Raw genomic sequence first — 72089 nt, 5'->3', positions numbered from 1 at the left:
GCTATAGCAGCCCGACCATAAATACCGACTCTGTGGAGCTCCTGATGAACAGTTTCGGTAGAAACAGGAGAGTCGAGGTGCGCATTTAATTCTGCATTGACTTTGCAGTGGTTTGTTTTTTTGGATACATTCCGGGTTAGTACCTGGACATCCCTTTCAGACTGCTTCCTCCTGCATCGACAGTTACTCCTGTTGGATGTGGTTCGTCCCATGTGGAACGACATACAGTAGCCTACCTTGGATACCATATATCTTGATACACCAATCTCGTTACAAGAAGTTGTCCTCTTTTAATCTCTGATATGTCTCCCATTATGTTGTGTGGATTGCAATATTTTATGTACAGCTATGCTATTGCTCTGCTAATTCAACCTTCACACTCTGCTTTTACTGATCAGCTAAGATTGGCCACCAGGCCACGCATAGGCGTGAAACCCCCAACACTATATTGGCCAGTGTTTCAGTTTCATTGTCCAACACCTGTACGTCGAGTCCGATGCAGACACTGTGTAATTAGAATTGGTTTAGTGTTTTTTATTTTTATTTTACAGAAGTCATGAAACATCAATAGATCAAAATAACCTTTGAAAACAAAACTAGGGCTTGGGCCTTGGGGGCCTTTGAATACCGCTGTGGACAATGGTGGGGCCTAGAACTCAAAAGGGTTAAGAACATCTGCTGTTAGCTGGTATTGTCTACTTATTGGACCTGGGGTCCATAAAAATGTATCCCAGGCCCTGTCAGTACGGCCCGAACACAGACTCACAAGAAAAAAAAGGAAGACATTTATATATATATATATATATTCTTTTTTAATTTTTTTATATATTTCTCTGTGGACATGGATTTATGGTTAATGCATTCCACAGATTAACCTGAGATGCCAATAAGCTATGAGGAGATGAATATGAGTTTGTAAAGCAATCTTTTCTTTGCAGAACTCTGCAGTTATTTTTGTTTTATTTTTTTTGTTTTGTTTTTAACATATTGCCCAAGATAGCATGAATCCATCTATATTCTCCCACCTCTGTGGGAGAGCAAGGAAAACCGTGAAAAAAAAAAGAATAAAGAGAAAGAAGTGTATGAGAGAAAGATGACGGTTTGATGTGACATACAGTTGATTGTTAAGGACTGAGCTCTCCCCTGCTGTGTTTGTCAAACTGTCTCAGGTTTAGCCTGCTGCTGTTGCTGAAATAATTAAACCCAGACACACATCAGACCGTGATCTTCCTCAGTATTCAGACAGGTGTGAATAAAAAAGAGAGGGTAGATGTGAAATGTGGTGAAAATGATTAAAATATGGAATGTACAGAGATGGATTCTCTGTGATAATTACATTTTTTAGGGGGGTAGCAACCATTATTTTTGGAGGGAATGAAATTTCTACAATCGTCACCCCAATTTTGGTGATTTTTTTTTTAAGGATCCCTAACTTTTAGATAAAACACTAACACTGTAAAAATGTCGAAATAAATAAAAGAAATTATTTGTATTTAAAAAATACTAAACGATGCAGTATTTTACAATAAAATTACATTATTTTTTTTACAGTTAACTTAACTGGTACTTAGTTAACCAACAGATTTGTAATGCTGCATTACATTCTTTTTTCATTAATTTTACTAACAATTTTACAGCAGACATACTGCATAGTATGTCCAGTCTGCTCAGTATTTAAGACATCTCCCAGGCTTCCTTGCATCCCGGCGGGGGTCCAAATGAATGTGTTTTGAAGTGTGTGGGCATCTGTGTATGGATGTGTTTGAGCATCAAAGGTCTACTCTAGGGGACTAGAACACTCAGGAGCAGATGCTGTGTGTGTTCTTAGCTCTGTTGAGAGAGACGAAACGAAACCCCCAAACAGATGATCCAGCAATAAAATAAATCTACCATCTCATCTCATTAGATTACATTATTTTACAAGACCACAAGAACAGACTGCTTGTGTATGAGTTTGAGTAAAATAGATAGAACAAGAATGAGGAGATTGGCTAGAGATTCAAGTGTCGCTATATGATTATGTGCAATGTAAACACAACAACATGGGCCATGTTACGAGATCTGAAGAAGGGTCATTATACACTGTAAAAAATTATATGATCAATAAGTTCTGACAACATATGTTTTTACATTGCTTTAACTCATACAATAACTTATTGGGGGGGTTTTGTTGGTGCTGCTGAATTCCTTGCCAGCCATGCCATGACGTGGTCTGGAGATTGTTGTACGACGCGTACAGGCCCTCCGGTGCTATTTGTTTGTAAAGTGAGCGCGTGTGTGAGTAAACGGGGTATTAGGGCTGGTTATTATTGTCTCCCCTATGTTTCCTTTACTGTTATTGATGATGGCTACGTATTTAGCTTGAGTGGTATCGATGGTATGTCCTGATTGATAGTTGGTGTATGTGTATTTATGTGTGGTATTTAAGTGATTTGGTAACTGATATTTATTTGACTTTGAGGTTTGCTGTGTAATTAAAGTATGCATGTTAGGTGATCACATTAATTAATTTAATGTATGTATTTCACAGCAACCTTTATTTAATATTGTTAAAATTGTTAATACAAATCGTTACATTTGTATTTGACTAATTTTGGGTACTTGAGTGTTTTATTGGTTATTGAGCCCACATAAAATATTTGGTCCTGTAGAGAACCTGTAAAGCACCCTTATTGTTATTGGGGTTGTTACCACATGGCACAGTTTTGACAGTCTGGACTTTGGGCAATAACCAGGAAAATATCAACTACACAACAATCAGTGCAGTTACCTTCTACATCCAGTGAGGAGCACCAGAGAGTAGATGGTTCATCTGATACAGAATCAAGCAACAAATGCAAATGTGGTTATGTTTTCATTGTTGAAGGGGACACCTTGGTGTCAAAAATTTAATGGAGATCAAATGGCGCAGGGGAATAACTTTCAGGATTAGTATAATCAATAATCAAGTAACATCAATGTTTTATATATACTCTTTTTCTGAGGTGCAAAAGGTCTCCGCTTTAATAAGAAATCTGGATGGTGAAGTAAAGAGGGAAGTGTTAACCTTGCCAACAGCACAGCATACAACAGCTGAACCGATATTGTCATTATTGAACGGAGACATAGTCCCCCTTGCAAACTTTCATGCTAATTTTTTTACTCATAAACAAAGGACAGATGAGAATGTGTTTGACAGTTTGCGTTGGCACTTCAAGAACTGAGTAATCGGTTGGAGAATAGGGACGATGGCACCATTATGAGTAATGTCTTACGTGACCAATTTATTTTGGGATTCAGTGACGCAGGGTTGCATAGGGAACTTTGGGGTATGGTTGGAGCAGCTCCTGATAGTTCTTTTGTAGAAGTTAAACAAGAAGCAAATTTACGAGCAGAGGAGTTTGGGGAGGAAAGGCAAGCAATAGCTGCAACGGTACAGTTCATGAGTTCACACTTACATATAATTAGATAGAGTAAAGGATATGCACATTTGGCATGCTGTCCGAGGGGAGGGCTCCAAGCTCGGAATTTGGCTCAAATCCAGAGTACCCTCCCCTCCCAGGTTTTGGATAGGACTAGTAAGTGAGGAGATGGGGTGGTGGAGGAATGCTGGAAAACTGTCATAGAACAGCGGTAAAATATACTCTATATATACCTCCGGATGTTAATTGAGTTGACTGGATGAGCTCCTCCTATGACAGTTAGGTTAATTATCTGAACGTGCTTCTCCCGAACTTTGTTAACAAAACATTTAAAACCAGCCCCAGATACAACAAAATTGGGTGAGGAGATCAAACAGGAGGTCTTTCTGCAGTTAAAAGGAGAAATAAAGGAAACTGTTGCTGGAATGATTTATGAAGTTTGTGAAGGAGTACAGAAATTACTGTCAAGTAGTGATAATGCAAGACAAAATATGATTTAAGGAGGGGTCGAAGAAGCTCAATTTGGGGAAGACCTATCTGCTTAGTTGCAAACATGTTAGGCATATTGAAAGACGTTGTGGGATTGTAAGGGAGCACAGGGGCCTTTAAACTTTTAGAACCCACTGTATAGGCCCAAACCATGAGTACATTGAGTAGTGGCCAATCAGAAAAGAAATTTAATTTAATAGAACAATGTCCAGTTGCGGAAGTGGTTATACAGGGGGATAAAACACCTTGTTTGATTGATACGGGTTCACAAGTGACCACATTGACCTAAAGGTATTTTAAGAAATATTTTGAGAGTAGAGGACCAACAATGTACCCACCCACCCATCCAAAAGTTTAATTTGGCAGCTGCTAATGGGTTAGTTATTCCGTATATTGGATATATTGAGGTGGATTTGAATATATGTGGGACAATCATACCAAAAAGGGGAATGTTGATTGTTAAAGACTCAAATGGATCATCGTACCCAGGACTTATTGGCATAAATGTGATTACAGTTTTTTTGGATTGCTTAAGCACGATTTTCAAAACAGGGCCCGTGTTTTCAAAACACTACACACAGTTAGCACAACCACACACCCAATTAGCAAAACACAACAGATCCTTTGCATAATTAAACACTCTTGTAAAAACTATACACTTCTGTTTAAAAACCACACTTTGTTACCATATGAAACACACACGTTTCACATTACTATACTCTGTTCGCACGAGTTACACTCTGCTGTGATAAACCTAAAACACTTTTAGCACTTCTACTTCCCTATGATTAGATACACAAAAGAAATTTATTTGAAATATATTTTCAGAGTATATTTTGGAATATATGCAAATATTTGAAATTGGCCCAATAAATATATTTCACACTTACAGTTTTTTACAATCGCTATGACAGATTTTTCAATACATTTAACAAGTTTCCTAAACTCTTAACACACCAACACACCTAAAACACACAATTGGCAAAACGGTTAATTTCATGCTCAAAATCACACATTATAAACTAAACTACAAAACTAATTTTCAAAATACAATAATACACTAACACTATACACCATGTCTACCAAAACATTAACACATGTTCTCTTACACCAGGAACATTTAGTCAATCATAGCACAATGTCATAAAAAACACTAACATCAGATGGAATTACAGAAACTGCATTATTTTATGTGTCAGGTCTGCCCTTATACAACAGACATATTATTCTATAGATATATTATACTATCTATTATATCTATAGATATTGTATTGATCATAGATTGTGTTTTGCAATGCAGTTTCTTTTGAAGTCTCTCTACATTTTTGTTTTGTTTGTAATGTAAATGCATTTTGTTGTTGGTTTTTTTGCAGCAGAAATTCAATACAACAAAATAAATGACCCTTCTTAGAGTAGCTTTATAGAATGTACGGTTTAAGAAAAAAGAAGACAGAGACAGAATTGCTGCAGTAACGGCTTTATTTGCAACAGGAGATTTCTGCAAGATAACAAAAATATGCAATATAGCTGCCATATACAGTATTACTGTATGTGAAAATACAAAATATACAAACAGAAAAGGCCATCTTCTAATCTGCCCGGTCTTCTGCATTTGTCCACATGTTCTCATCCACATCACACCTGATATCTGCCCTGGCAAGGCATCTTGGGAAGAATCTTTTGGCTTGCCTTATCCTGGCAGTGTTCAGCTGTGATGTCTTGGTATACAGCATCTTTTGCATACAGGAGGGACATTTGGTCCTGTGGACTATGGTCAAAAACCTTTCTTTTCCAGGCTGAGAATACTCCTCAATAGGGTTGAGGAAAGGGAAGTAAGGGGCAAGGAAAATGGACATCATCCTCTGATGGGCGTCAAACCAGGCTGTGACTGCACGGGAATGGTGGAATGCCACATTGTCCCATATTTGCATAACTTCAAATCAGTGGTTTCTCACTAGCAATGGAATAATGTGAAAATACAAAATATACGAACAGAAAAAGCACCAGAAGAATGAAAAAAAGAGTCATCTTCTTATTATTTGCATAATTCAATGAGCTGTTTCTCAGTAAGAATATAATAAAATACAGGGGATATATTTGTGTTTCAGTTCACAATATGAACAGCTGTTTACCTTGACTTTAGCCTGTAAGGTTAGGTTTAGAACATAGTGTTATCTGTTCTGACATACAGTGTTAAAGCATTGGTAAATTTGGCAGTAAAAATCCATTGTTTTGGTCTTGTTTGAGCTTGTGTGTAAAAGAAGTTCAAGCATTTTAAATTTGTGTTAACTGTATGCATTTTGTGTTAAAGCAACAAGAAATGTGTTAATAGTATAGCTTACACAGGCGGATGTAGTGCTAACTGTGTTAAGAGTTTAGGAAACTTGTTAAATGTATTGAAAAAACTGTCATAGCGATTGTAAAAAACTGTAACATCATATATTTTTGTTATATTTCAGAATATATTTCAATGTATTTGGAATATATGCCACATATATTTTTGACACTTTTGGGGACCCATACAGAAAAAAATACTTTGAAAAATATTCTGAAATATAACAAAAAATATATGATGTTACAGTAAGTGTGAAATATATTTATTGGGCCAATTTCAAATATTTGCATATATTCCAAAATATACTCTGAAAATATATTTTAAATATATTTCTTTTGTGTATGGGTACAATCAACAAAGTACAAATATAATGTAAATTCACCAAACACTACACAAGACCAATGTTGCAGACTGAAGAAACTCATTTATTTCTCAACACGCCCAAAATGTTGACCTGGAGATTCATAATACTGTAACAAAATGTCACTTTACGTATTGTACTGTAAGTTTACTGTAAAAAGTAAACTAGACATTGTCTCTTCGCCTAGCTGGATCTGGCCAGAGAATTTCATCAACATCGCAGGCAATGTTGTCATTAGCAAGACACCTTGGAAAGAAACGTCTTGAATGACTGCTGCTTTTTATAGTGCTTATACACCTGATTGGTGTGTCTACAATTAAGCAAACAAGTGTTTGCACACCTGAAGACTGTGTTGAACCAATTGGTTGGACGGTGCGGTAATTTGACAGTCAGTGCTTTGGTATTGCAAGGAAGTGACTTCATGATAGATTTTTGTGTGTAATGTATGTTAAGTGTGCTTAGTGTTTTGCAAATCACTGTGTGTAGAGTTTTGCAACAAGTGTGAGGTTGACAATGTGCTTATAGTTGTGCAAATATGGGCTGATGTTTTGCTTCTTGAGTGTAAGGTTTTGCTAATAGTGTACTACTTTTAATTTTAGTGTGTAAGCAATCCAAAAAAACTGTAAGGAGTGCAGAGATTTCCTGATGACACAGACTGGGGATAGTTGTGTAGGATCAGAAAGTGAAGTGCAGGTTAAGGTGTAGCATCAGATGTTTTCAGTGTGTGAAGATCTGTTAAAGTTTGTTGATGAGTCATGGACAGATCCGTTCAATTTACTGGCCGCAGGCAGACGACAGACAATACCAGCACAGTCAGAGGTGGTGATAGAGGCATGTGCACATTTACAACCTGATAAGGAGGATTATATGGGTTTGGTAGAAACTTGTCAAGATGTATTGCCATACATCTTGTTGGTAATACATTCCCTATAAAGATGTATTTATAGGGACGGATGCATGTGAAAATGCGTTTTTTGCATAAGCATCTTGAAACGCAGACAGTGAAGGGACCGGTTCAGGACACGCAGGTCCAAGATAGGTCGTAACCCACCGCTTTTCTTGGGTACGGTGGTACGGATGAGCCAGCGAGACGGGCTGGGAAGCGCCAGCCAGGTTCCCAGACACCGTACAAGCGGGACCAACAGACGTACTTACCCGAGGTGGGGCAGCGCAGCGGAATGCAGGGACCCGACTCGGACGGCATAGCGGCCCGAAGTGGGGTCTGAGTGTGCAACACTAACCTGACTCCACCAATCGGCAGGGGATGAGTGAGACGGCATAGCCGCGGCCTCGAGCCCATCAGGCTACCGCTGGCGGTCAGTCATCAGGCTGCTGAGACGGGTGGTGCCGTCTTCCTGCGAAAGCTCAACGTCACACTAGAGCTGGCTGTGGCGGAGGTATTTTTATTTAATTTTTTCACAGGGGACTGACACCCAAGGGGACTGACAACAAACCGACTGAGGGGCAGCCCACCAGTGACTCAGGGAGCACATTGTGGCAAGCTTTTGGTTACCTCAGCCTGGTTTTTGAACTGCGGAGAACCGCTGGGAACAGTCTCCAATAGTGTCGTCAAAAGGCCACCTTGTGAGATGGGAGCATCGAGAAAGCGAACTTTGGCGATGTCTCACACCTCTGTAAGGTTTAGCCGGGGGGTGCTTCTGGACCACTAGGGTGGATATGATCTGGCCGAGGGCCAGCGCTGTGACTTTAAACACGGTCAGTCATTAGGCGCAGCTCAACCCCGACTCAGAACTACCCTCAAGGAATGTAAAGGAATGTCTAAGCAAATATATCACGTTGTGTAATGAAACTTTAGAAACTCAAACTACTTTGCTGGAAATGCCTATGCCAGACTCTGGACACGACAAGCAACAACATTGGCTCGCACAGAAAATAGAGGAAATTAATAAATTTGAGAATTATGTGAAGAAATGGTTGGCCAATGCTGTTGCAAAAAAGGACGATGAGAATCTCGATGTGCTGTCTATACTTAATTCTGACATAAGGCCTGAAGATAGTATATCCAATGTTTCAAGTAAGGGTTAAAACATACAGATCACTCTTCTGTCCATTCAAAGGCTACCAGTATTATTTCTGCATGTTTAGAGGCAAAGGCTGAAAGGGCTGCACTTTTACAAGTCTGCAGCTGCTTTGAGAAAAATACATGATATTGACGCTGAAGAAGAAGCCCTTCCAATAGAAAAAGCAAAGCTGAAAAGGGAAAAGCTAGAGGTTGAGGCCAAGTTGGCTGTTGCTTCAGCCAGATTGTCTGTGTTTGAAAATGTGTGTGGTGGTGAAGATGTGGACGAGTATGAAGAGGATAATGGAAAGGATGCCATGAATGCCTATCTTCATGCTCATTTGGACTTCAGGAAAGTGTCAAGAGACACACACGACACCATCCACATCAATGGAATGGCTGTTGAGCGTGTCTCCAGTTTCAAGTTCCTGGGGACCCACATCTCGGCGTACATGACCTGGACAACCAACACCTCCAGCCTGGTCAAGAAGGCTCACCAGCGCCTTTTCTTCCTGAGGACACTGAGGAAGAATCAGCTTTCCTCCACTATCCTGGTGAACTTCTATCGCTGTGCAATAGAAAGCATCCTGACCAACTGTGCTACAGTGTGGTATGGGAGCTGTTCTGTTGCAGAGCGCAAGGCACTGCAGCGGGTGGTGAAAACTGCCCAGCGCATCACTGGGACTCCACTACCTGCCATCGAGCACATCCAGAGGAAACGCTGTCTGCATCGAGCTCGCAGCATCCTTAAGGATTCCTCTCACCCAGCCCACAGACTGTTTTCTCTCCTGCCCTCCGGCAGGCGTTTCAGGTGCCTCCGGACCAGGACCAGCAGACTAAACAGTTTTTTCCCCAGAGCTGTCTCTTTATTAAACTCTAACCCTCATTGATCCCACTCCCCTCATATACTGATTGACTCTCCTCTCCCTCCTCACACCTGCCTCCATTTTGTTATTTATTATTTGCAATACTATAATGTTCATTTGCACTGCTGACTGTTATTATAGTAACAACTGTTTACATATGCATCTTGCACTACTACCTTGACTGGAATATGCTCAATTTGCACTGCCGACTGTTTATTTACAGTACCGACTGTTTACATATACATTTGCAATACCGTACTTTAACTGTAATATGCAATTACTTTCCACTGCACTTTCACTCGGATAGCTTCTGTCCAAACTTTATTTGCACTACTTTAAATCCATTGTTATACTGCTCATTTTAGCCTAACTTATACATATATCTATTTGCAAAATTCTGTTTATAGTAATAGCCATCTGTATATTATGCTCACATTCTGTTTATAGTAACAGCCATCTGTATATATATTCATAGTACATATCTATCTGTAAAATTCTGTTTATAGTAACAGCCATCTGTATATTATATTCAGTACATATCTATCTGTAAAAATTCTGTTTATAGAAATAGCCATCTGTATATTATATTCAGTACATATCTAGCTGTAAATTCTGTTCACAGTAATAGTTATCTGTATATTATATTCATAGGACAAATCTATCTGTAAATTTTTTTTTATAATAGTATTCAACTCTATATTTATTCAGTACATATCCATGTTCTGCACTTATGGAACCACTGTATATCCTGCACTTGCTGCTATTGCACTTCTGGTTAGACCTAAACTGCATTTCGTTGCCTTGTACCTGTACTTGTGTAATGACAATAAAGTTGAATCTAATCTAATCTAATCTAATTCGAAATCACAAACATCAACACAGCTCCAGTCTTGCAACTTCCTAAAACTGTCTCTTTCCAGCAGGGCCATTCTCTGCCATTGGCTGTACGGCCTAAAGGAAGGCCGCACATTATTAATATTTATTCTTTATTAAGGTCTGATAATCCTTTTCCTTCAGTGTCCTATTCACCATCTTCTCACAAGTCTGAAGTGCCGTGGAATGTCCTTGGAACCAGACCTATTAATGTTGCACCAGCCGGACCTCAGCCGTCGATCTCACATGGGAGTTGGCCTACCCACATGCATGAGTCCGATGTGCAGGGAAATGGATCCAGATTTACCAACGCTTTCACAGCAGGATTTTCACCACTGAGAGGTCATATGAGCAGGGAATGTGACAAGCCTTTGACATGTGATATATGTAAACACAAACATCCAACTGTCTAAAATACAGGAAGTGTCAGTCAATAATGTAATCGTGTCATTGGAGATATGTGGCCATACAGGGGCCGGAAGTGATGAATGTGTTCTCTCTATTGTGCCTCTACAGGTGAAGGCCAAGTCCGGGAGCACAATTGTGAACACTTATGCCTTTCTAGACCCTGGGAGTTCAGCTTCTTTCTGTACCCAACATCTCATGAGAAAACTGAATCTTTCAGGAGTCCGAACTAGCATTCTTCTTCATACAGGTCTGTAGACACATTCTTGCTTAGTGGTCTCGAGGTTTCTGGCTTGAATGAAGAAAACTTCCTGGACTTACCTGAAGTCTATACTCAGAGGACCATGCCTGTGAGCAGAAATAACATTCTCACTCAACAGGACCTAGAGGGATGTAAATACCTCGAAGGCATTAGAGTTCCCAGTTTTGAGGCAGAGATGGAGTTGCTGATAGGCACCAATGCGCCGAAGCTCATGGAACCATGGGAAATAATACATAGCCAAGGCGAAGGACTATATGCTGTTAGGACTCTACTGGGGTGGGTCGTGAATGGTCCGCTGAGAGGTGGTGAGCCACGCAAAGGCAAGATGAGCCATCCTGCTGTCACTGCCAATAGGATCTCAGTCGCCAAGCTACAAGACTTCAGGATTTTAATGAAAAATCAGACGATGTGTGCCTTTCCAGAGAGGATCAAAAGTTCATGCAAATAGAGTCTTCAATTCAGCTTGATGAAGGACACTACTGCTTTGACTTGCATTTTAAGGCTGAAGATGTCTTCTTGCCAAATAATCGCAGCTTCGCAGTGCAGCGTCTCACAGAAAATGGCCGACCTACCAGTAGAGAGAATTGTGCCAGACTTACCTGCTTTTACAAATGTGGGCGTCGACTACTTTGGGCCAGTGGAGGTGAAGAAAGGTTGGCATAGAGTGAAGTCCTCTTTACTTGAAAGTAGGGCAGTTCATCTCAAAGTTGCTTTTGCTTTAGACACTGACTCATGCATAAATGACATTCACCGTTTCATGTGTCGCAGAGGTCAGGTGTCACACTTGACATCAGACAACGGCACCAACTTCATAGGAGCTGAGTGGGAGTTAAGGGAAGCCATTGCGGAGTTAGACCATCAGAAGATTCAGCATGCCTTACTGCAGAGTGGTCTGACATGGTTCTTTAACCCTCCAGCCGGGTCTCACCAAGGAGGGGTTTGGGAGCGTCTTATTCGTCTTGCAAACAGGGTCCTCTCTTCCATGCTCAGACTCCAAACACTGGATGATGAAGGTTTTCATACCATTCTTTGTGAAGTCGAAGCCATTCCAGGTATATTTACAGGTGTAGCAATCAGTTAGGAAAAGGTGTAGATGGCGGGGAACACACGGTTCTTACCGTAGCCGTGAGCACCCACTTTACCAACAGCACGATGTGAACGCTTTAATCGGACATTGTTGAGTATGCTGGGTACATTAAGGGATGATCCAACAGAGAACAGGGATCAGTATGTGGCAGAGTTGGTGCAGGCCTAAATTTAGGTTTAATAGGCATAATAATAATAATAATAATAATAATATAATAAAAAAGACACGATGAGTGAATGGAAGGCTGTGGGATGGGATGGATAGATATATATTTTTACTTACATATTCTTTTATCATTTATATTGATAATAACAAACTTAATTTGAATGCTGTCTATAGGCAACATCGCGCACAATATAGGCTATAATATTTTAATATAGTCATTTCTTAATTCTGCCCTTCTTTTTTCATTCTTAATAAAAAAAAAATATTATAGGCCTATCCATTTCTGATAATTCCAGGTTGCTATGGTCACGCAGGTTATTTAACTCGTGGCCCCAAGACAAATTTAATTCCCTCAACCTTTACATCGCATGGCCATGGCATAAGGTCGTTGTTACCTCGAAAAATGTATCTTGTGGCAACGAGTTAATATGACGTTCCCACTAATAAAAATCTCATGGCCACAATATTATCACGTTCCCAAGAGTTGATATGGCATGCCCATGATAAAAGTAGTGAACCGAACATGTCCCTTCCCAGTCACCGTAGGCTTGTATCTATGAATCTCCTGTCTGTGTGACCCACATGAGTCGTGCGCACGAAATCCACTTCAGACAGTACTTGAACAGGCAAAAACACAAATTTATGCCAAAAATGGTCATTTTGTTGAGTATCCTTGCAAGCACAGTCTTAAATTAGTTAAATTAAGTCTTAAATGATAGTAAAGAGTTGTGTATCAGATTTGAGTCAATCAAAGAACAAAAGAAAAAGAGAAAGCCACTCAATGCTTTTGACTGAATAACATATATAGCTATAATAAGGATTAATCTATATTTAATCTATAATTTATGCGGTGAAGAAGTGTGTTTAAGGTTACATGGGTCAAAAAAAAAAAAAAAAAAAAAAACTTTTTGTGCATTTTGACGAGCAAGTAAAAATCTGAACTGATTTGACTGGGCCAATAGAAATAAATTAGCCCTGATGTATTGAAGGGCACAGGTAAATGTGACATTTATTAGTGGGTTAATGTGAAGATTGTTTTGAATTCACTTAAATTAATTGTTATAGTTTTTAAAACCTAATAAATGTTCAAATTGATAGCTTTCAATTATACTGTAATGCTGAATGCCTGTAATTAATGGCTAAAATCGAGAAAAAAAAATCTATTTCACAGCCAATTTCAATTTATTTCTTAATGGAGTTGATGAGAAATGCTCTACCTGTCTGCCTGCGATTAACGCTATTAGGTGCAAGTATTTTATGAAAAGATGAAACTAAGCAAAACATAAACATAAATAGCCAACCAACTAACTTAACTTACTCAAAATCATTTAACTAAATAACTAACTTAAAAACATTTAAATCCTTTAAAACACACATGGTTCTATCACTTCCAGCATTGCAGAATGACATATAAACAGTTACTTTAGAAAAAGAGCATTTTAAAAGCTAAATTGGAAAATAAGGATGATAAACAAAGTAGTAAATAAAAGCATCATAAATAGTGTGAATTTTAATAACACAAAGTTCAGTGCAGTTTTGGATAACACTGCATAGCTTTCTGTAAAACTGTTTCTGTGCTGCCATCTAGTGTCAGACTGCCATAAAGACCCCCATTTGTCCAGGAAATCACAAATTTGATCTATTTATTGTACTATGTCTCTGTGTGCATATGTATACCCACCCTGATGACTTTATGGAGATTAAATGCTTCTCCGATTTTTGTCCTGAGAAAAACATCAGTAATCTCAAATGTGACAAATATTTTTCATTGAATTCTGAATAAGCAAAAGTGTAGCTCAGCAGTGAGTGAGGAGATGCACTGATGACTCAAAGGAGAGATAGTAAAAGTCTGTTGCATCATCACTGCTGGAGGCCTGCCAGTGTGTTTACTTCACATTCATGAGCAACGGCACATGAGAGACAAAAACACCTGGTGGACCAAGATATACATTTTAGAAAGATGCAATTATTTAGTTTAGAAAGAATAATTATTTTAGTGAATCTGAATAAATCTGTGAATTATCTGACATTCAGCTAAGTAACATTTGTTTTTGAAAGCATTTATAAATATTTAATTTATTTACAGTTTTTCTCGATTGTTTACACACATTTTCTGGTACTTGAGACACAATGACCACAACATGTAACTCATTCACCAACCCCCTGAACCAATTCTGCTAAACTACAGGCACAATTCCTGCTTTACACTCAAATTGTACTTCTAAAACACACTAATTTCAAAACACTACACACAATTCTCTGCTTTTGGCACAATTTTCATGCAGAAAATCTCTTGTTTTCACAAGGAACACACTGCCATTCAAATATGCACACTGACTCATCACATGGGCAAACACCCGTCACACAGTTTTACAATTAGCAATCAGAGCTTTAGCATAAAAGGGCAACAGGTCAGCTCTTCAATGGTGCAATGTTTGCCAACATTGGATTTTTTTTTTTTTTTTACTGTAACTGTATACAGTAAATTCTTCTGTTGTTTTGTATGTAGACCACTGTATGTACAACTTTGTGTTGGTTTGGGATGTACACTGTGTACATTGTTTTTGTGGGAAAAATAAAATATATTTGTTACCATGTATTTGTGTGTTCTGAGTATAAAAACAATATTCCCAAATATTTTACAACACACTTATGTATGTACTGTCTGTAGTAAGTGTAACACTGAACAAAAAAAGGCCTAAGTCATTATGATGAATGGAGAAGAAGTGTTTTCCATTCATCATAGTGTTTTACATTGAGCACATCAGTGTTCAACTGGTTCTTATAAATGTCTATTCATATGATGGTTTGTGTGTGTCATTTGAAAACAAAATACCATTTTGAGAAGAAATAACACTGTTTTGAATGTAAAGTGTCATTTTGCAGGAGAATTGAGGGGTTTTGCCCATTGTGTGTGTTTTTTTGGATTTGTGTGTAGAGTTCTGAGAATATGAGGCATGCTTTCAGAAAATGTGTGTAAACAATCGAGAAAAACTGTAAGATGAATATGAATAAATAAGGAGGCTTTCTGTGTGTAGTTTGCATGTTCTCCCTTTGTCTGCTTGGGTTTCTTCTGGGTTCTCCAGTTTCCTCCACTATCCAAAAACATGCAGTATTGGAGACGCTAGAGTGGACACTATTGTCTGTATATGGGTGTATTGGAGATGCTACACTATTGCCCGTGTGTGTGTGTGTGTGTGTGTGTGTGTGTGTGTGTGTGTGTGTGTGTGTGTCTGTGTCTGTGTGTGTGTGTGTGTGTGTGTGTGTGTGTGTGTGTGTGTGTGTGTGTGTGTCTGTGTGTGTGTGTGTGTGTGTGTGTGTGTGTGTGTTGGGATATGTGGTTTACACGGACAACACGCCGGACATTTCACCTGGGCTCCCCGGACCTAAGGGTAATACGGGGACTATGCCAAGGTCCTCATAAATCAAAGAGTGTAACTGCATTTGTTAGTGTCTGAACAACATAAATTCTCTTTTTCTTTGAAAGTCCTTATTTACCACTTGACCTGATTTTGAGTGTATCCCAGTGTATAGAACAGCGACCCCACAGCTGGGTTTTATATTGCAGTTTCATACACATTTCTGATACACACGGTGCATTTTGGCGGGCCGTCTTGTGATTGGCTGGTTTGCGCACGTGGGCGGTAACAAACAGAAGTCGACGGGAAGCTCCGCCCACAGCACATGGCCCAGCTGTCGCTAATTAAATACCTAATGGACCACACCTCGGAAGTGTCAGCTCGACGTCGTTGGGTTTACTGGATTAAATACATACAGGTAATAATTATATTTATACATATAGTTGCATTTTTGCATGAAGTGTTTCCTATTTGCAAGAAATTGTAACTTGTAACTTACAATTACTGTAAAATGCTATATATTTACCACAATATTAGCTGAGCTAGCTTGAGTGGCTATCAACATGTCCTGCTCATTACGCCTCGGGCTAAAGAGGTGGAGGACAGCAGGTAGAGATGAGGACAGAAGTAACATTGCGAGCAGGTCAAATTTGGTAGTTTTGTTTTTAAAATGAAAGCTAGCTAGGTTAAGTTGAGCTGTGGCTACCGCATGGCTTAATGAGCAGGGCGAAGCTAGTTAAAGCCTTAACTTTTACTACAGACATTGTGTTTGTTTTATAGAATTAAATATTTTCTTAGTAGCCCAACATTATTTTGTTTAAATATGAAGTTGCAGTGACACAGGAAGGCTGTGATATCATTAATATGAGTACTTTCAGGCCATTAAATAAATGTAATGTGTTTATGATGTTCTGTTAGTGTACTAAACCTGTAAGATAAATTAATTGGTACCATAGTAACCAACCACAATGATCAATATACAAAACATGCTGTGTGTAGAGTGTTATTTAAAAAAAAAAAAAGTTAAAAACAGTGTTTTTATATTCTTGACTTTATTTAACTAACTTTGTGAAATTGTTAGTTCTCATATAAGAAATGCTTTAACCATAGAACATTTCACATACCAAAACACTGTACATTTTCCATCAAGCTTCAGGTGGAACATGATTTTTATAGCTTTTGTTAGCACCACCTAACCAGCACACCATAGATGATACTGACCATTACAGAATGTAAGAACAAAAACAATGAAGTCATCAAATGCTGTGTTCATCAGAGTGTAGTTTTCATAATCCACGGTCTACAATATATATATATATATATATTTTTTTTTATACAGGGCCTTGATGATGAAATGTCTCCAAAGATGTGTTGTACCACAAATCCCCCATCCACAACTGATGATACTGAAGAGGTATGTCCTCACAAAAGATAGATTTTTATTAATGTCTTGCACTTGATTGTTAATATCAGAAAAGTTGTCAGTGAGTTTTAAAGCAAGGTTTTCCTCTGTCTTTCTGTCAACACTAGAATGGTTTCTTTTTTTATTCAGATGTCAAATGTCCTCTCTAGTATCACGCTCCCAGGACTTTCTCTTTATTGTCCTTTGTCTCTGTTTGATCTTCTACAGCTGACCACTGAGAGCAAGTGCACCCATACAGCCGTCAGCCACCCGAATCAGACTAGTCCAGAGCTCGGCCCACTCACCAAGGTTGGAGAGGTAAATTAAATTTGATGTACAACTTATTTGTGGCAAAATGTTAAATATGCCAACCTATTTCAATATATGTGTGTGTGTGTGTGTGTGTGTGTAGTCACCTGAGTAGAACATGCTTTATGTGGACAGTCGCCTGAGTAGAACATGCTTTATGTGGACAATGGAATGGAAGGACAGTCAGTATAATATCTGAGTGTATGTGTGTGTGTGTGTGTGTGTGTAGTCACCTGAGTAGAACATGCTTTATGTGGACAGGCGCCTGAGTAGAACATGCTTTATGTGGACAATGGAATGGAAGGACAGTCAGTATAATATCTGAGTGTATGTGTGTGTGTGTGTGTGTGTAGTCACCTGAGTAGAACATGCTTTATGTGGACAGGCGCCTGAGTAGAACATGCTTTATGTGGACAATGGAATGGAAGGACAGTCAGTATAATATCTGAGTGTATGTGTGTGTGTGTGTGTGTGTAGTCACCTGAGTAGAACATGCTTTATGTGGACAGGCGCCTGAGTAGAACATGCTTTATGTGGACAATGGAATGGAAGGACAGTCAGTATAATATCTGAGTGTATGTGTGTGTGTGTGTAGTCGCCTGAGTAGAACATGCTTTATGTGGACAATGGAATGGAAGGACATTGTCTAAACATGCTTTTTCAAGCTTCAGTCAGTATAATATCTGAGTGTATGTGTATCAAACACTGAACCCCACCCAAACATGACTTGGGAGGTCCATACAGTTTAGAGGGTCCCGTCCCCAGAGGCATCACTTTGGTTTTTAAGAACACTTGGACTGCCTGCATTGGATCTGTATGTTGGTTTAATGTGAATGCTAAGTTGTTTGGTTACATGTAATGGAAAGGCACCCATTCAACAGCACTGACGAAAATTCATGACAAGATGTCATTTAAAAGAATCATAGCAAATCTAAGAACTATAAAAGGACTAACACCTCACTCCATGTAAAAGCTTAGTCAATTATTCTAGAAGTGCAATCATTCTACGAAGTTGGCTGACAATAGATAAACAACAAAGTAATCAAATGCTGTATTCATCAGTGTAGTTTTCATAGTCTACAGACTGTAGTCATGTGGCCTGTTCAGTGACTAAAGAACCGTTTCAGAGACTACATGTTTTCCACAAAACACTCACTGAAATACAGCCATGATATCTTTTCACTGAATGCTACACAGGGAACATCTTGTCTTCAAGATATTTATTATAATTGATCTTTTTTTGTTGTTTATTCTTTTTTACAGGGCCTTGATGATGAAATGTCTCCAAAGATGTGTTGTACCACAAATCCCCCTTCCACAACTGATGATACTGAAGAGGTATGTCCTCACAAAAGATAGATTTTTATTAATGTCTTGCACTTGATTGTTAATATCAAAGAAGTTGTCAGTGAGTTTTAAAGCAAGGTTTTCCTGTGTCTTTCTGTCAACACTAGAATGGTTTATTTTTTTTTATTCAGATGTCAAATGTCCTCTCTAGTGTCACGCTCCCAGGACTTTCTCTTTATTGTCCTTTGTCTCTGTTTGATCTTCTACAGCTGACCACTGAGAGCAAGTGCATCCATACAGCCGTCAGCCACCCGAATCAGACTAGTCCAGAGCTCAGCCCACTCACCAAGGTTGGAGAGGTAAATTAAATCTCATGTACAACTTATTTGTGGCAAAATGTTAAATCTGCCAACCTATTTCAATATATATGTGTATGTGTGTGTGTCCTTTGTCTCTGTTTGATCTTCTACAGCTGACCACTGAGAGCAAGTGCATCCATACAGCCGTCAGCCACCCGAATCAGACTAGTCCAGAGCTCAGCCCACTCACCAAGGTTGGAGAGGTAAATTAAATCTCATGTACAACTTATTTGTGGCAAAATGTTAAATCTGCCAACCTATTTCAATATATATGTGTATGTGTGTGTGTGTGTGTAGTCACCTGAGTAGAACATGCTTTATGTGGACAATGGAATGGAAGGACATTGTCTAAACATGCTTTTTCAAGCTTCAGTCAGTATAATATCTGAGTGTGTGTATCTAACACTGAACCCCACCCAAACATGACTTGGGAGGTCCATACAGTTTAGAGGGTCCCGTCCCCAGAGGCGTCACTTTGGTTTTTAAGACTGCCTGCATTGGATCTGTATGTTGGTTTAATGTGAATGCTAAGTTGTTTGGTTACATGTAATGGATAGGCACCCTATTAGTTATACTGGGCTACATGAAGTCAGCTCCAGGCACTGAGGCTAACCACAAATTCTCCATCTACAATTTAAAAATATGAAGAAGGTATATCTTCATATAGGATATGCTTTAAATAAGCTGCATTCAAACATTCAAAGGAAAAAACTAAAACTCAGATAATATCTACAAGGGCTAATTTCTGTACAAACCTTCAATTTCAATCTCATCCAGTGACTTCCCCTGCATGCTGGAAAGGTTTCCTTTCTCCATTGACAAAAGGAGTTTGGAAATCTTAGCCAGTTGTGTTGTGGGAACTGGTAATCTGTAGAAGTCGCGGTGAACACAAATGTGTTCATCAGTGTAGTTTTCATAGTCCACGGTCTACAATATTTTTTGTTTGTTTTTTTCCTTTTTACAGGGCCTTGATGATGAAATGTCTCCAAAGATGTGTTGTACCACAAATCCCCCTTCCACAACTGATGATACTGAAGAGGTATGTCCTCACAAAAGATAGATTTTTATTAATATCTTGCACTTGATTGTTAATATCAGAAAAGTTGTCAGTGAGTTTTAAAGCAAGGTTTTCCTCTGTCTTTCTGTCAACACTAGAATGGTTTCTTTTTTTATTCAGATGTCAAATGTCCTCTCTAGTATCACGCTCCCAGGACTTTCTCTTTATTGTCCTTTGTCTCTGTTTGATCTTCTACAGCTGACCACTGAGAGCAAGTGCACCCATACAGCCGTCAGCCACCCGAATCAGACTAGTCCAGAGCTCGGCCCACTCACCAAGGTTGGAGAGGTAAATTAAATTTGATGTACAACTTATTTGTGGCAAAATGTTAAATCTGTCAACCTATTTCAATATATGTGTGTGTGTGTGTGTGTAGTCACCTGAGTAGAACATGCTTTATGTGGACAGTCGCCTGAGTAGAACATGCTTTATGTGGACAATGGAATGGAAGGACAGTCAGTATAATATCTGAGTGTATGTGTGTGTGTGTGTAGTCACCTGAGTAGAACATGCTTTATGTGGACAGTCGCCTGAGTAGAACATGCTTTATGTGGACAATGGAATGGAAGGACAGTCAGTATAATATCTGAGTGTGTGTGTGTGTGTGTAGTCACCTGAGTAGAACATGCTTTATGTGGACAGTCGCCTGAGTAGAACATGCTTTATGTGGACAATGGAATGGAAGGACAGTCAGTATAATATCTGAGTGTATGTGTGTGTGTGTGTGTAGTCACCTGAGTAGAACATGCTTTATGTGGACAATGGAATGGAAGGACAGTCAGTATAATATCTGAGTGTATGTGTATCTAACACTGAACCCCACCCAAATATGACTTGGGAGGTCCATACAGTTTAGAGGGTCCCGTCCCCAGAGGCGTCACTTTGGTTTTTAAGAACACTTGGACTGCCTGCATTGGATCTGTATGTTGGTTAAATGTGAATTCTAAGATGTTTGGTTACATGTAATGGATAGGCACCCTATTAGTTATACTGGGCTACAAGAAGTCAGCTCCTGGCACTGAGGCTAACTACATATTCCCCATCTACAATTTAAAAATATGAAGAAGGTATATCTTCATATAGGATATGCTTTAAATAAGCTGCATATAAATAAGATACGCTATAAATAACAAAATGCAATAAAAGGGTAATCATATGTATGAGGTAAATTAAATGTCACATTGGTATTGGATTTAAAATGATTGGATATCGACATGTAAATATGAAATATCTTTCTGTCCAAACTATGTGGCGTAAATATAAAATATCTTTGTCCAAACTATGTGGCATAAATAAATACTACAATTAAATTTTTCGCCAACAGTGTCAAAAACACCGCCTTGTGTGCGCAACAGTATCCTCCTTGGACAAGTGTGTTCGTTGTGTGGGACCCGTATCTTCCTTCAAGTGGCTTGGCTATCGATGCACAGGTTAGATATTTAGTGAATTAGTATAGAGTGTAATGTGTTGTGCTCTAACCACTTAAATAGACCTGCAGTGTTAACATTATTTTACTCAAATGTGTTCCAGTTTGTTCAGGGGTCTGGCATAAATCCTGCCTCAAGCAAATTAAAAGAGATGACTTTAACAGCACAGCACAGGTGAGTATCTACTAAGTGAGTGTTGAACTTGAACTGGCTATAAGATTCAATCACCATGTCAAATAATTTGCTTTCTCACCAATTCAGGCGCAGCAGTCTCCTAAGGCTTCTGAGGATGAACTGCTGTCAGATCAGGACAAAATTCCACATCCAGAATTGGACCAAATATCATCTGATGATGCTGAGGACATGTCTGACAAGGAATACATACCTGATTCAGAGTCAGAATATGCTTTGTCACTACTTGCCAGTAGAAGAACTGAATGTGGCATTTGTGCCATAAATGTCTTCCTGTTTGCAAGACCAACGTCAATGAGCCACTACAGAGGACATGATTGTTTGCATGTTCATGCAAGCCAGTGTGGAGCAAAGCACCCTGAGTACCTTAGGTCAACGCAACTCAGGAAACATGTTGCCACACTCTCACAAGTCCTTAATTTAAAACACAATGAACTTGATCAGGTTGCAGATTTCCTGGGTCACGACATCCGTGTTCACCGCGACTTCTACAGATTACCAGTTCCCACAACACAACTGGCTAAGATTTCCAAACTCCTTTTGTCAATGGAGAAAGGAAACCTTTCCAGCATGCAGGGGAAGTCACTGGATGAGATTGAAATTGAAGGTTTGTACAGAAATTAGCCCTTGTAGATATTATCTGAGTTTTTGTTTTTTCCTTTGAATGTTAATTTATAATCATCTAGACTTGGCGTAGTCAGCATCCCTTTCCAAGAAAAAAAAAATCACCTTTCATGTCCAAGTATGAGTCGAGGACTACTATTCAGAAATATAAACTTAAGTCTACAGTATGGCTGGACAGTAATTCAAAATTATGTTTGTGTAGGTGCAGTCGAATTACTTTAAATATGAACCTAATATCAGATTGTGTAATCATTTATCTTATGTGCTCATGGACCACATTAAACATAAACGCAGGTATAATAGCTCAAAACTACTCAAGTAAAAATAGTTACTTTGCAAAAAGTGGCAAGTACAAAACCAAGTACTATCTTTTCCTTATTTGATGTGGCTATTTCAACCACAGATTTTTATGTCCAGCTATTTATGAGAGTTTTACCAGAGCTGTAAACTATTTGAGTAAATGTAATTAGTAACAGTACAACTACAAAGTAGCCAAAAAGTTATGCAATTACAAATTACATTTTGCATGGCACCTAACTTTTTCTGCAGCAGTTTGTTTTTGCTATAAAGAAGTGATATTTCCATCTAAGTGGCATTGACTGAACTATATCTTGTGCGTTTTGCCCTTACTCACCCAAACTTGTCAACAAGTCTACTTTACATGAATGCGAGTGCATTAGTAGGTGCTAAATCGCAGACGTTTGATTTAGATGAAGTCAGGACTGCAGCCAGTGATGAGTCCAAAACCAGCACATCCAGTGCAAGTAGACTTTGACTATTTAATTTGACTTAACATAATTTTTTTTTATCCACCATATTGACAAGGCCTTTTTGAAGGATATTGGTTTACGTGTGGCCTTTTTGTGCACTTGAGCTTAACTGAGACTTGAGAGTTTGTAGACGTTTAAATAGATAGTTCACCCAAAAATGAAAATTGTCATAATTACTCACCCTCAGGTTGTTCCAAACTTGTCTTTGTTCTGCTGTACTAGTCAATGGCTGGCAAGATCTGCTTGGTTAAAAATATATAAAATATCTATCTATGTGTACAGCAGAACAAAGAAATACAGGTTTGGAACAACTTGAGGTTGACTACATGAAGACAGAATTTTCATTTTTGGGTGAACAATCCCTTTAAGAGGCTGTTGTGTCGACCCTGATTTATTAGACTATTGAGGTGTTCAGTTTTATTTAGATTCTAGAAAATAAACATGACTTCTCATTTTACAAATCAATTGTTTCTTATTTTCACCTGCCTGTCTCAGGTGTCAAGGACTAGTGCATCTTTGAGCCTAGATTTAGTAGAAGTAAAATACTAAAGTATTGTTAATCACTTTTACTCGTATTGGTAACTTGTAATAGAGTAATTTATGCTGCAAGGTATCTGTCTTTTTACTCAAGTATGGTTTTCAAGTACTCTTTACACCTCTGAGTTTTACTAATGCCATTTTCCAGATGAGATTGCGTTAAGTGATGCTGAAGACAGTGGGAGCGAATCTGATGACAGCAACACAGATCTCACCGCATCAGAGCTTGGAACTGTGGAGCCTATGGTTTCTGACTCTACAACCACAGAGCAAGACCATGACATGGGAGACTTTGGTATGTTAACTCAATTCATAGTCACTGCTGATAAAATGTATATTTTCCTGTGACAAAAGTAACTTGTTAAATTGTTTTCAACAGGATCAGTGTCATTTGTGTCGTCCACAGTAAGTGAGAGTGTACCTCCCTCTGAAGGTAAGATTCAGATTCAAGACGTTTATTGTCTATGCACAGAAGAAACACAGTGGTTTATACCCTACAATGAGATTCTTATTTTGCCCAACTCCCTTAAAGGGATACTTCACCATTTTTTCATATTAAACTGTTATTCCCTTAACTAAGATGAGTTGATGCATACCTCTCTCATCTCAGTGCGTGCACTCAATCGCTCTGGCGCGCGGCGACAGTTTGATAGCACTTAGCTTAGCCCAGATCATTCATTAGGGACCAAACAGAAATGAAGCTAGAAGCGACCAAACACCTCCACGTTTTCCCTATTTAAATACAGTTACACGACCAAGTATGGTGACACAAAATAAAACGTGGCGCTTTTCTAAGCGGGTAAAAAGGATAACTGTAGTGTATGGCGGAATAGCACTGGGAGCACTTCGACTAGGTGTAAAAAGCAGAGCCGGACAGTAACGGAGTACATTTACTTGAGTACAGTACTTAAGTACAATTTTGAGGGATCTGTACTTTACTCGAGTATCATTTTTGGGGAGTACTCATGACTTTACTCAAGTACATTTGAGAGGCAAATATTGTACTCTTTACTCCACTACATTTCTATCCATAACCGTGAGTACCCGTTACTTCTAAAAAAGAAAAAGAAAAATCTCGGAAACCCTCAATTTGTTGTTTCCCTCTCAAACGTGATTGGATTGTGCAGGCGCCACTGATTGGGACAGCCTATCAGCAATCACCTTCAGCTTTCCGCCAAAGGTCAACTCCATGGTCAGATTTAGATAAGAGACGAAACCATGGATGAAACAATGGATGAAGACGCAGCAGGTCCGTCCCGGGAATGTGCCAACCCGTGGCCCCACCTCGCCAGACTATTTCAATTTTTTGAACAAGTTAATGATAGTTTTCGCTTCAAGTGTTTGCTGTGTTTACCAATGTAAGCACTGTGGCAGTAGTAATGCAATATTTAGAAAATGTACTCTTGATACTCAAGTACTTTTAAAAACAAGTACTTCAGTACTTTTACTTAAGTAGACATCTGACTGTAGTACTTTTACTTGTACTTGAGTAAAATTTAGCAAGGTGTATCTGTACTTTTACTCAAGTAATGAAGCTGTGTACTCTGTCTGCCTCTGGTAAAAAGTCACGTTGGTTCTAATGACAGAAGTGAGAGGGAGAGGATTTTTCAAGCGTGACTTTTTACTGCGCCAAGTCGAAGTGCTCTTGAGTCCCAAGTGCTATTCCGCCATACATTATAGTTATCCTTTTTACCCGCTTAGAAAAGTGCCATGTTTTATTTTGTCACCATACTTGGTCATGTAACTACTTGTGTAACTGTATTTAAATAGGGAAAACGTGGAGGTGTTTGGTCGCTTCTAGCTTCATTTCTGTTTGGTCCCTAATGAATGAACTGGGCTAAGCTAAGTGCTATAAGTGTCGCCGCGCGCCAGAGCGATTAAGTGCACGTACTGAGACGAGAGAGGTATGCATCAACTCGTCTTAGTTAAGGGAATAACATAGTTTAATATGAAAAAACGGTGAAGTATCCCTTTAACATTATTATGCACGTCTTTGTGATGTATTCAACTATCAAAATGCAAGAGTAATCTTAAAGAAAGAGATATAAATGAATAGCCCTAAATTTAACTCTACTGCATTTGTACAAAACATCTTGTCTGCAAGGGAGCATATACACTTACTTTATTATCAGGAAATGTATACTGAATTTGAGGTAAAAGTAAAGTTACCTCCTCCTCTTCACATGTTCTCTTGATTGCCCATGAGTATGTTCTATTAATTCTCTTTTTAGCAAGTTGGTTAAAAGACTAAAAATGAATTGGTCTTGATGACTGAGTCACAACATGCCACAAAATCTGGAAGATTAAGAGGTTAAAAGTAGTATTAAGCTGATTGTTACGTACAGTTTCAATATCAAGACTAAACTTTCAGACCAAGTTCCAACACTATTTAGTTAACCTTATGAAATCAGATTTAAACTGAGAATCAGACCTTAAACCCCATAGTCTTGGTTTCAATTAAAATACGGTGTGTTAAAGTACAATGCCAAAATTACTTAAGACACGTTACTAATTATAGTATTACTTACTGCAATTAATTCAAATAGCAAAAGGTTTGGCCACATAAATAGATGAACAGCAGACATTCTAATAATACTCCATATTGTCCGCACTCTAATGTGGGCTAGTAAAGTTGGTGAAATCACATCGAGTGAGACACCAACTGATACCCAAAGTGAATTAAGAAAAGTAAACTGCAATTTCTTGTCAACTGTGGCATTAACTGACCTCATGTTTTGATGGCTTAAACTGGACAACACATTTAGTGATCTATTCATTTTTGTTTGCCTATCTTCCAGGGAAGTATGCTGATGAGGAACATGGATCCAGAAGAGTGGCAAAGAAAGTGTGGTCTAAGGCTGAGGTCGCTGCAGTAATGCGACACTTCAAAGGTCATATAAGCAGGGGAAAACTGGCCACCAAAACTGAATGCAGTCACTGCAAACTGGTGGAAGACCCCGTGTTGGCACAAAGAACAGTGCAAAATATAAGGGACTTTGTTCGAAATAGAGGAATAGCTGCAAAGAGGCAGTCAGAAAAAGAAAAGATTTAAATACACTAACAATTGTGGTGGTGTTTCTATGTTTGTGTTAAAGGAACACGCCGACCTTTTGGGACTTTAGCTTATTCGCCGTATCCCCCAGAGTTAGACAAGTCCACACACACCCTTCTCATCTCTGTGCATGCCGTAACTCTGTCTGACGCACCCACCGCTAGCCTAGCTTAGCACAAACACTGGAGGTAAACGGCTCCAGCTAGCATACTGCTCCCAATAAGTGACAGAATAACGCCAACATTCTCCTATTTACATTTTGTGATGTGTATAGTCACAGTGTGTATGAATAACAAGGTCACATGATACACAGCCATCTTCTAACCGTATACATACTGGGAACTATATTCTCATAGAATTAACTATATAGAAGACGAAGCACTGCTGGCTGGAGTGATTAGCACAACCCTCTGAGCGAACTCTCTGCTCCTCACCACGGGCTTCTCAGGTCCTGCGAGCAAATCCTTCCGCAGTAGCAGTGCTTCGCCTTCTGAGAATATAGTTCCCCGTATGTATACGGTTAGAAGATGCTGTGTCTCATGTGACCTTGTTATTTGTACACGCTGTGACTATACACATCACAACATGTAAATAGGAGAATGTTGGCGTTATTGTGTCACTTATTGGGAGCAGTATGCTAGCTGTAGCCGTTTACCTCCAGTCTTTGTGCTAAGCTAGGCTAGCGGTGGGTGCGTCAGACAGAGTTACGGCACGCACGGAGATGAGAAGGGGGTGTGTGGACTCATCTAACTCTGGGGGATACGACGAATAAGCTAAAGTCCCAAAAGTCCAAAGTTCCTTTAATGTTTTAAATAGAGGCCGTCACAAAAGCAAACTGTAAAACAGCTTTTATTTTATTTTATATATTTTTTTATTTTTTGTTATGAGCAACCATGGGTCTTTTGAAGTTGGGTAAGAATGACTTATTTTACCTTTTTTGCTCCATTCTCATTGTCATGGCACTGGTGTTGTGTGACAATCTATTGTTTAGCTCTTACAGGCTGTTATCTGGCTGTTAGTCAGTGTCACCAACTAACAATGGTGATGTTAGAGTTGTGCAATAAAATAATAATTCAAGTCCCATTAATGCTTGGTGGTGTCAGGTTAATGTGTATTTATGATAATGTGTATTTATGTTAATGAGCAAGTGACGTCATTGTCCCTTTAAAGTCCCAATAATGTTTGTTTTGGTCCTTATAAGTCACATATTCTTCAAAAAGAGAACTGTCTCTATAAACCACAATAGTTTTAGGGTGGTGTGTATCACGCTCTGAAGGGTGTATCTGAAGTCTAAAGTGTCCTGAATTTTTTCCAAATTTTTTTGAGTGTTTTAATCTAACTCTCATAGCTCTAGGACCTCAGGAAAGGGTAGTCCATCTAAACCACCACCGGGCCTGTTTGGAGAAAAAGTCTGGCTAATCCACATAAACCAGTGTGTGTGTGTGTGTGTGTGTGTGTGTGTGTGTGTGTGTGTGTGTGTGTGTGTGTGTGTGTGTGTGTGTGTGTGTGTGTGTGTGTGTGTGTGTGTGTGTGTGTGTGTGTGTGTGTGTGTGTGTGTGTGTGTGTGTGTGTGTGTGTGTGTGTGTGTGTGTGTGTGTGTGTGTGTGTGTGTGTGTGTGTGTGTGTGTGTGTGTGTGTGTGTGTGTGTGTGTCTGTGTTTGTGTCTGTGTCTGTGTCTGTGTCTGAGTCTGTGTGTCCCAAGCCATTTAGAGGAAAGACCTGGCAACCAATCTTGGAAAAATCATTCCATTCCAGTCTCTCGAGTATGGCAAGATTTAGCCCATAGAATCACCAAGAGTCAGATAGGACTAAAATGGTTAATAAATGAAATGAATAATTAAATAATAAATTCATGAAATCCGCATTTGGATAAAACTTAAAACAACACTGAATTACGCACACATATACACACACACACACACACCCACACACCCCTCCCACTAGAAATTCTTCTTTTTTTTTTTATAATCAAATGGAATGTCGACAAGATTTTACAGGAAGGGATTTTATATTTAATTCCTGTATTTGTTCCTGGAAGTAGCAGCTATTTTTAGACAAGAGACTCTTCACAACCACAAACAAAACAACTGTTCTGATCAGCAATAGTTGTTGGTTGCTAGTCAAACAGTGATCCACACCCATTTTTTTTTTTTGCACTAAACACTAAAACACTAAAACAAGACTGTCATAAAAACTAAATTGATCTAAATAAAGACATGCTTAAATAAACTATTAGATTTTAATTTACTCAGCTTTTTTTAAATGCCTTATTTTTTTATTTATAAATCACTGTGGAGGAAATGTCTGACAAATTAATAATAGCCTACATAAATCATTTACTGGATTAAATAGACTGTAATTTAATAATTTAATTTAATTTCAACAGCACTTTCACTTGAAAAAATATATTTAATTTCCTATATAATTTGGAAAAATTATTTCCAAATTATATAGAAAATGTAATTCTTATAATTGCTATATTTACAGTTGTAATATGTAAAACTGCTTTAAATATGTTTTCATGCTACTTTTTGGAAAGAACAGTTTTAAGAGATTGTGGTTGGAACACTGTCAGTAAACATGATCTTTCATTAAGTGACTCTAATAAAAAAATGTATCAGTAAACGTACTAACTGCTTGCTGAGTCATGTAGTAATATGGTTTGTCTTTACGTTTTATTTATTTTTCCAGTAAGGGGTCACAGCCAGATGACTGTAGCTAACAACCAAATACTGAAACAAAACAGACCAAAACAAATATTTTAGCAAATGTTCAACAAGAAGAAAAAGTGCCAAATATATGAGTCAAACAGTGAATTTACCCACACCCAAATCATATGAATCACATCAACCATATCACCAAAGCAATGGCTTCTGTTGTAGTGATGAAATATGTTAAGGGTACATCATCTCAAGCTCATTGTGGAGAGATAAACAGAAGTTTTCAAAACAACACAGATGATCTCAGAGAAACATGATGCAAATAGGGGTGAGCGATTTATGTGAAGATGATATCTTGATTGTTATTTTGACAATGTGATTGACACACAGAAGAGGGCACGTAGGGGTGAGCGGGGCACAACATAATGTTGTAACACTAGTTTTAAATACTTCCACACATGCTTGCTTGACGAAACTTTTTTCATATTTACTAAAAGACGAAAAGTGTATTTACTAGTTGCCATATCCAACACTATAGAGAAAAAATTGCACGAAAATTCGGAATTTTTTTGGAAGATATCACTACACATTTATTTAACCATAGCAAAAATAAAGTTTTTCTTATGTTAATTTTTCATCTCCATCTTTGGTGTTTGTTTTAAATTAGACAAATCTGATCTTATTTTAATCGCCAATATGTTATTTAACAGTTAATATGGTTATTTAATGCTTCACTAACTAGCAGAAGTCACTAGCAGGTTTTGTGCAGGTGGGGCATGTTGTTACACTGCGTTACAATGTGCCCCTATTAGAACTATGCTATTCTTTTCTATACTTTTATGAATTCTAATGAGAAACCATAAGAAAAAGGTTAATAAAGACTGAGTCAATGTTCTAGTCCAGTCATTTTAAGCCAAAATGGAGGTTAACCTTGAACAAATTGCAACAGAAGCAAACTCGACTGATTTTGTATGGATCGATCTTACTTTGTATAGTAAGAAAAAAAAAAAAAAAGCCCCGAAGAATCCCATTAGGGGGAAGTTTAAAAAAAGACCCAAAAGGAGCGGTGATCAATTTTTTCTCCAAATATCAGCATGAATACATGCGATATTAAATTTATACAACCGTTCAATAAACAAGTTAATATTAAGTGACTTACATTTTAGACACAGTAATGACTGTTTTTGCTCTATTTTGCCAAAGAAAATATTTCCCAACAAAGCCACAGGACAGATTTGCATCTCTGAGCATCACATGGTGGAGTTTCATTATTGAATGAAATAATCTTTTGAATGAATGACTCAATAATGACTCACTCATTTAGTCAAATGTTCCTGAATGAATCAGTTTAAAGTCCCCCTGTAGTCAATAATTGTATCCATTTACTCATCTTTGATCACCAAGATTACATATTTAAATGTTTTTTCTTCTTCATGCCTTAAAATAGCTTGAATGTAACTCTACACCCTTGCCTCATTTAGTATATGTGGTTCTATGAATATCCAAATTAGCCCCTCCTCCACTCACTCTCACCAGCTCAGAGATCCACTCCTTGACGATCACACGTTGACGTGATTGGTTAGTTTTAAGGAGAAAATACTCAGCAATGGTGTTGAAACTTGCTTTTTGTTTGAATAAGACTTTAATTTTGATTGAATATAAAGAAAGATAAAGAGAGAAATGAGAAATGTTGAAATGTTGAAATAAGATTGAGATAAACATTTTGACTCAAATTTTGAGTCATGAATAAACTTTTATGAGTTAGACTTTGATTTATTTATGTATATGAGATATAAAACCGAGCAATAGGTGCTCTTAAAGATGAATAAATAGTACTATATGCAAGTGTTTAAATATTATACTTTCTATCTGTAGGTGTCTAGAATTTGTATCCCGTTATCCCTGGGAGACAGTGTGAAAACGTTTATCCATTGCAGAGATTCTAAGAGTCAATGGTTTATGTTAACTAAGTGCATTGTAAGATTTTTGTGCATTGTGTATAGTATGAGAATGAGATTGGGTGACCGAGTTTAAATAGAAATTGCGATTTGAACAAGCACATAACAGGCATCTTGGAGTCATTTTATTTCTACCAGAAAGACTCGGGAGAATTATTTCAATAAACCGTACATTTATTGACAGCTCAGCAAGCTGATAATCTACAAAGTAATTTGGCGTAGGCCCCGTCCGTAGTGCATAATCCGAGAGTATCGGATCTGCAATTCCTGCCTTAAAATGAAGGCAGGGGCGCAACAGACCCCCCCGGGAGGTATGGACAGGACCATCCTGGTGGTGGTGGGGAGGATGGGGGTAATCGTCGCTTCAGTATCTGCGAACTCAAACATGTGTAAATACCGAGCTTTTATACATGAGCATAAGAATATGATTGGATAGAAGTGAAGGCAATAGGTGACGTAGTAATTGAGTCTTCCCGGCAGAACTTATGCTAAAGCTTTCATTGAGGTTTCTTAAAAATCAAATTAAAAAAAGACAAAGAATTATTTTCGTTTACATTATACACTGTATTATAATTAGAGGAGTTTTCCTGCTTTTTCCTGCGTCTTTGCAACGAAGAAGTGCTTGCTTTTTTCCCGCAATGAAGGACTAAGCTTTTTAATAAAATGAAGAACTGCTGTGTTGTGAACCAGAAGAGACTTTTGGAAATTAAGCTGTTTAATTAGATTTTTGCGGTTCTCTGAGTGTTCAAGATTTCAGACAGCTGCCTTGACAATGTGGGATGACTGCAGAAAAACAAAAGAGGAAGTGGGGCCTGCAGCCACCCTCCTGAAAGAGGAAGCTGACACTTCTGAGAGGGGTCAGCATGGGGAGACTGATTCAGTGCAAAGGTGACAATTCACTTGAGACTTTTCAAGGACAATTTTGCCATGCATTATGACATTTTGTGGCAGGGTGGATCAAAAGCCAGAACGAGGAGAGTGCCATCACAGCCTGACGATCCAATGTATCAGCCTGATGTTCAACTGAATGACAATCCACACAGAAAGACAATCAAATGTATTAGCCTTGTGGGCTAGGTGCTGCATTTTCAATGATCACTACAGAGACCGTTTCAAATCTAGTTATTATTTAACTTGATTGTTTTTGATTATCCACTGGTTTCAGCAGTTCTTTGGTCCTCTGTTTAAACTAACACTTTAAACCTGCTTTCAATACACTGTAAAAAATCCAACTTACGTTTTGTATGACAAATTCAGTTTTTAAAGTTTATTCAACTATTTAACATGAAAAAAGTTGAGAAAAGTTGAGATAACTCAAACACTTAAGTTGAGAAAACTCAAAAATGTCCTGCAGCTGGTTGCCTTAAACTTTTAAGTTTTCTCAACTTTTTTTTTTTTTACAGTGTAGGTACCAGTAACAGCCCTACTGCATGAAGTTCAATAGCGGAAGTGAGAGCATGACTCACGAATCGGTTAAAACTGAGGCTGGATTTGGCATAGTGAGGGTTATTACATTAACCAACTAGTGGTAAAGGCATGAATTATTGACTATGCAGAATTCTATGGAAAATAAAAATACAATAGGCCACAAGGCATCCAAAAAGACATTATGGCTAGAAAAGCAACAATATTGGTCACTCCATTTCATTTAAAAGGTAATTTTCTAGATTCAATAGAAACAATGGATCTAATTATAAACATTTGAAATCACATGCAGTCATCACCAGGGGTACGAGATGGAAATGTTATTTTCTTTATGTCCATGGATCAAAGATTGTGTGAAGATTTCCAAATCTTCTTTTAAATAGCTTATGAGCAACAACAAAAAATTTAGAAAATTGAAATTGTGCAATGAATGACAAATTGCATTTGAGAAATTAAAACGGACTCTCTCAACTGCAACTGTAGGTCTATACGATTAATTATTTAAAAGTGTTTAATCCATTTGATTTTGAAAAGTTAGGTTTACGTTCACTGTGTTAAACTCAAACACATGGCGACTACATCGGACAATTGAAAATTGATATACTAATGTTTAGACAATGTCGCAAGGGGAATGCCACAGTGTGTCTACGTTCAGTAGTTTCTGTTGTCGTAAAAGTTTTTACCGTTCAGACTTGGTGGTATTCCACTCGTAATATATATATTCCCCATTCAGTTCATAAACTGCTAAGGCAGATAAGAATGTATGAATCTCTGGCCAGAGGGGGGTGTGTGAAAGTGTGTGAGAAATATGGTGTTCTAAGACAAATACATTTTGTCAATCAAAACAGCTGTATCTAAATTTATTAAAGCTACACTGTGTGATATTTTCCCCCATCTAGCGGTGAAATTGTATATGACTACCCAGTAGGGGTGGAACGGTACACAGAAGTCACGGTTCGGTTCATACCTCGGTTCAGACATCACGGTTCGGTACGAGTTCGGTACAATGGAGGGAAAAGCAAAACAAAAATGTAGAAGGCAATTTTTTTTTATTGTGCATGTCTGTAGGCTGTTCCACCAAAGGAAAATAAATGTTTTAAGCCTTGTATTTTTTAAATAAGTTTTATTAATAAAGTAAAGGCATAGAACCAGTTTATTTGTAGTGCATTGCCAATAGTTTTATATAATTAGTTTATTAATTAAATTAATAAAAAGACAAAAAGACCTTGAGATATGTTTGGTAATTGTACCTGAATGAATTTAAAATTCATTTGCTATATTTCAGATCAATATATTTGTTTTCCTTAAAATTTTAATAACACTAACTTTATTCTCATCTGAATTATAAATAATTTATTTCTGTATAAAATAATACTACCATTAAAAACAAATTTGATTTTCTTTTAATCAATGTAGAATGTGTAACTTACTCACTGTGTTGGATGACAGTTGTAGGTTACAGTTTGACAAGAGTTTACAGTTTGACAAAAGCACAATGTTGTGTTTTATTACGAGTGTACACAAATATAAGTAAACACTTTGCAGTTTGAATGATGTCCAATGAACAAAATTTGTATGTTTTTATGTTTCCACTGTTCGATCGCGCCCGCGCCTCTCTGAACAGACACACACACACACACATACGCGCGCGCACACACACAACATATTCCAGCATTGCAAACTTGACATCGCAGCCTGTCCATTATAGCCTGTCTATGATTATAGCCATAGATATTATGTCTATGACTATAGCCCATAAGTTATCCGATTGTTAAGTCTGACGTCACGCGTGACGTTTAGCCTTTTCCGGGTCCAAGCGCTCCTCTCGTCCAGAAATAACAATGGTGGAACCTGTAAATTTATTTACGATCACGTCCTTCTTAGTGAGGCACCCTTGGCGGTCAAAAAGGGTTTAAATTCCTTTAACACCAACAGAGTGGTTAGTGTAGCTCATCACTCAGGTGGCATAATTAAGGGTAGAGTCCAGGCATCAATGAAAAAGAAGATTTACGAGGTTGAAGTGAGTTAGCTCGGGACACGGGACACAGCACTGCGGCATTGTAAAAACACTCAATAATAACCAAAACACTATCGAAAGCGGTAGGTAGGTAGAGAGGACCTGGACTTTGGACCCGGAAAGAGTATTATCGGAGAGTGGTTACGTCACGACTTAACAACCGAATGGCCACGGAGCTTCAGAGCTATGGCGGAGCTACAGATTAGGTGTCCCTAAAGAACCCGCGTATCTAACAGTAGTTCCGCATTACATTAATTAATTTGCACGCGAGTTTTATTTATTTTTATACCGTGTATTCTCCGTGTGTATTCATGCACCGAACCATGACGCCCGTACCATCTCGGTTCAATACGAATACATGTACCGTTCCACCCCTACTACCCAGTGAATATTAGTTTCTGTTCCTTTCAATTTCGAGGGCGTTTTAACTCCTACGGTGGCCGTATTATTTCAAGATTAACATGGCTTCCAGTTCGACTTCGTCCAATTGCGCCTTTAAAACTATCAGCTGTGATCCGTCGCAGCACAGATTTATGTTACAAGGTAAACAATACTTTTTCACCATTGACGTGAGGAAAAGTAACGCAAGTTATACTAGAGGTCGTTCTGGCGTTATGCACAACCATGCTATGGTTAGACAAGCAACTATAAAACTTTGAATTTACACAAATAGCCTGGATTACCTCTCGAGAGGAAAGCAGGCAACTTCGGCGTCCGTTTTAAAATCTTTGCACCTCGAGGTCTTTCCATCTGGGAATAGTTACTCCAGTATTGACTTTGGTCTTGCTGATTTGCCTGTCGCGTTGACGTTTTAATTCTCTCTTTCGCTTCCTTGGCGACTCTGCTTGGCGACTCCGAGGCGTGATCCTCCATCAGCAATCTTTCAAATCTGCCGGCAGTCACGAGTAATCTCCCCCTCGCATTCGTCTCTGTCACTGAGTGTAAAGCGCGAAAGGCGAAGCTTGAATTTACAGGTATGTCCCTCTTTGGCTAATGTAGTTTCAAGATGGAGGGGCAACATGGCGACCGGCATTCGAACCCCTCACCCGTATGTACTTTCAATGACAGATTATAAACTTACGAGAATACTTTATCACTTGAAAGAAGTAAATATACATTAATGAGCACATATATTTTTGAAAGAACTAAGTGTTTTTTGCTAAGAATCAACTAAAAAAATGACACAGTGTAGCTTTAAGTGGGCCCACAGGGTAAAATATGACCCCACAGGATATAATATGCCCAGAGGGTAAAATATACCTAATATAATAATGGCCATGGATGATTTTGGCTACCTATCCTGCAAGCAAGCTTGCCCTGTCCACCCCACATTAACTTTTTCCTTTTGCAGGATGTCATGATGGATCTCGAACAGAACTGATTCTGTTCCAAATGTATAAAATATTTTCTTGAGACCTGTGAAATTTCATGTTAGACAGTAACATCAAAAAAGGACGACCGGCCAGACAAGCAGATGAGTTAATACATGTTGTCACTAATAAAAATACTTAAGGTCTCCATTCACAGGTGAAAGCAGCCAGGAAATGGTTCACTCCACAAACAAGGTCCAGTGGAGTGCGGTTGTGAATTATCAGCAAGATTGTAGAGTGACACCGCCGTCCAAGCATCTCACCTTAAACTACACCAACCAGCCTGAGCAAACCCCACACGCCAACGGCAATGCCAATGCGAAGCATAAAGTTGGGGATCAAGGATGTGCTAGTAACGTACCTCCCTTGCCAGCGAGGGAAAGCCCATTGCAACGGTTCGCAAAGAGTCACCCTGGTGAAGATGGAACGTCCATGGGGCAACGAGATTATCAACACATCTGGAGGAAGATGTGGACCAACTAATGGTTTAAGCTTAGCATAATTAATTTTGTGTGATGTTTATTGATGTTTTTGTCACCGGCACAGGTCGGGGCGGACACCAGATGACCGGCCACGCCCCTCACCTGCGCACCACCGTGAGGAGCCGACACCGCAAGGACACAACAGGCAGACAGACAAAATGGGATTTAATAAGATCAAATACTTTATTGATTTAAAAAGTCTATTAAAAAGCAGTCTTTGCGCCGTTGGCAACGGGACTCAAGAGGTGAGTGTAAGAATGACTCTTCTTCACGGGACTCAGTTAGAGCCCAGACGAGGGTCAGGATTTCACCAACGTAGCTGGATACTCGAAGTTCAGATGTGAAAGAAGGTAAGTGTGGACTCTGGCGGAGAGGAAGGTAAGTACTTCCCCAGCGTGGCTGTTCACTCCAGGGGCTCAGACAGAGAGGAAGGTAAGTACTTCACCAGCGTAGCTGTACACTCACAGGACTCAGGCAGAGAAGATGATAAGTATTCCACCAGCGTAGCTGTAAACTCAAAGGCTCAGACGGAGAAAAGGACAAGTATCTCACCAGCGTGGCTGTACACTCACAGGGCTCAGGCGGAGAGGATAAGTATTGCACCAATGCAGCTGTACACTCACAGGACCCAGGCAGAAAAGAGGATAAGTATCTCACCAGCGTGGCTGTACACTCACGGGGCTCAGACAGAGAGGATGATAAGTATTCCACCAGCATAGCTGTACACTCACAAGACTCAGACGGAGAGGATGGTAAGTATTGCACCAATGCAGCTGTACACTCACAGGACCCAGGCAGAGAAGAGGATAAGTATCTCACCAGCGTGGCTGTACACTCACAGGGCTCAGACGGAGAGGATGGTAAGTATTGCACCAATGCAGCTGTTCACTCACAGGACTCAGACAGAGAAAAGGATAAGTATTTCACCAACATAGCTGTTCACTCACGGGGCTCAGACGGAAAAAAAAGGATTAGTATCACGGAGGGATTGTTTTCCCACTCCAATGTTCTCATCAATGATTCAAATGAAGAGATAGGAAGAATAATCGATACTTCACCACAGAGAAATTTCTCTTGATTGATGATACCAGAGGGAATCGACGTGCTAGTGATCCAGACCCACCACTGCCTCGGCAAACACCCCCAGACTAGTGTTGTGTTACAATCTTCACAAACAATCACACGTGAAAAGGGACATGAAAAGAACTGCAAGTCACTGCACTCACGGAATTAAGGCTCCGGCGTGGGTCTCCGTCCACCACTCGCGCTGGAAACTCGGTGGAAATCAATTGTAAAACATCAAACACATTCTAGTATAGCAAGCTCATCCAAGACGTCCGTTTCAATGTCATTCCCTTCCAGACGTTCACTACAAGCATCAATTGCGCTATAATCCAGTTCCCAATATCACTTATCTTTCTATGCCGCCGACTTTGGCCCTGTCCCAAATGAAACCCTAAGCACTCGCGGTCTTCCTCTGAGTCTGCACTTTCGTGACGTAATGCCGCTTTGACTGTCGGGAAGAAGTCTGCTGCGGAGTCTGCATCAGCGCGGGCTCGGCAAAAGTGTGCATCAAGGGCGCAAATCGACCACATGGGGGCGCTCGCGAGCACCCTTCTGAGATCTAAAAATGACAAATGGGACACACTGCGGTCTCACGGACTTAACGGACACACGCACACGGCAGCCATTGTAAGTCCACAAGACCGAAAGTGCACATGAAGTGTGCCATTTGGGACAGGGCCTTTCTCTCCACTCTCCCGTCAAACTCCAGCCTGCTAAGTGTACCCTTTGCCCGGCTTCCGGTCACTCGTCACGTCTGCTTCATAGATCCCGCTATGCCCTAACACAACGCAACAGGACCCAACCCGTCCAAAAGACTCGACCGGGCTTCAACGCCCCAATGGGGCGATGTGTATCCTTTTTATCCTCCCTTCCATCAGCGCATGTTCCAATCACAACGCCCCACGTTCTTATCCCACACCGGTTTCTAGTAACTGTCAATGAGCCCCGTCATCAGCCGCTACACCCAGAACCGGAGACTCCCCGGGTCCCCCACCGTAAGTCCTTCCTCCCGGAAACTCTGGCTCACATCAAACGTTCCGCTTCAAGTAATCTGTCACCCGTGACATTTTATTTGGTTTAATCAAACTATACTGTAGGACTGAGAATTGATATAGATCTGAGATTTGAACAATTACTGATTAATTTGAAAATATTTCAGGTACACGTAAATTGAGAAGAGGAAAATCTCTTAATTCTGTAGAGTATAGACCTTATGTAGCCCCGCCCCTTTTCAGCGCTGCGCTCATTGTCTTTTGACTTCCGGTCTGTATTTTCACAGCGATTATTAATGAACAGCTCGTTTTAAAATATTTCCGGTCGACTGACATTTGTTAAGTCATCTGCTTTAAACATCACAGTCCTCATGATAACTTTCGTTAACTTTACATAAGTAAATCCACTTCAAAAGCTAATTACTCCTGGACAGCAATGCCATAGAAATATACAGAGCGACCGCAAAAAACGGAAGTTCAAAGACAATATTCTAAAGATGGCGGCGCCCTCGTTTCTCTGGCGCATAAGGTCTTATAGGGACTCTAACTAGGTACATTACTGTAAAAATAATAAATAATATAGGGACTATTTTTGAAGAAACTTGAGGGTTTTAAAACCCTAATGCAGACATCATAGATGCTAAAAAAATTAATAATAGTGGCAATAGTTGTTCTCTAGTAAGAGAGAATGATAAGTTACTTTGCCGGACCGAATAGATAATTGGGTAAACTTCTATAGCGCTGAATGAATGACTAAATTAAATATATATTTTAGGTGTTTCCATTTGCTAAAATAGCAAAAGAAAAACTTTCAAAATGAGATTGATTTTGGGAAACATATTTAATTTCTGGATTATTATTGGTTGAAGAGCTTTATAGCATAACCAAATTTCCAACATATTACTAAATATATTAATGTTTTAATGAAGACAAAAGCATGAATTAAAACAAATTATGCATGGAGCACAAAGATAAAACCTAGACCAAGAACAATGTGACCCAAACATGTTAAATTTAAACTATGAAGAAAAATTCTGAAAAGCTTAATTCACAATGAAATTACAGATTTAATAATTGCAAAAATATTTTTGCAATTTAGTTATTTCAATTTATTTTTATGAGTAGAGATAACTAGATTGTCCAGACAACAATACATTTTAAGTTTTCTTGTCCTCAACTAGACTGAAAGTTGAATGAACAACTTACATTTTTATTTTAACTCAAAAATGTATGTTTAAACAACTGCACTAGATTTTCTGTTGAATTAACAAGTATAATTGTTATTTTAACTTATAAATGTAAGTTGAAACAACTGCACTACATTTTCTGCTGGTTTTACTTCAGTTATACTCTAATGAAGTATAAATTACTTTAATAGAAGTAAATTTACTTTGTAAACTAAACTTAGTAAACTAAACTTAATTGATCTATCTTGCTGTCTGGTAGACTGCAATAAACCTAAACTTCAATTTTATTTTAGTGTTTAGCCTACATTAAAAACATTACTGTTATTTACAATTATGAGCACAGATTAATTAAATTACACTAAAAATGTGTCTAGCTGTTTCAGTTTTTATTCATGGTCAGATTCAATCCATCATGGGCGGATTTGAGCGATTCATGAAAATGAACCTCTCAAGATGATTCGGTGAATCATTTTTTTTCTCTGAGAATTTTCGAGAGAAGCCCGCGGAAACCCGGATGGTTTTCCATGTTGGACCTTACGTGTCTTCAGAAGGAGTGATACAGAGCAAGTGTGACGTTTTATATTGTGAAAGTGGATGCAAGTTTTTAGTTCGTTTTAGAATTATATTATTCATTTCGAGTCAGAGTATTTTGCACATAGAAGATTCGCTGGTTTTTTTTTACTTCCTTGTGTTCAAGCTTCAGTCAAGTTGATTAAAAGCTGCCTCGTTCACCAACCGGACCAAACCGGATTTTTTTTTTTTTACCTCGGTTTCATCCATAGACTGTAAAAAAATATGGACGTAGTGTCTGTGACGTCACCCGTAGGTTTCTGAAGAGCATTTTTGAAGCCTAAAGTAGGCGGAGCCGGCCGTCGCCATCTTGGCCTTGCGTCACTCCCGGATAACAGAAAATAGGCAAAGAGGCGGGGCGTGAGTGGAGCTGGGGAGCCTTGCTATGATTCTGTACTATTCTGCTAGTTGAAAATGTATTATGCAGTAACTTAATATTACTCTGAGAGTGTGTGTGTGACAGTGATTTATGTGCTTAACGTTACATGTCAGTCACTCTCTTTTTATAGTCTATGGTCCGTCAGCGCGGCATCGCTCAAGTTCGTAGAGAGCTTATTCAGTCCTTTTTAAATTCTGATTTTGGCCGCCTCTCAAATGGGTTAAACCATAGATATATTGCCTATGAAGTTCAAGTAAATGCGCTAGAAAATCCGTGCTCATTCATGGATGTGCATTTATTGCATGGACGGAGAAAGCGCCGACATCTGCAGGATTTCATCTGACGGTACACAAGCATATGATATTATATTCTATCTGTTCCGTGAGAGCAGAACGAACGAGCCTTTATTGACGTTTTTAAATCTGAAAACTCCAAAACGCAACGAAATTGTCAGACATCCGTTAGTGCATGTTCACAGAGGAAAACAACTGAAATACTGCGCTGGTTGTTCTCTCGAACGATACTCGACGACAACGACGGAATCCTAAGCCGTGGGCGAAGTAATGGGTGTATTAAATTGTATGAAATAATCCCGGAAAAAAGCACAAACACTGCAGAGAGGGCAAGTTCAGCAGCTAAAATTTGCTGAGGTGAAGTGACGGCTAGTAACAACAGCAGACAAACGGGCCCGGCTAGCAATGACATCAGCGGGAATCCATCTGTCACTCAAGTGGCCACACCCTTAATTATGCAGAACTTTAAATATTAATCAACTAAACGGATGAGTTATAAAAAAATTCACCCCCCTCACAGTTGTTATGAAGGGCAAAATTAGCTGTATAGACCAAAGCCACATAGAGATCCAGGCTGTAAACATGTTTTTTTCTGCTGTAAAGTTGGTAATTTTAACATGGGGGAGATACAGATTTGACTCACTTCTGCAGCCAGCCCAAGCGGCCATTCAATGAATTGCAGTTTAACTCACTTCCGTGTTGGTTTCAAGAGAGAGACGGGGAGGTTGCCGCTTGGGTTTTATCTCAGTTGCAGAGCGCCAGATATAGGTAAGTTTTCACCACAATCTTTGAATTAAAAAAAGTAACTGTCAAATTGAATCGATATGGGTGATATAAATAGAAAGTAATACGTCTGTGGTTTGAAATGTCACGGTTTTCATTATTACTATTCAGAGTTTGGATTTTGCCGGCCTCGCGCCATTTCGGTGCGCTTTTGTTCATGTTTTAAGAAATCTTGACAATAGGGTGAATTACTCACGATGTTGTCACAAATTTAAGATTATTGAGTGTATTTCTGCACATAGAAGATTCGCTCATTGTACTTCCTCGTGTTGACTCACTCACAGGTTCAGTCAAGTAACTTACTTTGACTAAAAGCTTGTTCATCAACCGGATTTTTTTTACCTCTGTCACTTAACTTCAATTCAACTCAACTCAGTTGCAGAGCGCCAGATATAGGTAAGTTTTGACCACAATCTTTGAATTACAAAAGTAAATGTCAAATTGAATCGATATGGGTGATGTAACGTTACAATTAATACGTCTGTGGTTTGAATGTTTCCATTATTACTAACGTTGTTCGGAGTTTGGATCTTGCGCCATGTCGTTGCGCTGATGTTCATGTTTTAAGAAATCTTGATAATAAGGGTGAATTAGTCACGATGTTGTCACGAATTTAAGATTATTGAGTGTATTTCGAATCAGAGTGTTTTGCACGTAGAAGATTCGCTCATTGTATTTCCTTGTGTTGACTCACAGGTTCCGTCAAGTTGACTAAAAGCTTGTTCACCAACCGGATTTTTTACCTCAGTCACTATCTCAGTTGCAGAGCACCAGATACAGGTGAGTTTTCACTGCAATCTTTAGGAATTCTTAAAATTAACTATCAATTTGAATTGATGTGGGTAAAATAAGTAACTTATTATATCTGTACTTTTAAATGTGACTGTTTTTATTCATATTGGAAATGGTTGTGATTGACACTGCATGTTTCAGTGATGCATGTTTGAGTCACTTGTAATTTGAGAACACATTTCAACCATCTTCCTAAATTCATCATGTGAATCGTTTATAAACCTGGGGCCTGTACCATGAAGCCGGTTTAGGTGGCTAGCCAGCTATGTTTCAGTTTAGTTTCCGCCAACCCTGGGTTTTAGGTACTATGAAAGTAGCTTGGCTTTAATCGGTGTTCGTTGCCATGGTATCTTACGCTGCACGGCTAACCTGCTCCGGGGCAGGTTATGTTCTGGATTCGAGATCTCAGACTGAAGTTTGACCAATCAGCTGAGAGCAAAGAAACATATAGGTGACGTAACTTATTCCCAGTGTCTGTTGCAATGGCTTGGACATCTCAGCGCAAATTGTTATACGAGCACTTCGTAAAGAGAGTTTTTAGCATGACAAAATCCCCTTGCCTTTCCTGATTGTTATTTGTATGAAAGATAGCCTACAGATTTTCCGCGGAAGCAATGTATTATCTTTGCGAACTTCTTGAGCCGCACATAAAGAATTTATCACGTCGAATTCATGCACTTACTGTACCGCACTGCTCCACTGCTCTAGGGGAACATGAGGCAGATTATGTTAATAGTAAGTCCTATCACAGCCTTAATGTTCAGGTAGAGATGTGAATATGTGAGATGAATCTTTAAATTAATAGTAACATTAACAGATATAACAATGATCTACTAAACATTTCATCTGCAGACGACTTGTGGTCGTGAACGTATGATCACAAGTTTGGATGCCAAATGGCCTGGCTCCAGTGCTTGACTCACAAATTTCTGTGAGTCTGTGTTGTATCAGCGCTTTGAGGAAAGCCAGTTAAATTTGGTACAGTACAAAACACTGTTAATTTGAACTGAGATAGAAAAACCTACACAATAACCCCCTATCATGACCCTCAGAAAGGGCCACAGCACAGCTTCAATGTGGCCCTCAGTAAAACCAGAGTGAAGATAGAGATGACCTTTGGCATCCTAAAGGCACATTTCAACTGTGTTCGGCGCTTCAGAGTCACCAGAGCAGCCCACCCAGCTGGTGCAGATGTAGATGCAATCACCATACAATATTACACTTAATAAAAGCACATTGAAACTGAAGATATCTCAAACTGTTTTATTGGTTTTGTGGGATGGGAGGGAGAAAGAGAGCAAGAGAAAGTTGCATTAATAAATATTTATACTAAAGTGTTACTTGGTTAAATAAGTTCACATACTTAGATCAGTTTTATCCAGCTGTTTGATTTCCATTTTTTCTTTTTTTTTTTTTGGAGCCTCCTCAGCTCACAGTCCATCTCCTTTAGTGAACAGTCTAGTTCAAGTCTCCTTTAGTGAGCAGTCTAGTTCAAGACTCCTTTTGTACAGGGCCCTGACTGAGTCTGTTTCCACCTGAAACATAATTCCACCACAAACATGATCATTACAAGTTTTCTGGAGGCTCATCAAATCACAAAAAGTTCCTTGACTTCCTACAAACACAGGACTGACTGTAATTTATGTCAAGGGTTTTATATCCTTACCTTGTTCACATTTCTTCTGAAGGCCATTGAGGTAGAGGCCTCAGTTTCTGGGGAGGGTTGTGAAAAATCCTACAATAAAAGAGATGTGTAAGGGCCAGTCCCTTTTTTATGCCACACATTCAAATGTTTGCCATAATAAAAAGCCCAGTGCATTCACCTCAGCAACTGTCTGAGAACACACAGACAGAGTGTCTTCATTTCCTCCACCCTAATAAATAAAACTGGCTAATGTAAAGCATAACTGTTGTAAAGCAGGTTATGTTTGGTGTTCTGTCTGCTGCATACTGACCTCTGTGTGGGAGACTGTGTGTATGTGTGCTGGCTTCAACAGGGACACTGTATTTCCCTCTACTGCAGAACATACAGTCAGCCATATTTAAAACTTTAAAAAAAGTAGTAATGTATTGCACACGTACCCAGTGTTACTTGCTTAGAGGAGCCAGCACCAGGGTCAGATTGTACAGCACCTGTAATCTCATCCATAATCTTCCGTCCCTTATTGCCTACTCAGAGCCAACTCCTCCGCCACAGTGTATTCTGGTTTTCTGAATTTAACTCTTTATTTCTGTTTGCTGCAAACAAGTGTTTGTGATAAAATGTTCACAAAAGTAAAAAGGTTGTGGTAAATACTCACCACTTTAAATTAGATTTTTATATTTTGTCTTTATCTGCTGACAAGAACATTTGGAGTTGGGGTTGCATCAAAAATCAATGAATATTGAATAATATGAACAATGAATAATATAATCTTTCTTAGTAGCCTACATACATGCACATTTTTTATATATTATAAAAATAGGCTATAGGCTATATTACACATAATATAGGCTATACATACTTATTGTATGTGTATTTATGTAATACATAATTTTACATAAATAGAACGTATTTGTTTAACTTACACATTAACAATCAGCAATCTTTCTCCAACAGTCTTCTCTTGCTTTGGCAGCAGAGACCGTATTGTTTCGAGCTTGAAATACATATTTAAATTAATCGTAATTATGAATAATTATCTCTTGCTCCTCCGCGGAAAAATATATCGCTCTCGCTCTACCCGCGATTGGTTGTTCAGCGTCGACGTCACTCTTTTATGTGCACGCGCGCGTGGAGTAATCATAGCTTGAGGATCAAAGCCTGAGTTGACAAAGAAAGTTGATGAGCTGCATCATGGTACCAATAAAGCCTGATTGCATCGGTTTGGTTTTGTCAACTCAAAACTAATCCTGTAACCCCGAGTTTGTTTAGCTACCTTCATGGTACTGGCCCCTGTTGTCTTAAGTTTTAGGCATTTGAAAACAAAAATATTAAAGGGTTAGTTCACCCAAAAATGAAAATTCTGTCATGCATTAATCATTTCTTGTAAAATAATTCTGTAATTACTCACCCTCATGTTGTTCCAACCCCGTAACCCCTAATTTCCACCAACTGCGGAACGGCTGCAGATCCGAACGGCGGCGGAGTCAATAGGTTTCCATTAAAGTCAATGTGTGTATTTTCACGGACTATTTTTGCCGGATGCCGGAGAGCTCCGCAGCAATTCAGCACTTATATTGCGCGATCATACGTGAATTCGCGAGATCTCGTGGGTCCTTGTGACCTCAGCTGTCAGTCATGGCCGCAGCCGTTCCGCAACAAATCCGGACCTGGTGGGTATTGAAGGATGATGGAGCACGGAGCCGGAAGGCAGCGGAGCTGATCCTCAGCCGTTCCGCAGTTGGTGAAAATCCGGGGTAAGACTTTCGTTCTTCTTCGGAACACAAATTAAGATATTTTTTATTAAATCTGTGAGCTGTCTCACTCCTCCATAGGCTTCTAGGCAATTTCATTCTGCCGGTCCAGAAAAGTTAGTACAAACATTGTTAAAATAGTCCAAGTGGCTCAACCTTAAGTTTATCAAGTGACGAGAATACTTTTTGTGCGCAAAAAAACAAACAAAAATAATGACTTTATTCAACTCTTCATTTTCTTCCATGTGGGCCTCTGACGTGAGTTCACGAGAGCGCAACGATGCATGCGCGAGAACTGAGAAGATGACGCAGATGGGTCTCAATGTAGTGTTTAAAATGGTTCTAAAGTGTGCATTTACTGGATGTCCGAATTGTGAGAAACCAAGAAGAAAACGTAAAAGTGCCTTACCAGTGCAGCAAAATTAATGGCTTACCTTTCACACTTTCCCTTCAAATGATCGCAAGCGTCATCTTCTCAGTTCTCGCTGTAATGCCTCGTGGCGCTCTTGTAAACTCACGTCAGAGGCCCACACGGAAGAAAATGAATAGTTTGAAAAAGTCGGGGGGGTAAAAATATCTTAATTTGTGTTCCGAAGATGAACGAAAGTCTTACGGGGTTGGAACAACACCTTTAATGCTATTCAGAGTTTCTTTTTGAAAGGAATGTTGTGAACAGAATGTTTCATGTGTTGGTATGTTGTGGGAATGGCATTTTAGAGTGTTTAGTTTAATTGATGAATTTGTTGAAGCTTGAGAGCATAAATAATTGGTAACTTAGTTGATATTAAAATGGCATTTAAGCCAATTCATAGGTCTTTAATGTGTTTAACAATGTTTAAATGGTTTCTTTTGGAACAAAGGATGTTTCTATATTGAATGCTGTGGGTTGATCTTGTTTAATGTTATGTAACAGATTAATCCACAAGACATGCATTGAGACAGGTGTAAAACACCTTTCCATGAGGTTGTTTTCTGCAATTTCATTGCAAAAAAAATTGTATTGTATATAACACCTGATGTACTCGTTACATCATAAGAAGAATGGCATCTATGCTAATGTTAGTCTTTGTTTATTTCGAGGTTTACTGAAGTCAGCCGGATCCGGGCCGTATCCAGATCAGGTGGTGGACCTGTGCCTGGACCCATCCACAATGCATCCCTGAAGTTCCAGCCTTATCAGCCCTGTGAAGGCCTCATCGACACGACAGCCATCAGCACTGATCCTCAACAAACTCGTCTACATACCGGCGTGACTCCGATTTCCAATCAGATGGAACTGGATAAATATTCTGAATGTTCTGATCCAATCTGACTTCTGATCTGCAATGCTGCCTGAATCATAATCATACACTGTTCGTTCTTTGGCCAGAGGAGAACTGGCCCCGACTGAGCCTGGGTTCTCCCAAGGTTTTTTTCTCACCTGATGGAGTTTTGGTTCCTTGCCACTGTTGCCTTGACTTTTGGCTTGCTTAGTTGGGGACATTTAATATTCAACAATATTATTGATCTGCCTTACTTAAGGTGGAAGATGATGCAATTTTCTTCTAGAAACAAACTTTGTTGTATTATTTTCATGTTATCACTGTGAAGCTGCTTTGATACAATCTGTATTGTAAAAAGTGCTATATAAATAAAGGTGACTTAACTATTGTGAATTGTATCAGTGATCGTTAATTTTCCATAATTTTTGTTTTTAAATCAAATGTATTCTACAAATTAATGTTCTAGTAGTAATTAATTATTTGGTACTGCTGCAGGTTTCAAAACACCACTTTAGTTGGCTGAACTTATTGGATGTAGTTTAGAAAACTGAACTTTAGTTGACAACTTAAATTCGAAGTTAACTTAACTAAATTAAATCAGTTCATTGTACTTTATAACTTGTCAGGTAAACTTTTCCAAATTTGTTAGGTACACTTTTCCAAATAAGTTAGTTTAACCCATGCAAAAAGATGATAAAAAATTTGTTAAGTCAACAAAAGATTTTTTTACAGTGTAGTTAAATATTTAATGGCATGTCAGCAGCTAAGGCTATTCTCATGGCAAGGGCTGGGTTAAACACAGTTAATTTTAAGACAATGACATTGTTTGAAACAAAATAATAAAATTATTGATAATTTGTGTTAAGGATAAAAATGAAAAGATTCTAGAATTTCTTTTTTGGTTAGATTTTATTTCACAGTTCCTTAAATAGATCTAAGTAAAACCATTGCCTGCTATGACATGGACTTACAATGGCTGCCGCGTGCGTGTGTCCGTTAAAGGGATACTCCACTTTTTTGGAAATAGGCTCATTTTACAAGTAACCAGACAGTTTCTGGTCTCATTGACTTCCATAGTATATATATTTTTTCCTACTATGGAAGTCAATGAGACCAGAAACTATCTGGTTACTGACATTCTTCTAAATATCAGAAACTCGGCTGAATGGATTCGAAAACGGTAAAACTCAACTGTTTAACTCTGGGGGAGTTGTAAAATGAGCCTATTTCCAAAAAAAAGTGGAGTATCCCTTTAAGTCCATGAGACCGTAGGGCACCCCATTTATCACCCTTTTTGGACTTTATTTTCTGTTTTGCACCATTTCCCGCCATTAGCCTATATATCACCATAGTAACTGATTTCATTTATCATCACTGTCAGCTGTGTATCGTTAATCACCTCATTTGTCTGTGTATTTAAGCTCTGTGTTTTCAGTTACGTATGGTTGCGTTTGCTTGCTGATTTAGCCTGCGGATATTATTTAATACTGTTTGAACCCTTTATCTTTATCTTCATCTTCGTTCATTGTGTATGCAACATAACCATGACACCGCTGCATTGCAAAGATACATTTTGTTGAAACTGATTTCATTTGATTGGTAACAGCCCTATCGTGTCTTATTATTCCAACTGAATTTATTGATTAAATGTAAGAATTTGATACAAAAGATGATGCATTTAATTAGATAAAGAATGACTTTATGATGGTAAAAATGCTCATAAAAGGTAAAACATTTATTTAAACTGATCATTTAAAAGATAATTTCTGTCTCTGCTGTGTACCACCACACAGAATATGAAGAATATCGGTAACACTTTACAATGAGGTTTTGTTAGTTAGCATTAGTTAACATGATATATATCATATCATAATAATAACAAACTCCACTTCTACAGCATTACTAATATTTAATTTTTAAATATCAACATTTACTAATACATTAATAAAATCAAAGGTTGTGTTTGTTAACATTAGTTAATGCAATGTGAAGTAACTCTAACCCTAACAGCTGTATTTGTATTAACTAACATTAATAGTTAGGTCATAGGTCATAGTTAGTTCATGTAATACATTAACTAATGTTAGCAAATGAAACCTTATTGTAAAGTGTAACCAGAATAATGCTGTGTGCCTACCGAAAGAGATTTGTTCCTGTAGTTCAAGAAGTAGTGCATGTCACTATAGCAACCCCAAAGTCATGGGTTCAATTTCCAGAGAATGCAAGAACTGACAAACTGTATAGTAAGTTGCTTTGTGTCTGGAAACCAATGATTACATATTATACTGGAAACTGCATGTCTTGGCAGTTGGGCTGACGGGCATAAAAATATTTTAGAATAGATGGGTGATCAGTCCATCACAAGACTAAAGTTTGTAATTGTTAAAATTATTTCTGACTCAACCGTGAGTTGTGTAATTACAGTGGCACCCGGGGCAATTTTAATTTGAGTTTGGTGATGCAAGTTGTGTAGACACATACATACCCATCCCATTCTGTAATGTATATGATCGATACTCTTGATATACCTTAGCATGCATCTCCATGAAGGTGTGCTGTACTGCATTTAGAAAAATAGCAAGTGTATTCGCCAAGTGAAGCACATGCATAATTGTTATTTATTAAGTAACATCTATTTGTAGTAATTATAATTGAGAAATACTAGCATAAAAAAAAAATCCCTGATTTGTTATTCCACAGTCCCTGATACTGTTTCACTTTTGCATCTATTCTAGTGCTCTCTCACCCATGTCTTTTCAAGCAATATTACTCATTCTCTTTCCTTAGGTGGTAGATTATTAAGCACCCTTACACAAAAATTACCATGGTAACCTTTCTTCTCACCAAAATACCATAGTTAGCAATAGGGATGTCAATTTTCACAAATTCCCATGATCGATCGTCGTTTAAATGAACGATCAATTAATCGATTAATCGTTAGCCTTAATACTGCGATATGCGTCTACTGCAGTGGCTATAACAGCATGACAGGGTCTGCAAATGCTGCTCAAAACGCTATGTTCCTCACCAAATCAATGAGAATGGTTTTAAATATAAATAAAGGGCTAGTAGGATTGTAAAATGTTTCGATGTGATTGATAATTAAATTAATTATTTAATAATCAAATATAACTACTAATACAACGTGTCACCAACGCCGCCTCATATGCGCTTAGAATGTGTGACTGTTGTGGACGCGCTCTTCCTGGAACAACTGCACGCGCTGAATGAATCTGCTACCGTTAAACTGGAGCACTTTGCTAGCACGTTATTTATCTAAAAGAAACGCATCCTATATGAGATTAATCAGATATATTCAAAATAAACATAATATTACAAATTATATCTGCACAAAATGACGCAAATTCATGCACAAGTGAACTTGAACTAAGTTACGTGCCATTCATTCAGAACTACTCATGTTGTGGACGCGCTCTTCCTGGAGCAACGCGACACGGCAACTAAACCCAAATAATTCACAATGTTTTATTACAATATTGTAATCTTTATAATGTTATGTATTATTACAGTCTCAATAGTCATTATCAGGGCCGGTTCTAGACATTAGGAGGCCCTAGGCAAAATTCATGTTGGAGGCCCCCCACCCCCAATAAAAAAACACTTGAAACAAATATGATTCCTAACCTTTTTATTTATACAACATTTAATTTTAAAAGCAGTATATTTTTACTTACACAGTACATAAGTTTGGACACATTACTATTTTTAATGTTTTTGAAAGAAGTCTCTTATGCTCATTAAGCCTGGATTTATTTGATCAAAAATACAGAAAAATAATATAGTGAAATATTATTAAAATTTAAAATAATGGTTTTCTATTTTACTATACTTTATATTTCTGTGATGCAAAGCTGAATTTAGTGTCACATGATCCTTCAGAAAACTTTATAATATTCAGATTTATTATCAAATGTTAGAAATGGTGCTTAAAGGAGAAGTTCACTTTTAAAATTCTGTCATCATATACTCACCCTCATGTTGTTTCAAACCTGTATAAATTTCTTTCTTCTGCTGAACACAAAGGAAGATATTTAGAAGAATGTCAGTAACCAGACAGTTTTTGGGTCCCATTGACTTCCATAGTAGGAAAAAAATATACTATGGAAGTCAATGGGACCCAAAAACTGTCTGGTTACTGACATTCTTCTAAATATCTTCCTTTGTGTTCAGCAGAAGAAAGAAATTTATACAGGTTTGAAACAACATGAGGGTGAGTAAATGATGACAGAATTTTCATTTTAAAAGTGAACTTCTCCTTTAATATTTATTTTATAACCTGTGATACTTTTTTTCAGGATTTTTGGTTATTAAAAAGTTGTTTTAAAAAAGTCTTCACTATCTCTTTTTATATATTTAACACATCCTTGCTGAATATTCCAGTTTTTTTTCTGTATTTTTGATCAAATAAATGCAGGCTTGTAGAGCATAATAATAAACTTCTTTCAAAAACATTAAAAATAGTAATGGGTCCAGACTTTTACCGGTACTGTATGTAATCAAACTTTATCTAAGGTAATCTCTTTTTTGTTTAATGAAGATGTTATTGTTGTTGTTGTTATTTTGCTGTTTTATTCAATTTATTCACAGTTCCAGAATCCCACTTCAGTAGATGAGCATAAGTGCTTTTATATTGCATTGCTACCTTAAATATGCTATACACAAATCAAGTGGAAGAGAAAGACACGATCGCTACTGAGCAGAAAAAAATATATAAACTGATATTATTGGCGTAATGTCAGGGTATAATCTAATCATCAGCAGAATTTAGAAGATAGACCCATAGATATGAGATCCTTTATTTGAAACATTTAAAAATGTTGTAGTGTGTTGGCTTGACGTAATACAGACGTCTTGTCTTTTAATTTTGTAGCTTTTTTACTAGTCAGCTCCCGACGCGATGTTATTCATTGTACGCGCAAATTCAAAGCGTCGCGTCTGGGCACGTTAATGACGCTCGCGCTCTTTTAAACTCGTAATAAAGCGGTGAATGATTTTTCCAGAAATGACGCTGATCTACAGTACAAGTTTATATTTAGAATACATTGCAATCACTCCAAAATAGATGACGACAACTCACACACCTGCATTATGAGCTGTGCTTCTTTGTGTGCTTATTAGGCTTTTGCCTCGCAGCACCTGATGGATGCGTTCGTTACATATACTTTCAGAAGCCGGCACCCGCTTTGTAACGGACACATTCATTGGTTTAACTGCAGTAATGTAACAGTCTATGGTTAAGATAAACATCGTAACTATTTTTAGTTAATTAATAAATATTGAAATAAATTGTAGATAGGACATTGGACATTTTTTTTTTTTTTTTTTTTTTTTGTCCCTCTGTCTGGGCCCCATCCCGCCAATCGGGCCCTAGGCACGTGCCTAGTTTGCCTTTGCGTTAATCCGGCTCTGGTCATTATTAGTCGTGCACTGCCGTTTGAGCTGCGCGCGCTGAAGCTGACGCTTTACTATAGGAGTTAATTCTTAACCAAATGCATCCAATATGAGATCAATCAGATATAGATAGGCCTACAGAAAATAAACAGTATTACAACTTACATGTGCACAAAACAAAAGGCTGCGAATGCACACGCAAACTTATAGTCATGATGAAGGTGTAAAATGGTCCCAAACATAACTCCAGCGCGCTCGCTTTACATGTTTCGCGGTTGAGCAGCGCGCACGCGCATTTAGACCTGCTTAATCGATGATCGATAAGTTGTATCGATTAAATGTATTATCGACAATTAATCGATCGTCGATTAATCGTTGACATCCCTAGTTAGCAACCACTGCCAATAATTACAGATCCCTTTTAATGATATTCTATATTGTGTGTCGAACCGTGACACCAAAACCGAGACAGGCCTACGTACCGAACCGTGGCTTGTGTGTGTGTGTGTGTGTGTGTGCGTGCGTGCGTGTGTATTTGTGCATGTGTGTGCGTGTCTGTGTGTGTGTCTGTGTGTCTGTCTGCCTGTGTCTGTGTGTGTGTGTGCGCGTGTCTGTGTCTGTGTGTGCGCCTGACTGTGTCTGTGTGTGCGTGACTGTGTCTGTGTCTGTGTCTGTGTGTGTGTGTGTGTGTGTGTGTGTGTGTGTGTGTGTGTGTGTGTGTGCGCGTGTCTGTGTCTGTGTGTGCGCCTGACTGTGTCTGTGTGTGCGTGACTGTGTCTGTGTCTGTGTCTGTGTGTGTGTGTGTGTGTGTGTGTGTGTGTGTGTGTGTGTGTGTGCGTGTGCGTGACTGTGTCTGTGTCTGTGTGTGCGTGACTGTGTCTGTGTCTGTGTGTGCGTGACTGTCTGTGTCTGTGTGTGCGCCTGACTGTGTCTGTGTCTGTGTGTGCGTGACTGTGTCTGTGTCTGTGTGTGCGTGACTGTGTCTGTGTCTGTGTCTGTGTGTGTGTGTCTGTGTGTGCGTGACTGTGTCTGTCTGTGTGTGCATGACTGTGTCTGTGTGTGCGTGACTGTGTCTGTGTCTGTGTCTGTGTCTGTGTCTGTGTCTGTGTCTGTGTGTGTGTGTGTGTGTGTGTGTGTGCGTGTGCGTGACTGTGACTGTGTCTGTGTCTGTGTGTGCGTGACTGTGTCTGTGTCTGTGTGTGCGTGACTGTGTCTGTGTCTGTGTGTGCGTGACTGTGTCTGTGTGTGTGTGCGTGTGCGTGTGCGTGTGCGTGACTGTGTCTGTGTGTGCGTGTGCGTGTGCGTGTGCGTGTGCGTGTGCGTGACTGTGTCTGTGTGTGCGTGTGCGTGTGCGTGTGCGTGTCTGTGCCTGTGTGTGCGTGTGCGTGTGCGTGACTGTGTCTGTGTGTGTGTGCGTGTGCGTGTGCGTGTGCGTGACTGTGTCTGTGTGTGCGTGTGCGTGTGTGTGTGCGTGTGCGTGTGCGTGTGCGTGACTGTGTCTGTGTGTGCGTGTGCGTGTGCGTGTGCGTGACTGTGTCTGTGCCTGTGTGTGCGTGTGCGTGTGCGTGACTGTGTCTGTGTGTGCGTGTGCGTGTGCGTGTCTGTGCCTGTGTGTGCGTGACTGTGTCTGTGTGCGCGTGTCTGTGTCTCTCTCTGTGTGTGTGTCTGTGTGTGTGTGTGTGTGTGTGTGTGTGTGTGTGTGTGTTCATGTTTTTCTATCCCGGTGGGGACTTCAACCTGAATGCACACAGACTCATGGGGACTCGTGTCACAGTGGGGACCTAAAACGAGGTCCCCATGGGTAAACAAGCTTATAAATCATACAGAATGAGTTTTTTTGGAAATATAAAAATGCAGAAAGCGAGCGTGAGTGAGCGTGAGCGAGCGTGCTTGTGTGTGTGTGTGTGTGTGTGTGAGCACGTCTGTGTGTGTGTGTGTGTGTGTGTGTGTGTGTGTGTGTGTGTGTGTGTGTGTGTGTGTGTGTGTGTGTGTGTCTGTGTGTGTGTGTGTGTGTGTGTGTGTGTGTGTGTGTGTGTGCGTGCGTGTGATTAGTCAGAAGCTGGAGGTGTTCATGTTGGCTAACCTCGCTCGAGTATCAGCCAACTAGAATAAGGTCTTTTATAGGAATAAACTAGCATGACTCAGTGGAGAATGAAGTGTGATTCACGGCTTCCACTTCTGGCTCTTTCTGTCCAAAATGGGTTTAACTTCTCGTCGGCTCGCTCAGCAAACAGAAAGGTTAAAGGATTCAGTCTCAGAGCCATCATTGTGTTTGAACAGAATGGAGCAAAACAGTCATCTTCACTCTTTACACATGAATATAACTGATCTGGGCTATGTTTCTCGAGCAGTGGTGGCAGTAGTTCTACGATCTGCTTATGGTCTTCAATGCTTTACACATCAATAAAGCTGCGTTTCTCAAAAGCATCGTGAGCTAAGTTGACGTAGAGACCGTCGGTGTCAGTAGGTCTACGAACCAGCTCTGTCTCTAAACTTTAAAGCTGTTATTGTGGTGCTTTAAGTGTAAGTTTAAGTCTTGGAGTTGGTTTTTAATATCATGAATGTGCAAGAAGCAACATGATATCATTTAGCTGAAATTGTGGCATAGGCCTGTTTTTAAGGCTTCATTTGTTTAATCAAAAATACAGTAAAATAGTGAAATATTATTATAATGTAAATCAGCTGTTTTCTATGTGAATATATAGTAAAGTGTAATTTATTCCTGTAATCAAATCAGAATTTTCAGCATCATTACTCCAGTCTTCAGTGTCACATGATCCTTCAGAAATCATTATAATATGATGATTTGATGATCAAGAGACATGTATCAATGTTGAAAACAGTTGTGTTACTTCATATTCATATTTGTGTGTGTGTGATAAACCCTACATTATGGGGAGAAAATAACTCTAAAAGGTAAAAAAAAATGTGATCCCATGTGGAAACAAGCTTATAAATCATAGAGTTTTTTTTTGAAAGTGTAAAAATGCAGAAAGTTTTGTGTGATGGTTTGGTGTAGGGTTAGTGTGTGTATGTGTGTATGTGTGTGTGTGTGTGTGTGTGTGTGTGTGTGTGTGTGTGTGTGTGTGTGTGTGTGTGTATATATATATATATACATACACACATATATACACACACACACACACACACACACACACACATATATATATATATATATATATATATATATATATATATATATATATATATATATATATATATGTCTTTTTGTTTGTTTTCTTTGGTATGTAAGTTGAGACTTTATTATTTATAATAATAATATTTAATATTATTATATTCTTTATTATTTCCATATTGTGGTCTATTACAGAATTAAAGAGCTAATCAAACAAGATAAGAAAATAAATTAAATTAACAAAAAGTAAAATTAAGTAAATTCTGATTTCATGATGACTTTAATGTTACCTTTCACCTTTTTGAGATGCTGACTGTCCTTTTGCACTCCACCCTGGCTGAGTCAATGACAATGTGACCGTCTGCCTCCCAAGAAAACTGACAGGTAGCCATGCAGTTAATCAGTGAAAGTGAATGACGGGAGCTTTCAGCTAAATGCTTTCTTATTTCAACAGGTAGTGATTATTAAAATATTTTTTGTATGATTACATGAGTAGAAATATGTTGCGTACAAAAGGTATCACAACCATCAACTCATAAGCCACCACATTTGATTGCACTTATTCATATTCAAATTCCCTTCAAAACATGAAAATTATATTTTTCTTTTTTCTTCAAAAATTTATTTTAAGAGAGTAACCCACCTGTACTGATTAAAAAAACAACAAAAACAACATAAACATAATGGAAATTATTAAAAAAGGTCAAAGATCATCACACCCTGAATGGTTAAAATGTTTTTTAGTGATCTGTCCCCTGTATGACATCACAAATAGGAGTTTTAAAGATGCTTTAACATCCAAACAGTAGAATATTTGTAATATGGTACTCATAACTCTTTTAGAAACATCTGTTTCTAGTAGCCGATTGTAACATATTTGCTGTTTTGTGTTACTTGTTTTTGTTAGTATATGGACTTTTAGTTTGCATCTGCCCTGTTCCAGTTTCCTGTTTCTTGTGCTTGTTTTGTAGTCACTTTGTTAATCGGTTTTCTTGAGTAACCCCAGAGTGCAGTCTGGATGATTGGGATGGGGCGACACACACTCAATTTCATTGGTTTATAATACAGTAAACGTATTGGCGTAGAAGCTTGAGGCATGAGTTTATGAATGATCTACTAATTGTTTGGCCGTAAAACATAAATATTAAGTGATAACCTTCAGTCTATAGTGATAACCATGGCGATTTCAGTAAAACCTAAAACCAGTTCTCTTCAAAGGCCGTTATCCCCTCGGCTCCACTGAACGATCTCAGCAAGAGACTGTCTACAAGCCTCAAAGACAGCACAGGAGACACTAGCCATTTGGTTAAAGACTATAGAGACAAACTTCAATTCACAAAGGACATTTACTCCATTCTTACCCACAAACTATATTTATCCTGTGTTTGGATAACCTATTTGTACCATACTTTTGTGTAAAAACTGCACGAATTCTCCATGCCAGCATGAACATGCAAATGGAGATAAGATGGAACAAACACTTTCTCCCGGTCATCTTAGATTGGTCACCTCAACAAATGGGTGTGAACTGATAGGACCTTTAAGAGTATCTGATTAGGTCAGATCTTTGCTCAATCTCTTTGAGACAACATTCTCCTGTCTTCTTCCGGCAACTTCATCGTCAAGTTAACTTCTTTGGATTCAACGTGGACCACCCCAAGAACCTGAACGAACACTTCAGCAAAATCATCAAGAATCTCAAGAATCTCCTGCATCTGGACTTGTTCAGCAACCAAAGTCAATGCAAGTACCTGTTCGCAGCCTTTAGATGCGTTCCTAAGTTATTGTGCCCCCTTCAAGGTAACCCTGATTCTCTGACGTTTCTCGTAGGTTGTGGTTAACTGATTGTAATCTTTCCATTCTCTTTTCTTCTCTCTCTCTTTCTTCACTTTTCTTTACTTTCTTGTTTTTGTATACAATCTTTGCTTAGTTTAGTTGTGTGTGTAGCCTAGTTTCATTTATTAAACCATTATATCGACGCTTTATTGTCTCTGTGTTTGCCACATATCGAAGTCACTTAAACATCTTGATCTAGCGATACCTATGCTATTACCCTGCTGGAACTTTATTTACTTTAGTTGGAAAAGGTTATTCTTTCTTGGCCAGGAAGATAATATATTTCCTAGAATTAATAATTGATTATGCTTTCTGTTCATTGGATGAACTGATTAAACAAATGTACTATTAATTCTACTATAGTCAATTCTAAAAAAAACTAAAATATTTATGATTAATTATAATCTGTTAAAATTAATTATAAATATAAATATATATTTTAAACTGTAACTCGTTACACAGCAGATAAGTCAGTGCCACTTCTAGTGAGCAATGAGCATGACTGCATTAAATTAATGGCATATTACAAAGAAGAAACATTTTCTATAGGCTGATAGTAAACAATATTTTTCGCATGTCATGCAGGGCTCCGTGGTTTTACATCATTCATTTAGGCTTCTTAATGTTTCCATTAGGATCGGTGGATAAACACAAACTCGGGATTTTACACAAATGATGATAATTCACTGTATCTTTACTGTCACATCGAGTTCATCGGAAAGTGTTTTTGATTTTACATTTTAAAGCAAAGCCACGGCGACAAATAAGACAATAGGCTACCAAATAGCCTACAAGCCCTGGCCATTGGGTTTTGTGCGTACATTGGGAATAAAAATGGACCCCTTTCATTTAGGAGGTTCAACCAACTCTGAGTTAAAACTTGAATGCTGAATTGACTTACCCTGAGATTTCAGAAGAGTTAAATTGAGTTAGTTCAATCTACTCCCAGTAGGTGCGTGCACCACGACTATATCAATGGAGCACCGAAATTACGATTCACCATGGCAACAGCACTTGACAAAAAGTCAACAAGTAAGTTTAATTCTTAATCACTGTTATAATATCAGAGGTGGAAACTGACAGAACAGTAAGTTATTGAACTAATATACATTGTCATGGTATCCCACAGGCAAAAAAAAAAAAAAAAAAATCTGGCAGCAGCTAAAAATTAAGTGTAAAAACAATCAGGTAAAGCAGCATAAAAGTATCATGGGTGTAGGCTACATGACTTTACAAACATTTGACATATTAAATCATATCATACAGTGTCTATTTCAATGTGCAGCAGCTTTTTCCACATAGTGCTCTTTTCACATAATTAAATGTTCTCTAATCCAACCTGTAACATTTCTTAATTTTCTTTAATAATAATAAAAAAAAACTCTCTCGACATACAGTAAATGCAACTCCCTACATCTACAGAATCCTGTATAAAAGGACATGCTGTTTTTGTCACTTTGACGGTGTCACTTTTCTTACTTAGTATATTTGTCTTGTTGTTTGCAGTCAAAATATCTAATGATTCTTAAATCGAGATGCATTTTCTACATAAGAAAAATTTGGTATTTAGTCTTCTTTCCTGGGGGACTCATTTAAAGTCCCTGTAAAGTAAAAATTAAGTATGTGTTCTGAGTTTGTCACACCACAGAAAAATGTCTTATTAGCCACCCAGCCAAATTTGAATGATAAAAGAAGCAGCCAAGTAAATAAAATAAGGTATCAAAATCTTGAAAAAACGAGCAGTGGTCTCTGCTCTCAAACACTGGGGGCGTGTCCGCTGGCTGCGCTGAAACCACGCCCACTCGCGGGAACGTTGACTCACGGGCACGCACCAGGGGGGCAGGGTTTCATAAAATATTGAAGCTTCCCCGGGCGCCGCCATTGATTAGCGGACCCCCACCTGCTGTTAGCATTCCATTGACTCCCATTCATTTTGGCGTCACTTTGACAGCGAATAACTTTACATCTGAGGCGTTTAAAGACTCCATTTGTCCATTATTTATTTCTAAAGAAACACGAAAATGTATAAAATGCTCCATTACCTTGTATCTTACGTTATGGCCCCGTAGATGCAGTTTTTGTAAAAATAGGCTAACGATTGCGTCATAACCACGCGACTCTCTGTCGCACAGTAGAGAATTACCGTATGGACAGGAGGAGAAGCTCGCGGGCAATCGGGGGGACGTGGAGGCAAAATGACAAAGTAATTAATCAGAATACTTAGCCAAAGTTGCTCCTGCTCATGGACACCTCCTACTCACACTCAGTTTATATACTGTCTAATGGCACGCACTGCCGATGATGACACCAGTTGACGGCGAGACGGGAGGATGAAGGCTGAGGCGGGAGATTGTCGGTTCGGCCCCATTCACCAGTAACAGCGGATTATCAGTGAATCCCAGTTGTCTCCAACGAAAGTTTATAAACTATCCTGTGTACAAATGATCACTACAGAGGTGAATGTTGGTGGTGATCCTCAGCTCTCCATCAAGCTGGCTCTTCACAAAATTAATCCACCTCTTGTTGATATGATCATTGTTCGGAATTTTAAATAAGGACACCGATCTGTTTTGTAAGTGATCGCATCCAGGTAATATTTCCGTGACGAAGGCATAGCTAGCTAGCAAACTGTAGGCTGCAGTAAATAGTACTGACAGTGACTCGCAATTGAGCGGCGAACTGATAGGGGAGGGGGCAGCCTCGGTGGCTCCAGTGCGTCATCGACAGTAGGGGCAGGGCCAGGAGCTCAGCGGCTCCAGTGCTTCATCGAGCCACCGTTTTAGCCCCGCCCAAAAAATCCTTCTTATTTTGCAAATTATCAGCCAATGGAGTAAGAAAAATAATCTTGTTTCCGTTTTCATTAAGATTTTTTTTTTTTTTACCCCACTAGCAGATCATTTCTGTCAGGACCACTATCGTCAAATTGATTTGACAATTGACAATTAGGCCCTAGCATACAGTTTGGATTGGCGGTATGGTTCCGTTCTGGGCGAGAACTCCCTGCGCAGAATTTATTCTGATTCAAGGGGAATCAAAATGCTAAATCCTGACTGACGAGAGGAGGAGCTGCAGATGGAGGAGAGTAATAGCTCCTGAGAAACGTGATAGCTTCTGATAATACTGAAGGAGCTTATATATGTATACAGTGTAGCATGGATAAGAGCAGGGAGAGCAGCAACAACCCCCCAAAAGAAAACCATATTCCAATATCCCCCAAACCCACCTGACAGCGCAATTCTGAATGCTTTTGCAGTTACCTGAGTGAGCCAAGGCAACAAGCATGTTACCAATACCTGAAAAGCTTGAGCAACAGCATGTTACCAACAATACTGGAAAGCCTTAAGCAACAACTATGTTGACCTTACCTGGATGACCTTAACGAGTATGTTGCCAATACCCGAAATGCTTAAGCAGTAAACATGCATATTGCCAAGCTTTATAATGGGAGAGAACTCCGAATGTATTTGTATTTGATTGTATTGTTTTTGACTGAAAGAAGAATGTCATATTCACCTAGGATGGCTTCAGGGTGAATAAATCATGGGCCAATTTTCATTTTTGGGTGAACCAACCCTTTAAAAACAAGTAAAATCAAGTATTGCAGTTCTGGCAAGTCAGGTTAGTCAAGCTCGCATAAACTATAAAAACGCAAGTTTGTGAAAATGTTGACATGTGCATGTGTATTACATGTTCATTCTATAGGCATGTAGTTTTTATTTACAAAGTGACATCGCTAACTACTGGTCTGGCAGCAGAATGCAGTGTTTTTAGTCGTTTTTGTGGATCCGTGTGAACAGGGATCGTTTTGACAATGTTGTCTGTATGCAGAAATGCAAAGGAACATTTTTTCCATTTTTAGTACATCACTGTCATATTGATGTCAAGATCAATATCCTTACTGTTAAACATTTGTTTCTGGTTTTGAAGTTTAATATATTAATGGCACTTCACATAATGCAATGCTTAATACGATCAAGTACCATCAAGCTTAAATATAATAATTTTGCTGCAACTTTTGAGGAACTTGTGAAACTTTTTTGCCACTAACAGTTTAGTTAAGTGAAAGTGACATGTGAAAGCCAAGTATGATAGCCTGGCAAGCCAGACCTACATCAAGATGTTGGGTCTGGCAACTCACCATAGACACGGCTCAATCCGAGGGGCGGGATAAACGGCTGTCTTTCAAATTCCCTCTGCACGCAATAGGACAGGGCTTCAACCAACCAGAGTGTTTTCCCAACAGCGGAGCTAGTTGATAGATTCAACTTTTGCCATATCTGGCCGGCAAAACTACAAACACATCTTCCTTTTTTTTAAGAATGACTTAAGTGCTGTTCTATGCTCTTTTCTCAAAGAAAAGTCCTCCAGAGTCGCGGACAAAGCCGATTCGAAAGATGTTCGCCAGCAGCAGCCGTCATTCTTTGTTTTCAAGTTCAAAATACATTTTGCTGCCGCTAGGGTGCGTCTAGATTTCTAGGCTACAAGTATGATGCTTTCAGCTACAAAGAGGAGACAACCCCAAATAAAAAAGACCTATAGGCCTTACCTCATTCTGCAGGTCTTTGCTGCTTTGCAGTCTGGGTTTATTTTTCTTTTGCTAGTTTTCTCACCCTCATGTTGTTCCAAACATGTTGAACTTCTTCTGTGAAACATAAAAATATATATTTGTAAGAATGTTTCAACAGTTTTTGTCCATTCAATGAAAGTCAATTGGATCCAAAATAATTTTGTTAAGATATTTTCTACAGTATGAGGGTGAATAAATGGTGTCAAGAATTTCCATTTTCTGTAAACTATCCCTTTAAGAAAATCAAGATGGAGAAAAAACTGTTTCAGGGTCATGTTAAGGAAGGAATTGTAGTTTCTGTCATGTATTTAAGTCATCATTATCCTCTAGAAATTGGGCTTGTTTAGAATCTCATTAAATAAGAAAATGTGGGGAATGTGGGGCTTGCCGAATAAATGCTGGTAGAAATGTGGCATCTAACTGCATTTTCACACCTACACAAGAATGCTAAGCCTTCTAGATAGTAGTTTACACTACTGCACTAAGACTTCTTTGATCCTACACATTTTAAACTTCCTTTACTAGGAAGTGTCACTGATACTGTAATTAAGTTTCACTGAGTATAATTGTTACCACAGAAAGGAGTATGCATAATATTCAATTGTATTTACATATAGGCAAAAATAATTTGGACAGGAAAGGCATACTTTGTCTATCCTGCAGTATCATCTCTAGTTTTTTTTTTTTTTTTTTTTTTTTTGTTGTTGGTTAAAGTCACATGACAGTCACTGTAGATTCAAATATCTTACAAAATTACATTGTATTTGATATATTCTGCATGCACATATTTACTAAAACATGGTGAGGGTTGGTAAAGAAAAAAATATGATTAAAAGTAAATTTGATTACCAAAATAAATTAATGTACAAAATTTAAGCTGATGTATGTGCTTTCTACTAGGGTTACAACAACTGATAGAATTCATCCTGGTAGAGGGCCATAACAACAGAACTCTTCGTACTTCTTTTAAACTGTTCAGAGATAATTTGTAAATTTCAAAACAACTTTAATTTTAGCAGATACATGTGGAACATCACAGATAGATAGCACTCAAAAAAAGAGTTTTACTGTAACAGAGGTCAGCTAGTAAAGAGCTGTGCAAGTTAAACCTCACACCCCTGGCTCCAAGAGGCGCACTATGCTTATAATAATAATACATTTTATTTGTAAGCGCTTCTCTGAATACTCAAAGACAGTTTACAGTACATAGAATCATAAAAGCAGCAAAAACAACATCAAATAGTAAAAACACTAAAAACACACCGGACTAAGCTAAACATTAAAAGCAATTTTAAAAAGGTGAGTTTTTGTCAATGATTTGAATGTTGGAAGGTCAATGCAGTCACAGATTTGTTTGGGGAGAGAGTTCCAGAGGGAGGGGGCAGCAACAGAGAAGGCTCTGTCACCCCAGGTTCTTGAGGACAGGGGTGATGTGGTCACGGGTGCGGGTGTGGGTGAGCAGACGTGCAGCAGAGTTCTGGATGTATTGGAGTTTGTTTAAGGTTTTGGATGTTGTGCCGTACAGGATGCTATTGCAGTAGTCGATTCTGGAGGTGATGAAGGCGTGGATGAGGGTTTCTGCAGCGGAGAAAGAGAGTGATGGACGGAGTCGGGCGATGTTTTTGAGGTGAATAAAAGGCAGTTCTGGTGATTTGTTTTATGTGGTGTTCAAAGGAGAGGTTATTGTCAAAGATGACTCCGAGGTTGCAACTGTGAAGGGATGGAGACAGGGTGGAGGTGTCGACAGTGAGGGAGAAACTGTGAATGGTTTTAGTGATGGGTTTGGGACCGATGATAATCATGTCTGTTTTTTCGCAGTTGAGTTTAAGGAAATTGGTGTGCATCCAGGCTTAATGTCGGATTTGGTGGAGATGTAGAGCTGGACATCATCGGCATAGCAGTGAAAGTTGAGACCATGGTGGCGAATGACGTTGCCAAGGGGAAGCAGGTATAGAATGAAGAGGAGAGGACCAAGCACCGAACCCTGGGGGACGCCTTGGTAGAGTTCTCAACGGGTCGGGTCGGCCCGACAAACCCGACGGGACCCGCGGGTTCGGGCCGGGTTCGGGTCGAAAATATAAGCAAATGACTCGGGTCGGGTCGGACCTCGGGCTTAATCTTTTCCGCTCAGTAAAAAAAACAAACATTTATTATCATCGCTGCTGTTCACCGTAAAGAAAGTCTGGCTGCTGCGCGCAACGTGCATCATGGAGAGGGGCGGGGGCAGACGCCGCTGCGTGCACGCCTTTAGCCTGGAGAAGAAGATGGAGTTGGTGAAAGTAAACTTGCTGCAGGTGAATTCACCGTCGCTACTACAGCCTATTTATATATTTAAAGTTTATTGTTTCAGTTGTTTGTATTGTTAAAAGGCGTGAACATTAAAGGTTGATTTGAATTCGCGTCTGCTGGTCATGATAATACGTGTATGAGAAAAAAAAATCCGACGCGGCGTCGGGCCGCGGGCCGGGTTCGGGCAGATAATTCATGTTGATGTGTCGGGTTACATCGGGTCCGGGCTTTAAAAGCCACGGGCCGGGTCGGGTCGGGTTGTAATTTTCAGGCCCGTTGAGAACTCTACGCCTTGGGACAGCGGAGCTTACCGGTGAGATACGATTGGAGCCAGCGCCAGTGATGCTGAGGGAAGATTTGAGGTGGGAGAGAAGAATGGTGTGGTTGATAGTGTCAAAAGCTGCAGTGAGATCCAGGAGGATGAGGATGGTGAGGTGACCAGAGTCTGCGGAGAGGAGGATGTCATTGGTGACTTTGAGGAGGGCTGTTTCAGTGCTGTGTTGCGAACGGAAGCCAGATTGAAATGGTTCGAACAGGTCATTTGAGCAAAGGTGGGTTTTGAGTTGTTTGGCGACAGTGCGTTCCAGTATCTTAGACAGAAAGGGGATATTGGAGATGGGCTGAAAGTTTGACATGATGTCAGGGTTGAGTCCAGGTTTTTTGAGGATGGGGGTGACAGCAACCAGTTTGAGTGAAGGGGGGATTGAGCCAGAGCTGAAAGAGGAGTTAATAATTTCTGTGATGAGTGTGGAGATAGCTGGTAGACAGTCCTTGATGAGGTGGGATGGGATGGGGTCCAGGACACATGTTGATGTTTTTATTCCTGTCACGATTTTGGACAGCTCCTCTGGCGACACAGGGGAGAACTGAGACAGGGACTGAGAGGTGTAGGGGGGAGGAACAAATGATGTAGTGGGAGTGCAGAGAGTGGTGGCAGAAGAAGAGGACAGGTTGTTGTAAATGGTGTCAATTTTGGTCAGAAAGAAAAGAGTTGCATTTATCAGTTGTGAATGAGTTGGTGGTATTGTCACTGCGTTTGAGAAGTTTATTTACTGTGGAGAAAAGAGCCTTGGGGTTGGTGAAACCAGAGTGTATGAGGTGTGAGTAGTAAGTGGACCGGGTAGTGTTAAGAGCTTCCTTATACTGCTGAAGGTAATCTGTGTAGGCTTGTAGATGAACAGTTAAACCAGTTTTTCTTATGAGTCTTTCAAGCTGACGCTTACGGGATATCATTTTGTGCAGATCAGGAGTGTACCAGGGAGCAGAGTGAGTGAATGAGACAGTTTTGGTTTTGATGGGAGCCAGCTGATCGAGACAGGAGGAGAATGTTTCATTGTAGTAGTTGATGAGGTCGGAGGGGTTGTCAGTCAGCGGTTGGGGCGGAGGAGGATATTTTGCTGGCAAGAGAGGCTGAAAGGGCAAGAGTGAAGATGGATTTAAGATTTCTGAAAGAAATTGTCCGTTTGTCCTTGGTGGTAGAAATGGGTAGATCAATGTTCATGGTGATTGCCAGATGGTCAGAGATGTTGAGGTTGAAGCTGGAGAGGTGAGGTATGGTGAGACCTGTAGAGCAGACCAGATCCAGGATGTGACCATGGCTGTGGGTAGGAAAGTTGACATGTTGGGTGAAGTTGAAGCAGTGTAGCAGTTCCAGGAATTCAGTGGCAGATTTGCAGTTAGTGTCGATGTGGATGTTGAAATCTCAGAGCAGAACAGAAGGTGAGATGGCAGATAACGGAGTTAAAAAGTCAGAGAGAAAGGAAGGATTTGGTTTGGAGGGGCGGTAGATTATGGCAGTGACCAGAGGAGTGGGACCAGAGAGTTTGAAAGTGATGTGTTCAAAGTACTGAGCAGCAGGGATGGAGATGGTGGATGTTTTAATGTCCTTTCTGTACACTGCAGCGACACCACCTCCCCGCCCCTCAGGTTGGGGTTTGTCCATGTATTTATATCCTGTGGGTGTGGTTTCGTTGAGTGAGAAATAGTCCAGAGGTTTGTGTCAAATATCAGTGATACAGAGGAAATCTAGGTTATTGTCAGTTATGAATTCATTTAAAATGAGGCTTTTATTGTTGAGTAAGCAGGTGTTGAGCAAAGCCAGTTTCAGGTGACGTTGCTTCGCGATGGTTGAAAGGAACGAGGAAGGGGGCGGAGATTAGATAGGTGCCCGTGTTGTTTGTTGTGATGACGTAGTGAGGAAGTTGTGGTGCGCGAATAGGACCAGATGGATGGAATAGAGTTTGGGGTTGGAAAGTTGTAATTGAACATACAACCAGAGCCTCTGTGTGGAGGACGGCGAAGTAGTCTAGTTTCTCGGAGGATGTTAATGCAGTCCGGACGGCGGTGGTTGTTGAGTGAGTGGAGGTCAGCAGTGGAGTAGAGCAGTGGCAGGATCCAGGTGTGGTGCGCTAGAGCAGAGCTAGCGCTAGCTTGTACCCAGAAGCCGGGTGTCTGTGGATGAAAAGATGACGTGTACCCCAGGAGTATCAATGGAATAATCCACAGCATAACCACAGCAAATAGGCAATAATCTGATAAGGAGGAGAGGGGCCGCTGGCCTGCTAGCCAGGCGGTCCAGGTAGGGAGAAGAGGTTGTCAGCCTGATGCAGTAGTGGCCAGCGGAGGAAGCCAAGGCCAGAGCCCAGTAAAGCCGACCACACCGGGATGTAAAGATCCTGGCAGGACGGGCAGGTGGGCTCGAGCTGGCAGAGGAGATGGCAGGGAAAGACCGCAGGAATGGTCACCCTGGTGGCAGGGCGACGAGGCTACGCCGAAGTCCCGGGAATCCTGGAGCTAGCAGGACGGTGGGGGGACTTACCGATAACGCGTCGCTCGTGAGATCCCGGTGTCCTACGGAAAGCTGTTCAGGATGCGGTCTGAGCTCGTGAACCCGTCAAAAACGTACATCAGGTACCACAGAGGACTTAGCATCCTTGTTAGCGTGTCCGTCTCCCATCTCCAATGACTCGATATGCAGCAGGAGACAATTGTGCCCACATTGTAGTTCTCTGAGCAGGTGTCAACACACTGTTTTTCGTGTTGAGTCACAACCCCACGTTTTGTATGGCCAAGGACAACATCTCAATGCCGAACTGCCATCTCTTGAGACTGGGCCAGTAGTCGATGTAGTTTCATACACGGATGTCCTGGAGCCACAACGGGGCCAGAGCTGCATCAATTAATTTGGTAAAGGTGCGAGGGCAGAGAGCTAGCCCAAACGGATATATGAAAGTATGCGTCCTTCAGATCAGATCAGTCCTCGGATCTGATTTGGCACACAATAATGGGAATAGTCAGCATCCTGAACCTGAATCTCCTCAGAGAATCTTTCATATGCCGCAGATCTAAAAAGGGACCGCTAAACTGGAAGATCATAAACTGCAAGATCACTGAACTGCTAACTTACCGGTGTTTTCAGAAAGCCAGCGCTTTTCCCACAGTGTAGACAAGTTGAGAAAAATAAGTAACACGCTTAGCAGATATTTCCATATATATGCGCTCCGCTGCGTGTCGGCTCCGTGCTCCGTCGTCCTTCAATGTCCGGATTTGTTGCGGAACGGCTGTGGCCATGACTGATAGCATACAAATTCACGTATGATCGTGCGATATAAGTGCTAAATTGCTGCGAAGCTCTCCAGCATCCGCCAAAAAATGAAGCGTTGCATAACTGCTCCGGAGGGCTGCGGATCGCCGGAGTCGGAATGCAGCCGTTCCGCAGTCAGTGAAAATACACACATTTACTTTAATGGAAACCTATTGACTCCGCCGCCGTTCTGGAGCGGATCCCCAGCCGTTCCGCAGTTGGTGGAAATTAGGGGTAAATCTAGCACTGACAGACAAGTGAGAATGCATGCACACAAAACGAACCAGCAAAAACATGAGGGAAAGAGGCACAATATAAAGGGACCAGAGCACATGAGGATCAGGTGAGCACAATTAGTGAAACGAGGGCAAGACGTGGACTAAACAAGGGGGCGTGGTAACAGGAAACAATGAGGCAGGACAAGACACAACACTCAAAAGTGCTCAAACACAAGACAAACATAGAAACATGAAACAAAGACAAAACAGACAAGGCTGCCAGGGCGGAACCCTGACACTCTGATTGAGGAATCATGTCTCTTGATATCAGGCAACTCCAGTTATTTTCCTCTGTGGGCCAGATTAAACCTTGTTCTAAGCCTTTATAGTATGTTATATTCATTCATTTCAACACATTTCCACTCCATTTTAAATGCTGTTCCTGTATTAAAAATAAGTGTGTCTGTGAACGTGTTGTTGAATCGACACAGAATCAGCAGTATCGATACTTGTATCGACAAGTAGTATATGAATATCAACAAGTGGCCCGGTCTCAGTGTGACATTTATTTCAAAGAAAAGTTTAATATTAATATATAATAATATATTTTGACACTTCAAACATTGGTAAAATGTTAGAGGAACATGTTCATAGTTAATGTGATGACTTCATTTGGACAGCTACTAAAAAGATTAGCTACAAAGACTAGCTGGTTAAAAGTCATTGTAAAATGGCTCAGAAAAGTTACATTTAAGAAAATCCCATTTGGTTAATGGTTATAGATGTCACTTTATATCTTATTTTGTAATGAAAGGCATCCTAAAGTGTCCAAATACCGTATATACTTTAGAATTCCTTTCATATTAAAAAAATTATAATAAATCACATTTGAATTGTGCAAAGTAAAAAAAATGGTGCATTAAAACTACATAGAAGAATATTGATGCAATATCTACAACAAAACTATTTCATCATTCTCACAAAGGATACCAAACAATCCTGGTGTTTCTAGTATGAAATGGGGAATCCCCACAGACTGTATTAGCTGGACATAGTACAGGACTAGAAGTATTATGTAACCTTACCTACTGTTACACCTACACACAGCACAATGGCATGCCGAGTAATGGTTTCACTCATTCTAGTTTCTGTTCAATTTAAGAATGCAATGAAGGAAAGTACTTTGATTCTATCAAACAATCGTAGGTGTACATTTCCTGAAAAAGAAAACAATGTTCGGAATCCAGAGCATTGGATGATCAGAAGTTTAGTTTCTAGGACATAGCCAGAGACAGTGATTGTTATTTTTTTTATTTTTTTTTATCAGTCATTCTTTGAATGAATGAGGTGTTTGGACACACTTCAATGGGAAATCTTAAAGGAATCTTAAAAACCTTTGATCTAAATGCTTGTTACAACTGCTTACATGTGTACATAGTTTCAAATAGATGTGCCGAGTAGGCTTACTTTTTGTATTCATGTTGGTTTTCACAAAAACTTTTATACAAAGCTCAAGAAAAGTTATTATGCTGTCGACTTAACTTGGGGTGGTCCAACTTGTGTTACTTTATTTCTTCTGTTGAACATAAAGGAAGATATTTGAAAGAATAACAGTTTCAGTTCCCAATAACTTTTAATTGTCTGGACAAAAAAAAAAAGAAAACAATGGACGTCAATGGGAACCGAAACTTTTTTGGTTACCAATGTTCTTTATTGAACCTCTAAATTACCATAACTTGTTGTTGTTCACTTATCCGCTTCCTCCATGACATTAATATGATCACAAATTCAAATTATAATCCAGAATTATTGGCACTTATTAATCTTTTACTTTATTTCACAATACTTTTACAACTTCTGGAGGAGTGGTGGTCACATGTGATAGTTAGTTCCTGTCATTATTGTCTAATTTCAGGTATCTAGCAAATATTCACAAAATAGTTTGTTTAGGTGTTGATTTAATTTTTCAGCAGCATTTATCAGATATTGCACCTGCACCTTTAAGTTTTGTTTGTTCAAAGATCAAACCTGTGAGTGCTCAAACATGCCATGAAAAAAAAAAAAATCCACTTATAAAATAAAACATTTACTTATTTTAAGCAACTATTAACACTTCATGGCATATGGTAGCAAATAGCATAGTGTCTGCAAAAGCAATCCAGAAAGAGCATCAACTACAGCAGGATTAGATTGCATCACACCTGTTGAGTCATGTGTTTGAAATCCTTCTCATGCCATTCTACACTTGAAAGGGAGTGTCACTTTTACACATTAGCTTTATCATTTCTCAGTTCACTGTGTCAGGCAATATAAACCTTTATCAGACAGGAAGCACTCTAAATCTGTGTATGGTAAAATGTCATTAAAAACATTGGCAACTAAATTAAAAACCACTAAAGATTTCACTTTACAATATTAATAAGCCTTCAGTTTACATTGCATCAGAGAATGTACAACTAGAAATCTGTGGCTGGACACGGAAATGCGGTATATATGCATGAAACCTCAGTAAGCCTTACAGAAATGTTACTTTGTATTGTCACAATGAATTGTTTCTTAAAATCATCTCTACGTTTTGACACTAATGTAACCTCCTTAAAACTTCAAAAAGTATTTATTCAACGATTAGCTATTTAATGACAAAAATCTAAAAGGGAGATTGGTCACTTCCAAACAAAGTATAGCTTTATGTTAGTGATTGCAGTGAATTAATGTGTTCAAAGTTCAACTTAGTTGAATCCGAAACCCGTGTGGGGAGACATTCTTGATCGTGCAGATTCTTATTGAAATGAGTGCATTTTGCCAGCAGAATTTTGCCATGAGAATACAGGGTCTTTCCCAGCGAATATGAGCAACTGAGGTTATCAGCATAGACTGAGGTCTATGAGGTCATTAGCAAAGGCTGCATTATCCCATGGCCATTTAAAGTAATTTTGCCTTTTGTGATCACATGATCCTGAGTGTGCAGGCACATCCTCACATTTAATTTTGAGCACATTTTAAAGGTTACGGAAAAAAAACTTTGCCGTGAGTATATTGGGGCCTTAACTCACATTAGAGTAGGATTATTAGTTGAGCATACTGTTTGTGGTAGGGTTAGAAGAATAAATTGTAAATACTTGTAGAGTTACTTATAGTCAATGTTTGATGGGGGACCATCAAAATAAAACATTAGCAGAAATTTAGCAGACAGTCTACTAATACTCTACTGAGAGTTGACATGTAGGTGAAACGCTTCTTTTAGTCAACAGAATGTCCATCAAAAGAATGTGTTACCATGGTTCCATTTAAAAATATATCGCTTTTTCTGACTAGATATGTCATGCTTACAAGACTGGAAGATTGGCCTTGTGTTAACAAACATGGGCTATGGAATGGATTTATGAAACAAATAAGACTATCACATCTAAAAAAGTATGTGTTTTAGAGGAAAGTATACTAAATGTCTATAAAACAAGCTACATTTATCTGAGAAGAAAAATAAGATACAAGACTTGTTTTGACAAAATATTCACATTTTATTTGTGCGCTTTTCACAATACATATCGTTTCAATGCAGCTTTACAGAAAATGCATGCAGCTATATATTACAATTTGGAGTGATCTGTTATATAAGAGGTGACTGTCAAAGTTATGTATTTCAGAAATGTACATACACAAATCACGCAGTTAGCTAATAATGTATTAATTAAAAGAAAATATTAATTTAAGGCAGAAAAAATGAGCTCATTGAAGTAATATGTATTGAATAGAAGTGTAGATTGATAGCGCTCACCCT

General features: G+C 39.1%; 1 protein-coding gene and 1 long non-coding RNA gene across 3 annotated transcripts; both read left to right on the top strand.

The window, feature by feature from the left end:
• Window positions 1-21336: 21336 nt before the first annotated feature.
• LOC309512728 (uncharacterized protein) lies at window positions 21337-27715 on the top strand. The gene is made up of 6 exons (XM_082188451.1): window positions 21337-21467; window positions 21568-21638; window positions 21726-22263; window positions 23736-23882; window positions 23967-24020; window positions 26386-27715. Exons 3-6 carry the CDS (start codon window positions 21828-21830, stop codon window positions 26637-26639), a joined length of 891 nt encoding a protein of 296 aa, XP_082044577.1. The 5' UTR covers window positions 21337-21467; window positions 21568-21638; window positions 21726-21827; the 3' UTR covers window positions 26640-27715.
• Window positions 27716-41958: 14243 nt separating this feature from the next.
• LOC309512745 lies at window positions 41959-47658 on the top strand. 2 transcript variants are annotated; one of them, XR_014211163.1, is made up of 3 exons: window positions 41959-42216; window positions 42517-42600; window positions 47089-47658. It is a non-coding gene; the product is annotated as an uncharacterized lncRNA (long non-coding RNA). The 2 variants fall into 2 exon arrangements; XR_014211164.1 differs by lacking the exon at window positions 41959-42216 and having other exon boundaries at window positions 42363-42600.
• The last annotated feature ends 24431 nt before the right edge of the window (window positions 47659-72089 follow it).

This window comes from Leuciscus leuciscus, assembly GCF_965113295.1.
Source record: "Leuciscus leuciscus genome assembly, chromosome: 13".
NCBI lineage: Eukaryota > Metazoa > Chordata > Actinopteri > Cypriniformes > Leuciscidae > Leuciscus > Leuciscus leuciscus.
Note: the sequence above shows the minus strand (reverse complement) of the source record. Positions and strands in the feature narration are given on the sequence as shown.

Coding starts and splice junctions, on each gene's coding strand:
- LOC309512728 (XM_082188451.1), top strand. CDS start 21,828: ATGTCTGACAAGGAATACATACCTGATTCAGAGTCAGAATATGCTTTG. Junction 22,264..23,735: donor GGATGAGATTGAAATTGAAG/GTTTGTACAGAA, acceptor GCCATTTTCCAG/ATGAGATTGCGTTAAGTGAT. Junction 23,883..23,966: donor CCATGACATGGGAGACTTTG/GTATGTTAACTC, acceptor TGTTTTCAACAG/GATCAGTGTCATTTGTGTCG.